Source organism: Malania oleifera, chromosome 5, assembly GCF_029873635.1.
Source record: "Malania oleifera isolate guangnan ecotype guangnan chromosome 5, ASM2987363v1, whole genome shotgun sequence".
NCBI lineage: Eukaryota > Viridiplantae > Streptophyta > Magnoliopsida > Santalales > Ximeniaceae > Malania > Malania oleifera.
The window spans coordinates 11744192-11816280 of record NC_080421.1 but is presented as its reverse complement, the minus strand read 5'-3'; the positions used below and the strand labels follow the sequence as shown (position 1 = coordinate 11816280).

Sequence of the window (72089 nt, the reverse complement as noted above, 5' to 3'; positions counted from 1 at the left end):
TTGCTCCTCCACTTTTTTTAATCTTATTAGTTAAAAGTTTGTTATGACCATTTCGCAGGATTAAATCAGAATAAGTAAATTTGATTATGTTAGACTTTTATTAACTTTTACCCGAGTTTTTTTTTTTTACTTATATTTAATTATATCAATTTTATTATACTTGGGTTTATTTCCGGTTAAGAAATGTTATAATCTCCTCGGGTAATTTGCAGTATTATTATTCTATCCAATAAAAATATATTTTTAGCACGAAAATCATGTAGCTTGTGCTTGTTAAATTAGGTTGCATGTTTTACAAAACAACTAAGATATGGTAAAATTTTTATGATGTTCATTTTATTGCATACATTATATATACAAATTTTATGACATTGTTTTAATTGCATAAAATATATATACAAGGATATTTATTTTTGTAAATTTATTAGTATCAAAGCAAAGCGGAAAATGAGTCGTAGACAACCCTAATCCTTGGAACTTAAGTCCAGAGACTTACGAGTTTGACAAATGAGTCTGGGACGGCCACGTCAATGCGATCTTTGATATGGGCAAATTATATAATAGTATGTTTTAACTGAAGAAAGTTCAAAGTTACAAATGTTCGGTATCGTAACTTAAAGTTTAAAGGGATCAGATTGCATCCACACTATTTACAGAATAGTTTACAGAACAGTGGATTTCTCTTGAGTGCACACCTAGTCCCGGGGCAGGACTTAATAAGAAAAATCTCACTTGCAGTTTACAGTTTGATTTAGTTTGGTTAGTCAAATAGTTAACTCCAATCTTTGACCCGCACAACCCTATTATGGGGGTAAACATGGCTTACAGTTAACGGGCCTAACAGAGATTTTACAAAATATGTATGTATGTATATATATATATATATATCTGTGTGTGTGCGTGTGCGTGCGTGTGTGTGTGTTTGTGTGAACATGACCATTATTAGTAGGCTTAAATGATGATTTGAAGAAAAAGCAAAAAGAAAAGTGTATATATATAATTAAATATTATGGTTACAGTTTTGAAGTTAATAAGTTTAGTTTAACAGTTACAGTGTATGGTTATAAAATTTTACTGTTATAGTTGATGGTAAAAGTTTTATGCAGTAACTTTTAAATATACTTTATTTTAATTGTAGTTTTGAAGATACAAGTATTACATGTATTTTACGAAATTATAATATTGTGAAAGATCATTTTTGTCACACACTAATAATAATCTTTTTTACTTACTAAGCGTCGTCACACCCCAATCATTATTTTACATTACATATTATTCTAAAAAGTGCACCAGAAAGCTGGCGTAACAAGTGCATGAACTGGAATAGAAAGAGCAGAGTATAATAAATATTAGTATAATATTAGTTAGATTATGTTTGTATATTTTGAAATGTAAATTTTAATATTTACGATTGTAATGCAGTTAATTTGCGCTCTGGTATAATAATATTGGAGGCTTATTCACTTCCACTGTAAATCATTCATAGAAAGTAACACCTCAGATCCTATCAGGCTTGGGGTGTGACAATTTTGGCATCAGAGCATAGGTTATGGGTTCTGTAGACTTTAGGAAAAAAAAATTTTCAGAGCATAGACATAAACCATGATGTGGGTAGGATCAGGAAGACTAGGGTATTTTTCTTTTGCCAATTATTTTGATTAAACTTTTAGATAAGATTATGATTTTAAATTAACTTTGGTCTTTTCCCTCATAATTGACCCCATGGACAACAACGTGAATGTTGGGAATGAGAATAATATGTAGACTTGTAATAGAGAAGACATCAATGCTACTACGGTGTTGCATGAAGTGGCACAGCAAGTCATGAATGACAGAAATTCTGCGAAACTCTAGGGGACGAAATTATCTACCAATTCATGATGGTTGCACTGTTGAACAGTTCAATCGCATGAAACCTCCGACTTTTGAGGGAAAAACTTATCCAATTGTTGCAGAAAATTGAATCCAAGAAATGGAAGAATTACTATAAGTCCTTCATTGCACGGACGAAAGGTGCTATATTCTGCCTTTATAATGACTGGTTAAGCCAAACATGTAACGACCTGCCTATTTTACCATATTTATTTTATGTATTTTTTTTTTCACATAATAACATACATAATATTCAGCTAAAATGTCATAGTCATAGTCAACCTAGACCCATAGGTACCAAGAATATATTTGCTAGAAAACTCTGATACCTAAGTAGTGGAAAACATAAAATCATATACATGTCATAAATAGAAGAAAACATACCAGAGTTCTATTAAATCTGTCATTTACATAAACATACAGTCATCCATAAAAGACCAAAAAGTGCTCCTAGGGTTTCAACCCCAAAGTCCATCTAACCCTAGCTCAATCCACTTACCCTACAGATAGGGTAGTTCAGACCACTTCTACTGTTGCGGGGCTCTATCCGCCCTTCTATTTGGATTCCCTAAAATATTTGTAATGTTTGGGTGAGACACCTCTCAGTAAGGGAGACAAATTAGTATCAGTGTGTGGCAACATGAGTATTTTTTCGTGGAATATATATAAAAAGTACATAATTTCATAACTGGTATAACAGTCATATCATATTGCATAAAAACATGGTTTATCATAACATAGCGTATCATATTAAATTTCTATACTGAGAAATCATCTTATATAACCATATCATACGTAACTTATTACCCAGTATAGATAGTTAGTTAGTTATTGTCATGTCTTGTGATGACCCAAAAAAAAAATATATATATATATATATATATATAAAATTAAAGTACAATAATAATAAAATAATAAAAATGGTCATTGAGTTAATATCAATACAGAAGTGTTTTTCTGTAGGATCCTTGATTCCATGTTTGATGCCTAAGAAAGACCTTGTCTAAGCGAGTGCTCAGAGACCATTACGGCTCAGTCACTCCCTAGAGGTCGGCCTGATCAAAATGAAATTTCATAGGATAAACAGGATAGCCACTGTTTGTACACATAAATAAGTATATATACATAAAATAGTGTTTTGACAGACATAATTTGTAAAAATACATTATAAGATGATAATAATATAAGTATCGTATGTGGGGCCCACAATACTATGTGGGGTCCACATGAGTCCCGGAGTCACAAGACACTATTTATATACGTAAATAAGTACATAAAATAATATTTTGACTGATATAATTTGTAGAAATATTTCGTAAAATAATAATAATATAGGTATCCTATGCGGGGCCCACAAGACTGTGTGGGGCCCACATGAGTCCTGAAGCCGTATGGAGGTTGACACGAGTCTCAAAGCTATGCAGGATACATAAAATCGTATAAGAGTTATTCGAGTTACGTAGGATCCATTCGGGTCTCGAAGTTGTGTGGGGCCCACATGAGTTTTCAAAATTTAAATTAAATTCTTGTTCAAAAATAAATAATAAAATAAATAAATACTGAAAATAGTTTAAAAGTAATAACAATGATAATAATAATGATTAAGAAAAAAAATAATAAAATAATAAAATAATTAATTAACTAATTGATTAATTAATTAGGTAAGTAGTTAATTAAAAATTTATTTAATGGGAATGGTGGCAAGCACTCCCACATGCCCTCCATCCCCATCCCATACTCAACCCATACCTTGCCCATCCCTTGCCCACTCTTTAATTTTAAAAAAAATTATAATTTCACCTATCTCCCCACACTTTTATAAATTCCATTTCTTCCCCAAAATTTTCCTATAAATAGGGAGCTCTCAACCTTCATTTTTCACAACAATTTTCGAAGGAAGAGAAGGATTAGTGAGTGAAAGAATTTGTGGTGGAGAGAGAATTTTGAGTAAGTTCTCACTCACCCACTCTTTCCGATTTCATTTCTTAAAGATAGTTATTGTGTTCGTAGCACGCTATAAAAGAAGAAGATAAGTAAATTTTGATTATGTTAGTTTTTTTTTATACCCGAGTTTATTTTATAAGTAAATTTCAATTATGTTAATTAGTTCCACAAAATTTCCATAAGTTTATTTTTACGCATATTTAATTATATCAGTTCTATCTCTAATATACTTGCATCTATTTTTGGGTTAAGAAATGTTCTAATCCCCTCGGGTAAATTTTCAGCATTTCTTTCTATTCAAAAATAAAATTATATATATTTTTAACACAAAAATTGTGTGGCATGAGTTTATTTTTACGTTGCATTTTTTTATGAAAATATGAGTAAAGATGAGATTTTTACGATATTATTTTAAATTGCATAAATTATAATAAGATGATTTTAAAACCCCTTATGGCAACGAAAGTTCAAAGTTATAGATGCTCGGTACCGCAGTTTAAAGTTTAAACGGATCAGAGTGCACCCACACTGTTTACAGAGTGGTTATTTATGTTAGTGGATTTCTCCTGAGTGCACACCTGGTTCCGGACCAGGACTTAATAAGGAAAATCTCACTTAAAGTTTACGTACGTTGATTTAGTTTGATCGGCCAGCCAGCTAAGTCCAGTCTTCGGACCGCACAACCCAGTCATGGGGGTAAACATGACTTACGGCAAATGGGCCTAAGGGTGGTTTTTATAATATATGTTTATACATATTTAATTACGTGTACAAAGTTACTGATGATTTGAAGGAAAAGTGTAAGTTTACGTGAAAAGGATCATTTTGGTGCTTAAATAACGATCTAAGGAAAACGTATAAGGAAAAGTATATATATGTTTATCATTAAATATTTTTACAGTTTTAAAGTTAAAAGTTTAACTTAGCAGTTATAGTATATGATTGTAAAAATTTACTGTTGAAATTGATGACAAAAGTTTTATGTAGAAATTTTTAAATTTATGATTATTCTAAAAGCAGTCTTGAAGTTATAGTATTAAATATTGTTTTACGAAATTCTTTAAAAGCTCATTTTGGCCACACACTAATAATAATCTTATTTACTTACTGAGTGTCGTCTCACTCCAATTATATTTTATTTCAGATAACTCTAAAAGACATGTCGGAAATCAAGTTTAGCAAGCATGCGGGTGGGGATTAGAAAAAAATAAAGATTTATTAGAAATATTAGTATGGTTTCAGATATTTATGTTTGTGTAATTTTTCTTTTTTTTTGAAATAAATGATTGTAATATGGATAATTAGCGCTCTGGTTTAATAAAAATTGAGTTTATTTTGCTTCCGCTGTAAATTAGTAGTAAAAAGTTAATATCCCAAGCCCCTCGGGGTTGGGGTGTTACATGTCTTACCCCCCACATGACAGGGTTGTGCAGCCCGAATGTAGGACCTAGCAATGGTTGGCTGACCATGCAAAATCAAACATAAGTCTGTAAGTACGAAGGACCTGTTCCACCTGTGCCAGACTACTAGGGGAACTACGACACTCCCATAAAGCCATATCAACTGCCATCTCCCACACTCTACATAAGATGTGTGTGGAAGCATTAACATATTCATAATCATAAACATATAGTTACGGTACCGTGCTTCCTAAAACTAAACTAAGTTATCCAGATTCTGATAACATATAATACATTCCATATTAAAAAAAGATGTTTCGTGTTTTAGAGTAATATCTGATGTAAACATATTTCATGATTTCTTACATATCATACGTAATCACGGCATCAATGACGGAAAAATTCAAAACATAATAATCACGACATTTACTCCGGTATATTTCATAACGTAAAATCACGACATTTAAGCCAACATAATTCATAACGTAAATCACGGCATTTACGCCGATATATTTCATATCGTTATAAACATAATTCTTGCATTACTTAACATATTCTTAAAATATAGTTCGTGTACTGTTTTAGGATTTTCCCGAAAACTGCCATAACATACTTATATGAGAAAACTCATAATATTTCAACATAACATAATTTCATGAAAATATTGTACTCATGCCACACAAATATACATAATCTTATAAACTCATAATTAATTTTGAAATCATATTTTCACAATAAACGTATTAAAATAATTTCCCTATTCAACAACAGTATTCCCAAACATAATTCTATATCATACATATTTTCTTGAAAATAAATGTTGTTTAATTCATAATAATTATTGAAAAATACTGAATTAATTTATTCCCTTATCTGACTTACTGAGAAGCCCACAAAATATTCCAAAACTATACCTGTGGTGTTTCCAGCTCAACACTCTAAAATTTACATTTCCCCAAGTACAACTTCAGTATATTCCATCTACTACAGTTTCCTTAGTTCAGAAATACCAAATGCCTTATAAAATATTAAAATAACCAACTTACCTTGGGATCATGCCCAAGTTGGCTTAACCAACGATTTACTCCAGCAGACTTGAAGAGAATCTTCTCAAGGGTATCGTGGCGGCTTCAGATCGTCAATCTAGCAAATAACGAAGCTGAAATTCTAGAGAGAAGGAGAGGGAGACGAAGTTAGAGAGAGAGAGAGAGAGAGAGAGAGGTTTTGCATGAAATTCTCTAGCAAAAAAATGACTTTTGGCCTTATATAGAGTGCTTGTCCACGTGGCCTCATCGACGAGCCACGACACCTCATCGACGAGGCCATGAAGGAGGTTCGTCAACAAGCACTTGACCCTCATCGACGAATTTCAAATCTAGGAAACAGCCCTCTCGATGAGTTCTCGTCGACGAGACACGCGTCCACGTCGACAAGCCCAAGAAGCCTATTTGTCGACGAGAACTCTACACTCGTCGATAAGACCCTATTGAATCCCTTTTTGAAATTCCTTTTCTCTCCTTTATCTTATTATTCAATTACCATAATCCTTTGGGTGTTTACTATCTGAGTAGTGGTTGTACTTTGAATTGAATATAGTTACGGTATCGTGCTTTGCTGGTTGAATATGGTCCATCAGTGTCTGATACTATATATAAATAACTGATATTTCTAAAATACCGCGTTTACCATGATTTTGTAACAACTGAAATGATCATAACATTATATAAACCAATCTGAATCAACTGTAATAATTGAATATCTGAAATATCTACATAACTGAATAACTGAAGTATTTGATTAACTGTAGTAACTGAATGTTATGGTTCTGTGGTTTGCAATCATAATATTCTAAAAATATTGTAAAATACAAGTTTTTGAACGTATACTGAAAGTCGTGGTATTTGGAAAATTTTATAAACCCTGTTATGATCTAATATTAAACTCATGCCAGACAACTAAATATCAATATTATCAGGTTTTGAAAACTGTATATATGGTCTGAATAATAATTTTTTAAAACATATGATTTGTACTGAATTATAAAAGAATTGCCTAGCATAGCATATTTCCTTTACCCGATTCTTGCTAAAATCCCCTACTATGATGGGTCCTACACTCACAGGATTCTTCACTCAATACCTTAAAAACAAAATTTATCAGAACGAAATATCACTATTTTTTCGACTACTTTATTTCCCACAACTACTAGAAAGTCAAATATTGCATAAAAGACCTTACCTTGAACTTGGGATGAAATTCAACTCCATCCCACCAACTATCTGCTCTAGTAGATTTGGAAAGAACTTTCTCAGGAGCATCGTGGTGGCCTCAGATCGTCGATCTGGTGACTAACGGGACCGAAATCGAAGAGAGAGGAGAGAGAAATCGTAGAGGAGAGAGAGGGAAGAGATTTTCTGATTTTCCTACGTAAAAATCCAAGTTAAAGACTATTTATACCATGGGCTTTGTCAATGAGCCACGTCATCTCGTCGACGAGGTCAAGAAGGCATCTTGTCAACGAACTCTCCCCATGTTGATGAAATAAATTTGCCAAAAACATCCTCTTGGTATTTTCTCGTCAACGAAGCACACCTTTGTCGACGAGCCTATACTGTCACGTTGTCGACGAATGCAAAGTCTACTACCTCCTTCTGTTGCCGTTTTAATTTTTTTTTTCTCTATTATTAATTAAATACCATTATTGTTCAGGTCATTACAAATATTATTATTATTATTTTTATATTATTATTATTACTTTATTATTATTTTTACTATTATTACCATTTTTTAATATTATTATTATTTTTAAATATTACTATTATTATTTTATTATTATTATTATTAGTATTTTTATTATCATTATTATTTTTATTTTTATTAAAATTTATTATACTTAGTAATGCTATTATTATTAATATATTCGTTATTTTCAATTATTATTATTATTATTATTAGTAGTATGTTATTATACTTTTAGATATTATTATTACTACTTTATTATTATTATTATTATTATTATTATTATTACTACAAAAAAAAAAAAAAATAATAGGAAAAGAAGGAACTTAGGGGTTTATTTTTTTTTTTAAAGCCTAAAAAAGGGCTTTACACAAACACATACAGGGTGCCGGGGGCGGAGACAACCCTAAATTTTTTTTCTTTCTTTTCTTTTCATCTTTCTCTCAATCTCTGAACTGTCTCACTCTGGTTTCCGCTCTCTCTCTTACCCCTGCCTTCGCGCACCCTTCTTCCCTGTTCTTCTCTTCTCTCCCTCAATCTCTCCGTCTATTTTCTCTCCCTCTCTTCTCTCTCTTTGCTGCTTCTCTGTTCCTCTATCTTTGTCTCTCCCTTAGTTTCTCTCTTCCTCATCCCCAGCTCTCTCTCGGCCTCTGCAACTCCACGACCTCTCGGCCACCACGCATGCTTGCAGCCTAACACGTAATTGCCGTCGCCCCCCAGTGTCGTCGCTCCTCAGACGCTGTCGTCGTCGCCTCTAGCCACACACCGCCGCGACACACAGTGGCTGCTCCTCCCTGAAGCAGAAGTTCCACTCCTAGCCACCACAACTTCTCCGGCAACATCCCACTAATGAACCCCTTTGGCGACCCTGTAACCCCTACGCACGCACAACCGCCTCAGCACACGCGGCAAACAACCACGCCGTCGAGGTGAACCAGTAGTTCCAGCTCTCATCCTCACCGTCACCATCACCGGCAAACATCGTTGTTGTCATCATTATCGCAGCCGCCGTTTCCAGTCCCAGTTCTCCCGTCTTCATCACCAATCTCCGACCATTCCCATTGACTCCAACGACCCTCACGCTGTCGCTGTGCCTAGCCGCCTGCACTGCCAGCCACCGGTTTCCCTCACAAACACGATCCTATGGTGGGTCCTTTGCCTGCTCCATCCTTCCTGTAACCCAGCAAACACACACCTTTACACATGTTTTAACACAGACCAAAAGACACACGAAACACACACAGCTTAACACACGCACGCTGACATGCACTTGTTTTTTTTTTATATAATATAATGTCCATATATGTTTTCTTATATTTAATTTATGGTATTATAATAGTTATATACTTTATGCTTAGTGTATTATATGTTATATCTAGTATTTAGTATTATGGTGTTATTGTGGTTATATACTTTATTACAATGCTTATTATATTATATGTTATATCTAGTATTTAGTATTATGGTGTTATTGTGGTTATCTACTTTATTATTATGCTTATTATATTATATGTTATATCTAGTATTTAGAATTATGGTATTATTGTGGTTATATACTTTATTATTATGCTTATTATATTATATGTTATATCTAGTATTTAGTATTATGGTATTATTGTGGTTATATACTCTATTATTATGCTTGTTATACTATATGTTATATCTAGTATTTAGTTTTATGGTATTATTGTAGTTATATACTTTATTGTCATGCTTATTATGTAATATATTTAGTGTTACTTGTTTTCAGTATGATTAGTATGGATGGTATTATTTATTATGGTATTTTACTTGTTATTTTGGTATTTGTAATATTTTAGTAAATATGTATTCTTATTATTATTATGTGTATTATGGTAGCTTAATATCTTACTTTATTATCCTATTATCACGTATTGAAACCTCCCATACTAGTATTTTCCTACTAAAAATTCTATACGCTTTCAAAATTTGGGTGTGTATTTTTCTAAAATATTTGCTTGATTTTTTATCCCTATGATTTCAAAAAGGGGTACGAGCTTTCGGGCTTCATGTACCTTTAGTTATGAGGGAATATATATTATGTATATTTTTGTGATTAATTTCTTTACTGGTATATTTTGTAAATTCACAAAAGGAGTAATTTTAAAGACTTTTTAAATTTATTTTGAGATATTTTTATAATTAATTAGGTACCGTTCGTAAGAACGAGCGCGTAGGGGGTGCTCATACTTTCCCCTCGCGTAACTGAACTCCCGATCCCAACTTTGGTAACATAGACCCATTCTACCCTTAACCAGGTGGTAATTAAGTGTTCTAAACACACTAAAAGATTAGTAGCGACTCCATTCCTGTTGTTTTTTTCGAAAATTTAAACCACATTTTTTATTTCGTCACCTCGGGGCATACGGGCTCCGGGACGTCGCGACAGACTTTATATTGTATATTTACTGCGGGGCATACGTATATACTCCCGAGCTACGACGATTAACACTATGTGTCAAGGAGATTTCTTTGACAAGGAGTCTGATGATGCACTGGATTTTCTAGATTATTTAACTGAAAATGCCCAGTGGTGGGACACTAAGATTGATAGAAAACCATATGCAGCTCAACCATTGAGAGTAATACCTGGTAGAGGGAGGTATAAATTGAAGGATGATGTTGATGTTCAGGCACGTATGGCTGCAATGAACAAAAGATTGGATGCTATGGAGATGGAAAAGGAGAATAGTACAGAACAACCTCGGAATCAACCTCCCTAGTCCAATGCACCACCTTCTCAGCTAACATATCATCAGGTTGTCTTTCAGCATCAGTATCAGTAACATCAGATTTCTCATATCTATTCTTTAACAGTACCCGCTCCACCAAAGAAGTCTCTTGAGGATAGCATGGCACTGATGACAAATAAACTTCAACAATTCATGGAAAGCCAAAAATGTGATCAACACCCAGACTTCTCAAGTCATCAGTGAGATAAGCATTGATTTGACTAGGCTGAACGCAACATTGAGTGTAACGACCCGAATTTTAAAAGTGGAATTTAAATAATAAAAGAAAGGAGAAAGGGAAATTGGAAAAAGGAACAGAAGGGAAGCTGCCAAGCTTTGTCGACAAACACAGGGTTTCGTCGACGCGAAAATGTCGAGACGGGGTTTCTGAACTGACTGAGTTTCGTCGACGAGGAGTGGATTTGTCGACAAAATTTATGAAGAACTCGTCGACGAAGATCGGGCTCGTTGATGAATTCTGCTGTCTATATATATGAAAAATACGATTTTTATTCATTTGCAAGCTTCCTCTTCACTCTCTTTCTCTCCTCTTCGGCCTTCTCACTCTCTCTCTTCGATTTTGGGTTAGTTTTATACCAGATCGAAGATCTGAGGCTACCACGACGCTCCTGGCGAAGTTTCCCTTCCTATCGAGTTTCGCCGGAGCGTATCATTGCGACACAACACACACACACACTCTCTCTCTCTCTCTCTCTCTCTTCCTCCCTTCTTCCTTTCTGCTCTCTCTGAGCTTCTCACTTTACTTGCACTCTCTCTGCACACAAAATTACAACTTCCACACCCCTCTATTTATAGGGCTTGGAATTTAAATCACAATTAAAATAAAATCAATAGGGAAGGAAGTTACAACAGAGAGTTCATGGTGGGATAAATGACATCAGTTTCTGACTCAGCTCTTAGTTTGCAACGCGTCTCCAGCTGTGTCTCCTGGCTCCATCTCTAACAATCTTCCACGTGGAGATAGAGACAATCAGTATCATGAATAAATGATGTGCTCAAAATATGTCTTCAGGCATGAAGACCAACTAAAGTTGAACACAACTTCAGCTTTTCTGTAGTCGCCACCTTCCTGTTTGCTCGATTTATGTAGACTAATCTGACTGCTATCATCTTCACAACTGGTGTAAAAATGCTAGTGTAGTCAATCTCTTCCTTCTGCTCAAAGCCTTTGACTACCAACCGAGGCTTGTACCTTCTAGAGCCATCATGCTCCTCTTCGATTCTGTACACCCACTTGTTGTGAAGGCCTTTGGGCAACTTCCGCGTTCTGTTGGAGGTGAGGGACTTCATCTCATCCTTCATCGCAAGCTCCCACTTGCTCGTATCTTCCACCTAATATGCTTCATCATAGCATTCGGGCTCTCCTCCATCTGTAGGAAGTAAGTAATCAATATACCTTCTGTTTGGTATATGAGATTGAGTAGATCTCCTAAGCTCCAGAGCTGGAGTAGGAGATTGTGGTGCGACGATCTGCTCCATTGGTTCCTCAACCAGAGGATTCTAGGCATTTTGCTGATGAGTCCCAACACATTCTGAGTGGACCAGTTCTAGTCCCTTCTTCTTTGGGGCATGGGTGTTTATCTGGAAACTAACCCTCTTCTGTTTCCTGACTATACAATCCTCACATATGTCAATCTACACTGACTGTAGACCACTCAATTTTTCCTTTGAGTGCATCACCCTGAGTCCCTTCTCGCTCATGTGACCAAGTCATTGGTGCCATATGTTGCTATTTTCATTTCTTGTAGCAACTGAAATAGACATGGAGGCATTGGAGGTTAGAAAAAGTGTTCAGCTTTTCTTACCTCGTGCAATCGTTAGTACACCCTTTGAAACTTTGCATTCATCACCAATGAATTTCATTGTGTATCCCTCATCTTCCAGCTGACCAACTGAGATCAAATTCTTTCTTAGGTCTAAAATATACCTGACATCCTTCAGCTTCCACACTGACCCATTTATATTGATCTTCACTACTCCCTTGCTGGTTACATCACAAGGTTGATTGTTGCCAAGGTACACCTTACCAAAATTACCTGGTGTGTACTCCTCTAGGAAATCTCTGCAGCATATGGCATGAAATGAGGCTCTGGAGTCTAAGACCCAAGACTCTTGCTTGCTTTCTAAAGAGCAGATCAACATCTCATCATTCTAGGAAGCAATATTTACTTCTGCCTTTACCATCATTTCGAATTCTTTCTTCTGACTCCTGCACTAGTTCTTGCAATAACCAGCCTTTCCACAGTTCCAGCACTCAATAACTTTCGTGCTCTGAGAACCTGTGTCCTGAGTACCTTTAGGATTTCTGGATTTAGACTATATGGGCCTAGATCTACCGCGGTGTTTTGATCGTCCATGCCTGTTTCCTCTGCCTCGACTCTCCATGCTCAAGGCTGAACTCGAAGTGGATCCATGGTTCGACTGCATTCTTATTTCCTCCGTTAAAATCATGCGAATGATCTCATCGTATACAAGCTTCGATTTTCCTGCGGAGCTACTGATGGTAGTAACGACACCATTCCAACTTTCAGACAACTAACTAAGAATCGGTAGGGCCTGAATCTCATTATCAAACGTTATCCCGATTGAGGCGAGTTGATCAGACAACTCATTGAAGTTATTCAAATGCTTGCTGAAACTTTCACCTACAGACATGTTCGTCGTAAATAGTTTTTTCATGGGATGTACCTTTGTTTGCGGCTGAAGGTTGCTCGTACATATTAGAGAGCGCATCCATCAGAGATTTGGTGGATGTTATATGCTTGATATTGAATACCACAAATTTCAACAACGTCACTCTGATGGCTCCGAGGGCTTTTCGATCAAGCAACTCCCACTCGTCCTCATTCATGGATTTTGGTCAAACGTGCTGACGTGGCACCTGCTGACATGGCGCTGACGTGGCACGTGCTGATGTGGTAGTGGGGTCCACATGCTAATGTGTAGCTTACGTGGCAATGTGGTGCCCACTGATGACGTGGCGACTAACGTGGTAGGGGCCCACCTGCTGACGTGGCACCTCCGACTGACATGGCACTCACCCGCTAACGTGGCCCAGCTGGCGTGGCTGTTGACTTAGCGGAGCTGATGTGGCCAATTCTAAGACGGCGGGTCGGATCCGGTTGATGAACCGAATCTCAGGTTAACCCGGGTCTGAGTGACCTACCAGGTCGGGTCAGGGAGTGAACCAGGTCGGGTTGAGGCTGTCCGGGCGAGGAAGACTCGAGCAACACGTGAGGGACTGGTCACCGGTGCGTGGCGAGGCATCTTGCTTCGGAAGGGCACGTGAGGCTTCTACTAAACTCCTTTCGAGCTACGGTTTGTAAGATTTTCTTCGTCTCAGCGATCTGAATGCGATGGTGACCTCAAAACTTGGTTTCGATCCACTAGATAAAGCTCTGATTTAGGGATCACTTTCGATCTGGATTTTCTGCTCCAACCCGGCTCTGATACCACTTGTTAGGAACCTGTGAGCATCTAGATCAAAGTGATGTCAAAGATTTAACGTGGTTCGGTCAATATCGACCTACGTCCACAGGGCACACACCAAATATTCACTATCTCACCGGAAAAATTACAACTCTCGCACACTTTCTCTCTCTCTTCCTCTCTGCTCTCTCTGAGCTTCTCACTCTACTTGCACTCTCTTTGCACACAATATTACAACTTCCACAGCCCTTTATTTATAGGGCTTGGAATTTAAATCACAATTAAAATAAAATCAATCATGAATGGAAGTTACAACGGAGAGGTTAATGGTGGATAAATGCACAGCGTTTTTGATTCAGCTCCTAGCTTGCAACGCGTCTCCGGCTATGTCTCCTGGCTCTATCTCTAACATTATATGCCGACAGTTTACTCTAGTCACCACATTCATTTGGCCGCAGGTGACTCAGGAGCAGTGCATGGTTCTTTACATGCGCATTTTGGTAAGTTCCCAAACCCTATAAAGTTGTTTTTAATTTAAATGTTTTTTTTACTTTTTATATACTAGCCAATTAACAACTGTCTAACATTATAATAGTATTACCTATATATGTAGGAGGAGTTTGATACGGACATCCTCACGGATGACCATTTGAGGAGGGCGGTCGATGTCCAATTGTGTAATAAATTTAAGAGCTATCGCTAAAAAATGTGCTCCCATTTTCGAGCAATGGGAGATGAAGCACAAGCGCGGCCGTACGATAAGATATCCCAAGAGGATTGGGAGGTGGTGTGTCGCCATTTTCGCGTCCCACGCTATCAGGTGATGTGTTTGTATTATAATCACCAATTTTTCACAATGATGTCCCTAGTAAGTCGTCATTACATCTTCCTTGTAGGCTATATGTGAAACAAATGTTGCAAACCGCAGTAAACTCCCTACGACGCATTGCGGTGGATTGAGGCTATTCGTAAATCATCGCCAGGTAATTACTACATATAAAATTATCTAACCATTACATAACATAATACTAATGATGTCTTATATGATAATGTAGCGTGATCCCGAGATTGGCGCTGAGGAGCCACTGCCGGATTTGTATTAGAGAACACACCAACGACAATTGGGGGAGTGGTGCGAGGGTGCGTAGGATAGACATGTAAGTGAAGTAAAAGATTTATTTTATTACTTTATTCAAAACATCAAAGTTGTAGTCTTACTTATTTCTTTTTATCATCGTCATGATTGAAATTAGGCACGGATGATCAAGCTGAGGGATGCACCTGTTTCAGAGGGGAGTCAGCACATAACAGATTTCGAGATCACTTCCGAGGTGCTTGGGCAACGAGCGGGGGGTTGGGTAAAAGGTCTTGGAAGTGGATACATCGCCCCAACAACATCATCATCCATGGGTGCGGTGGCTCGTGCAGAGATGGAACGACAACGTCAAGAGGCTGAGTATGATAAGCAGGAGATGACTCGACGGATGCAGATGATGGAAATGGAGAACGCACAATTGAGAACAGAGGTCTCCAGCTTTCAAGCCCATATGCAAGCCATGATGGATAGGCAAACACGGTTAGAGGAAAGGATGCGCCAATCTGGACCAGATGATGCGGGTGGCCCTTCTGATTAATTATAAGGTATTATAATCACAAATTGAGTTTCATGTTAAGTTATTTTTTTATACTTATATGGGTATAGATCTTACATGATATGAGAGGAGTGAATCAGATGATTCGAAGGCATGTTATTTTGTATATAGTACGATAGTGGCAAAGCAGATTCATGTCTTATGTGGGTGAGATTGACATGAGATGTGTTCTTGTTATGCTCTATTTGGGTCTCACATCGACTTTTCAGGATATGTTTAGGTCATTTAAAAGCTTTTTAATGAGCATATTATCAGATGACTCGAGATAACCATTTTTTTTTATATTCTGAATTTAATATATGGTTACAGGTATTACTGTCGTGAATATGCTACATGATTGCATGCTAATCTAGAATGCCTCCTACATGACGGATGCAGTTGATATGTATTGCATGTTGGTAGTGGATATAGGTTCTCGTGTGCCTTCAACTTCTTATAAATAATCTATTTGAACTTATCAGGTGTAGGTTTTATGGGAAAACGTCCAATTTACAGACGGCATGCTGCCGAAATGGCGTTAAAATTTTCCCAAACAAAAAGAAAAGATAGGCTTAGTTTAATGTTAAAATATTTTTGAAAGGATGAGTGAAACTTAGGAATCATAATAAATGAGGCAATGTAGACTTAGTTAATTTAGAACGGACATTCATTTATATGTTTTTGGTCCAGTAAGCTTAAAGCATTCATTGTCGTGCTGAAATCATTGAAAATATTATATACACTTGGCTGAGGATTTGAAATTTTGAAAAAAGCATAAGTTGAATATATACATAACTCACAGGGAGCATCATTTTCAGAATTATTTAAATTAAATTCTCTCATCATCTCACAATGTTCATGTCCAAATGCCTGGATGAATAACAATAGTACACTGAACCCAATACTATCCACTATTCTCGGCTATTTATATTCTGAATTTAATATATGGTTACATGTATTACTGTCGTGAATATGCTACATGATTGCATGCTAGTCTAGAATGCCTCCTGCATGGCGGATGCAGTTGATGTGTATTGCATGCTGGTAGTGGATAAAGGTTGTCGTGTGCGTTCAACTTCTTATGAATGATTTATTTGAACCTATCAGATGCAGGTTTTATGGGAAAACGTCCAATTTAAAGACGATATGCTGCCAAAATTGCGTTAAAATTTTTCTAAACAAAATGAAAAGATAGGCTTAGTTTAACGTTAAAATATTTTTGAAAGGATGAGAGAAACTTAGGAATCATAATAAATGAGGCAATGTAGACTTAGTTCATTTAGAACGGACATTCATTTATATGTTTTTGGTCCGGTAAGCTTAAAGCATTCATTGCCGTGCCGAAATCATTGAAAATATTATATACACTTGGCTGAAGATTTGAAAATTTGAAAAAGGCATAAGTTGAATATATACATAACTCACAGGAAGCATCATTTTCATAATTATTTAAATTAAATGCTCTCATCATCTCATAATGTTCATGTCCAAATGTCTGGATGAATAACAATACTACACTGAACCCAATACTATCCACTGTTCTCTGCTATTTATATTCTAAATTTAATATATGGTTACATGTATTACTGTCGTGAATATGCTACATGATTGCATGCTAGTCTAGAATGTCTCCTGCATGACGGATGCAGTTGATGTGTATTGCATGTTGGTAGTGGATATAGGTTCTCGTGTACCTTCAACTTCTTATAAATGATCTATTTGAACTTATCAGGTGCAGGTTTTATGGGAAAACGTCCAATTTACAGACGGCATGCTGCCGAAATTGCGTTCAAATTTTCCCAAACAAAAAGAAAAGATAGGCTCAGTTTAATGTTAAAATATTTTTGAAATGATGAGTGAAACTTAGGAATCATAATAAATGAGGCAATGTAGACTTAGTTCATTTAGAACGGATATTCATTTATATGTTTTTGGTCCGGTAAGCTTAAAACATTCATTACCGTGCCGAAATCATTGAAAAGATTATATATACTTGGCTGAGGATTTGAAAATTTGAAAATTGCATAAGTTGAATATATACATAACTCACACAGAGCATCATTTTCATAATTATTTGAAAAAAGCATAATTAGGGATTTGTCTGGACATATGGGTTGCAATGTCACTGTAGAAAAAAACAAAAAAAAATGGAAAAAAAGGTTCCGTGCACGAGATCACCAATGAAAGTGCCTTGGGCATATTTTATTTTCCATGATTTTCTCAGCTACCAAACAAATGACCAATTTTATGTCCATTTGACTGACATATTTTACTTTAGTTCTAATATTTTTTCATTAAGACTTGAAAAGATATACACACTTGCTCATGCAAGTTCATGACCTTTTTTTCCATGAATCTTCCCATTTCCCTCCTTTGCAAACCCCACAATCAATGTTTAGAGTTTTATTTCAAGTAGAGCAATAATGTTTGTCTACGAAACAGTAAATCATGCTAATTGGACGCATGTCCCCCCGACTAGATTTATTCCCTGCATCCCCTTCCCCACGCAATGCTAATACCTCATTAAGTCATTGTGCAAATCCCCTACAAACTAATCTCATGCTGCGTTCTAGAGCATGCATTTTACATCTTAAGTTTAGATTTAAATAGACTTTAATAAATTTCAATATAATTTTATGCTCCTCGTGTTTCGAGACACTTTGGACTTGAATTTACATTGAATTTAAATAAAATGTAATATTAAATTGTATTAAAATTTGTCCAAATCCATTCAAAATGTTCAAAATCTATGCTCTCGAACGCAACATTACATTTTTCAGTATTGATATTACTACCGTACAAATTATGTAATATGCATGATTATGAAATCTTTTCCAATTTGTTATATCATATAATTATTTTTCCTGATTATACTTAGCGTCAATTCTCCTCGATTTGGTATACTAAATTTTTTTTAATGACTCTTAATTTGTAGGATTCGCGACTGTCATAACATCAGCATGATGTCATGCATGCATGCACTACAGTCGTCAGATGTAACTTTTGACTATTTCTTTATAATTTTTATTGTTATTTGAACAAATAGAGTTTTTCTATTTTAATTCAAATTTGTATTAGTATTTGTATTTGAATTTTGAATATTTTTAAATAATTTTTGTTATCTGAACATATGTTATTTCTTCATTTTAATTGAATTTGTATTTAAATTCGAAATTTTGAATCATTTACGAATTTTGTAGTAATTATGGTTTCAGTTTATAAATTCGAAAATGTAATTATAGATTTTTATATAAGAATTCATGATTAAATAAAATTAGTATAAAAGTTTGTTTAATTTTTCTGATTATTAGTGAAGGATTCAAATTCGTCACTAATACCCTACTATTAGTGATGAATTTCTAATTCATCACTAATACCACTCCTATTAGTGACGGATTTCTGATTCACCAATAATACCACACTATTAGTGACGAATTTCTAATTCATCACTAATACCCTACTAGTAGTGACGGATTTCTAATTCGTCAATAATACCATACTACTAGTGACGAATATCTAAGTCGTCACTAATACCATACTAGTAGTGATGAATTTATAATTCGTCACTAATACCCCTACTATTAGTGATGAATTTCTATTTCGTCACTAATTACCCTACTATTAGTGACGAATTTGAGTTGAGTCGTTATATACCATATAGTCACGATGTTAGGGTTTTAGTGACGGATTTAATCCGTCACTAATACTCCATTATTAGTGACGAAAGTTAAATTCGTCACTAAGTGTTAGTAGTAACGGCACATATAGAAACTATTTTAAAACCGTCACTAATACCCTGATTTTTTGTGGTGGGAATAACAAAATAGAGTGTATGGAAGTAGTACGTGCTAAATGGTTTGAGAGAGTTTTTCCTTAATGATCTTGCTAATCAACCCTTAATTTTGCAAATGAGAAGATATATATAGGCAAGGGCAAAATTATGACCGTTGGGGACCCAATGGACATTATTAAAAAGATTTTAAATGAGTTTAACATTTTAACTCCTTTAATTTTTCAGTAAAAATTAATTTACCCTGCGAGATTCGGGTACCTAGTCTGAGGTTTAGGTGCCCGAATAGACACACTCAAAAATTCACTTTTTAAAGGTTCAGGTGCCTGAAGTAAGGGTCAGTCGACTGAACATAAGACATAATGTTTTTGTCCGCGGTTTGGGTTCCCGAAGCTAAGTTCGTTTGCCCGAGGTCTTTTTGAACACGAAGGTTCGGCAGCCCGAGTCGGTGAAAAGTAACCTTCTAAGGGTTCAGGCGCCCGAGGGCGATAGAGTCATTTTGGGTTCGGTCGCTTGAAGCTTGGTCAAATTGCTGACTTTTCAGCAGTTCGGGCGCCCGAGGAGTATTGAACTCCTAGGGTTCGATCGCTCGACCTCTCTTAAGATTTTGAATTAAGTCCAATTTGTTCTTCAATTAATTCCGTTGATTATGCAAGTGATATGGGGACTTATTAGTGCATATGTGTTGGGACCTAAGGTCTTTTCAAGTATGCCCAAATACCTAGCGTTGGTCGACTTGCCCTAAGGTCATTTGGTCCCTATGGTCTTATTGAGCATTAAATCCTATCATGTATGCAGATGCATTATTACAGACCTCATAAATTATTACAGACAAATTAAAAAGGAATGCAAATACAATAGAGAATAAGTCTTCATTCTTTCGATTCTTCAGACGCCATAAATGAAGCTTGATCTTCATAGTCCGTATTGCTTGCTTGAGTTCCTACCAACAGTGCATACTAAGGATAGACCTGTTCAAGTAGCTCAATGCACAAGTGAGAAAGATTGGTTTTGTCATAATCAAAACAGGATTAGACTCATAAAGTCAACATTCTCCCTCTTTTTGATGATGACAAAAACAATTTGCAAAAGTGGGCAAAGCCAACAGGCTCCCCCTAAGTATATGCATAGAATTTAAATTTGAAGTATAGACATATGACAAATGAAGACCAAAAAATACAAAATTTGCATTCAATTTTATTGTCAATAAAGCTCAATTATGATATATATTAAGATATATTTAGCTTTAGATATATTTAGCTTTCCCAATTTTGCATTAGGCATTTCTCCCCTTTTTTGACATCTGCAAGAAAGAGTTAGGGTAGGAAAGTAAACACAAGACATAGTCAATTAAGTGAATGATTTAATTTTGGGAAGAACATTTTTAGAAAATTCGACAGTATGCCGTTTGAAAATAGAGCATTTCCTAAAGATTAAACCAAAGACCTGATTGATTCCAAGTATGCACATCACTTAAATCAATCATGCAAGATATTCATTATAGTCCAAAACAGCGCATGCTGTGATTCAAATACATCCAACATTCATGACCAGTATGAAGCACACAACTCAATATATGTTAAGAACATGAATGTAAGTGTTAGAATTGTTAAGGAATTTCATAGTTGGAGAATTTTAAGTTAAGTTGCTCCCCTTAACAATTTGAAGATATGACTTAATTGAAATGAGTTGCTTACACAAATCAAGATTCATTTCATTTTGCCTACAGTATAAGCCATTCATTTTAAATCCTTTAACACAACCATACTGATGATTTATCAACTATATTATGATTAGTATGGTCATCCCTATAGGCCACAGATGTATCTTAGAAAATATATTGAGGCATAAACTAATACTCATAACCTAGAACAATCCTTATCTATTCATAGACCTTTAAGCACTGGATATGATGTTCAAGGTTTTTCTGAAAAGCCTCAATATTTTAATAAATGACATTGATGCATATAATATCTTTAAGCTTTGTCTCCAGAGATGGAGCTTAGCTCCTTTAACTACGTGATGATTATGTAAGGATGAAAGTGTGATATTTCTATTTAAGTTTTCACTCATCCTTTCAAAAACATTTTAACCTTTTTATCATCACAATCATTTTTTTACAAAGTTTTATTTTGGGAAAAATCTACCGAAATTTTGGCGGCATTCCATCTGTAAATTGGACGTTTTCCCATAAAACTTGTACCTGATAATAGGTTGTTTTCAACAGATAAATCATATAAAGCAAGCAACAACCTAATATCCACAACTAGCATGCAAATTATATCACTTCATCCACCATGTAGGAGGCTTTCAACGCAAGCATGCTTTCTAGTATTTCAATCAACAACTCATAAAAGAAATTAACTATCCAATAGATGATATGAACAATAACTAACATTGGATAGTTATGAGATTAGTGCAGATTTGTTCTCACAGGAGCATACAAACATATAAGCATAGATAAAAATTAAGAGCATTTTAATGAATATAGATATGAAAGATGAATGCCCCCCCCCCCCCAATTATGCACTCGATTCATTTAATGTCTTTTCTTATTTTTCAAATCATTTAGCCAAGAGTTTTAAGTTGTTAATGATTTAATCTTGGCTTTGAGTTCTTAGGCTTAAAGGACCAAAAAGTCACAATGAATATTTCTTTGAGAGTTCTAAGCCAATATTTGCCTCTTTTCTTATGATTTACAATACGTGAGAGGCCCCAAGTTGGAATGACTTTTGATTTAAATTGCATGTGCATAGGTCTACATAAATTTTGATACATTCATCTAGATTGAGACCTAGGCAACCAATTTAGCCATTCAACTTAATTCATGAGGATGAAGCTCTAATGGATTTTATTTAATGTTTGAGAGCTTATGAAGCAAATTAAAATAAATACTCTTAAAGTTTTAATATCTATTATGTTCAGAAGAGTATTTTGGCAGTAGCAGGACATCGTACAAGATAAGCATACTAAAGAATATGTCCTAACTTATCCTGGCAAAGAACATTGTGGAAGATATGAATAACTAGTAACCGATGCTCTTTGGTGGTTGGAATGTATCCTTTAGATATGATCACAAATTTGGAGCAAGGATATAAACCAATGAGAGGATAGATCTTTACTTGATGTGATCATGGTAAGGTAAAGATTTCCTATGAAGGAGATGAACTAAAATTAGAGGATTTTTACATTTAACGTTCAAAGAAGACATCATGATTTGTCAATAAAACTTGAATTCTTTAGTGAATGCCTCTAATTTTGATTTCAAGAGGAATGTCTATTAATAAGTGCCAAATAAATAAGGAGTTATGATCAAATGTACTTAAGCCTAGAGTGATGACAAAATAAATTTATTAGGCATTTTAGGCTTTCAATATGAGTTTAGGATAAGATGTTAAACTGGAAGAATTCATTTCCTACAACTCAAAACTTGTGCAATGGATAGAGTATACTTAACACAAGATTTGTACAATCAAGCACGTATTAAGCATTAAGAATTTTATACCCAGTAAGGATGCGTTTGTCCGTTTGGAAGCAGATTTTTATTAAGCTATAGCCAATTATTTCATATTTTAACCAATGAATATATGCATTAAGTTCAGATTGGTTACATACTTGGATTTGCAGATTGTCTTGTTTTTTCAAAATACTTAGTATGTAAAATTTCAAGTAGTGGACATATACTAAGATTTTACATTTTCAGCCCGAACCACTTCCTAAGCCTTTAGTCACTACTACCTCCTATGGCTAAACCTAAATGCTAAGGAAGAATTATGTGATCATGTAAATCCTGTTTGAGTAAATTCTTCCTTGAATTTCAAGGGGTTTGTTTTCTTAACAACCCATACCATTTTTCTATCTTTCATTCTAGATGGGTTAGGAGTCAGTGATTCTTTGACTTTCCTATGTATAGGTTCTTCTTTTTCCTATTTTCAATTCCATTAAAACCTATACCTTCTTTATCCAAGGTCATCCTTTGTGAACCTAAGAGTTTGTCAAAATTTTCTTTACCTTTAGTGAATGTATGGATGATCTTAGACTGATCTTCTACTTTCTTTTTTAGATCTTGCATTTTTGAATCTTTCAAGTCTTTGCAAACATTATGTAATTTAATAATCTCCTTAGTCATGTTATTTGCTTTGCATTAAAGTTCTGCAATAAGATCTTTATAATTATCATTTGAAGTTTGAGATCTTACCGCTTTCAATTCTTTTTCTAATTTTTCATTCTTGTTTACTAACTCTTTGATTTCAAAATCATTTTTCCCTTTCAATAAGAACTTTTGATTCACATTGTTTCTCACATGCCTTATACTTGTTTTTCAAAGCAGTATATATTTTGTTAGCTTTAACAAGTGACTTGTAAATTCTAACATATTCAATTTGCAGTTCTTCATAAGTAGGCATGCTCTCACTATCACTACTATCATATGATTCATTATCAAATGCATCATTCAAATCATCACATGAATCATTGCCAAGATTATCTAATAACATAGAAGGAGACGGGTTTACCTCATCGTCGGTTCGAGCTATGAAGCACGATTTACCTCCTTCGTGGCTTTTTGAGCTGGAGTCACATGGAGCTATAGACTTTTCATGCCTAGATGCTCCATATCTCGTTTCAAGCTCCTCCCATATTGCTTTAGCGTTTTGACATGCCCTTACTTCACGAAAGATATTAGTATCTAAAGCATAAAATAGAACATTCATGGCATCAAAATTTATTTGAATTAAACTCATATCGTTATCATTCAGCTTAATTTCTGATTTGGGGATTTCGACATTATTGACACTTTTCATATGTACGATATCCCCTTGAGTAATGACTCTCCAAGTCCTCCAATTCAATGATTTTATAAAGATAGTCATTCTAAGTTTCCAATCAGAAAAATTTTCACCAGAAAACATTGGAGGGTTTGCAAAGAACCTACCCTCCCATGATTGGGATACACCAACATAAGCAATTTTGATCTTTTACTAAATAACGTTTAAGTTTAGGCAACAAGGCTCTGATACCAATTGTTAGTTTTGGTGCAGCCCTAAGAGTTGGGTGAATTGGGTATTTAAAAATTCCTTCCTAGGTCAATCAGTCTAGTAGTAGTATTACACTACCTAGGGACAGTCTAACTATATATGAAATTGGAGATATGAAATATTTACCAATATTTAAATCATACAACACAATTTCAGTATTTCTCAACTTAATGCAATTCTGTGTCTATTCGATACGCAGTATATTCAACAAAAAAATTAAATCAAGCACACAGCAAAATATAATACAGGAACTGTAAAAGTGACACCGAATATGATATCAGGGTTCGGCCAATCTTGCCTATGTCCCCGCCTTGGTACACCTGCATAAGGATTACACTAAGGCTCACTTAACGGGTGGAGCGACACCTAAACAATCAGGTCAATTAGGTTAAGGCTAACCTCAACCTTTACAAATGATCATGATCGAACTGGATTACCGCCCCCTTAGGCCATGTCTGGAATGCAACAATATTTTTCTGAATATAACCGGTACAGTGATTATGCTTTCATGTAAATAAGATACGTATCAAAATACAGCACAAACAAATATGCACTCACAGTTGATATGGATTTAATGATCAGGTGAGATACAATATGTAAACTCTCTAAGATGTGTGAGTGTATGTATATGTGAGAGTTCAACATTTGATTCAAGATAAGATATTCAACACACAAATGATCAAAGGAAATTTAACACAATCCAAATCAAATATCTCAAGGATACTCTAAATGTAAAGCACAATAGATATTTTGGATTGACGTTGGCAAAAACAATATCAAATATAATATGCAAGCTTGTGTAAAATACTATTTTTGCAAATCAAAATCCACAAGCTTGATGAGTCTTGCAATCAAGATGCAAAGACTCACTAGCTATAAGGGTATTTCCGCTCAATGATTTATTGTTTAAACCGAGGGAAAAACCGTAACTAAGAACTCTTAATGAAAATAATCAATCAACAAGCAAGGAGAGTTTTAGTAATGTAAAACACTCAATAACACTCTTGGGAACTTGATCTATCAAGGGAATAGCAAAATAGAATGTATGGAAGTAGTATGGGCTAAATGGTTTGAGAGAGTTTTTCCTTAATGATCTTACTAATCAACCATTAATTTTGCAAATGAGAAGATATATATAGGCAATGGAAAATTTATGACCGTTGGGGACTCAATGGGCATTATTAAAAAGATTTTAAATGAGTTTAACGTTTGAACCCTTTTTAACCCCGTTAATTTTTCAGTAAAAATTAATTTACCCCGCGAGATTTGGGTGCCCGATCTGAGGTTCAGGTGTCTGAATAGACACATTCAAAAATTCACTTTATAAAGGTTCGGGGGCTCGAAGTAAAGGTCAGTCGGCTGAACAAAAGACAGAATGTTTTTGTCCGCGGTTGGGTTGCCCAAAGCTAAGTTCGGTTAACCAAACTAGCAAGTTGGGTTGCCTGAGGTCTTTTTGAACGTGAAGCTTTGGTAGCCCGAATTGGTGAAAAGTAACCTTCTAAGGGTTCGGGCGCCCGAGGGCGATATGGTCATTTTGGGTTCGGTCGCCCGAAGCCTGGTCAAACTGTTGAATTTTCAGCAGTTTGAGCCCCCTGAGGAGTTTTGAACTCCTAGGGTTCGGTCGCCCGACCTCTCTTAAGATTTTCAATTAAGTCCAATTTTTGCTTCAATTAATTCCCCTGATTATGCAAGTGATATGGGGACTTATTAGTGCATATGTGTTTGAACCTAAGGTCTTTTTAAGTACGCCCAAATTCCTGGCGTCAGTCAACCTTTGGTCAACCGAAGGCCACCCTGAGGTCATTTGGTCCCTATGGTCTTATTGAGCATTAAATTCTATCATATATGCAGATGCATTATTACGGACCATATAAATTATTACAGACTAATTAAAAAGGAATGAAAATACAATAAAGAATAAGTTTTCATTCTTTCAATTCTTCAGACGCCATAAATCAAGCTTGATCCTCATAGTCCATATGACTTGGTTGAGTTCCTACCAACAGTTCATGCTAAGGATATACCTGTTCAAGAAGCTCAGTGCACAAGTGAGAAACATTGGTTTTGTCATAATCAAAATAGGATCAAACTCATAGAGTCAACATTCTCCCCATTTTTTATGACGATGAACCCGATTGAATTTCCTGTATATTGAATTGCATGCTTGAACTGAACGACATCTGCATGGCTGATGCAGAATCTTATGAACTACATGGTAGTAGTTGCTTAGGTTTTTTCATGTTTGGATTAAACATATGAGAACACATAGGGGAGCTGAGCTCCATCCTTAGTGAGCTGGCCTAAATTTAACTATCTTAGGGATTCAAATGAATTGTATTTTTTATTGTTTTCATGATTTTCGGGTTTGGAAAATATTCTATTCATAGATGGCATGCTCCCGAAATGTCATTAGAAATCTCATACATGACTACAGTCATTAAAATGTGTGCTAAAATGATTACAATGTCCTGTATATTTTGAAAGGATGAGTGAATAAATGAATAATTAAATTTCATCCTTATGCTTTCTACAAATTTCCTACATCACTAGGAAATTAAAATCAACGATCTGCAATTAACACAATCTCATAAAAATATGAAGTGTTTTGTGATAAATGTAATTTGTGTATAGCATCTGCTACATATGCAGAGCATTTAGATAAATTCAATTAGTACAATCTCATAAAGGCATATAGTGTTGTGTGATGAATGTAATTAATTTGTATGCCACATCTGCTACATATGTAGAGCATGTAGATCAACAACTTCCTCACCTTTAGTGATCTCTAAACCTTTTGTAAAGACTATAAACTACTTCAAGAACATCTTCTCAATGAAAACCTAGGACAACCTACACACTACGATTACCATTTACACGCCAAGATTTCGCGGGCTATTTTCTTTGATATAAGTCCATACATAATATCTGTTTTCATTTCGTGGGCTGGAATGCATGCTTGTGTTGAACGCCAACTCCATGGTTGATGCAGTATATTGTGAATTACATGCTGGTAGTGGATTTGGGTTGTTACATGATTAAATTGATTTATTTGGATAAAACAACTAGGTTTCAAGTATAGGTTTTATTGGAAAATGTCTAATTTACAGACGGCGGCTCCTCCTCGGAACAATAAGGTGCTTTTTCTTGGACATTGTGATGTGATAATATCTTAGTTTGACTGATCTCACAAAATTCTTTGTGCTTTGTTTTAGAAACTAGTGGAGCCAATAAAGATTGAACATTGGGGTGTTGTGAACTTCTCAGCTTGATGTGATATCCGTGGTTTTGTGAGAGATCTAATCAAATGTGGAGAAATAAAAAGAATTGTAAGTTTTATTATTATGTTTTTTGCAATATAAGAGACGATGACATTATGTTATATAAATTGTAGAATTCGCAGGCTTACATGTTTGTGTTGAACGCCAACTGCATGGCTGATGTAGTATATTGTGAATTGCATGCTGGTAGTGGATTTAGGTTGTTGCATGATTCAAATGATTTATTTTCTTAAAACAACCAGATTTCAGGTATAGGTTTTATAGGAAAATGTCCAATTTAAAAACGGTAGCTCCTCCTCGCAACAATAAGGTGCTTCTTCTTGTACATTGTGATATGAGGATATCTTAGTTCAAGTGATCTCACAAAATTCTTTGTGCTTTCTTTTAGAAACTATTGGATCCAGTAAACATTGAACATTGGGGTGTTGTGAACTTCTCAGCTTGATATGATATTCGTGGTCTTGTGAGAGATCTAATCAAATGTGGAGAAATGAAAGGAATTGTAAGTTTTATTATTATGTTTTCTGCAATATAAGAGATGATGGTATTATGTTATATGAATTGTAGAATTCGCGAGTTGGAATACATGCTTGTGTTGAATGCCAACCACACAGTTGATGCAGTATATTGTGAATTGCATGCTGGTAATGAATTTAGGTTGTTGCATGCTTGAAATGATTTATTTGCTTAAAATAATATATTGTTTCAGGTACAGGTTTTATGGGAAAATGTCTAATTTACAAACGCCATACTGCCAAAATTTCGTTAAAATTTTCTCAAATAAAATCATGTACAATTTATGTATTGTTTTTTGTAAACACTGAGGTTTGGAGCATATCTTTATGGAAAATGTCTTATTTACAGACGAAATGTTGCCAAAATTTTTCTAAACTGATAAAACTTAACAATTTAAAATTGTATCATTTTTTTAACTATGTCCCAATGTCCGATTATTTTTCTATCAAATCATTAATACTTATAATATGTATACATATATGGTAGAAAATCGTATACTGATTTTTTTTTTTTTTATAATTCTTAATTCGTAGGGTTTGCGGATGTCACACCATCAACACGATGCCATGCACTACAGAAGGATATAGTTTTTGATTTTTTTTTTTTTTGCTTTTTTTTGTTTTTTTGTTTTTTTGTTATCTGAACATATGAGATTTATATAGAAAACATTCAGAATTTGTATAATGTATTTGTATTTGATTTTGAATTAGAATTTTTAATAATTTATGAATATTTTTTAATAATTATGGTTTAATGTTATCTATGCAAAAATGTAATTACAGATTTTCACTAGAATTAATGATTAAAAGAAATATTAATTTTAAATTATTTGTGACGATTTGAAAACTGTCACTAATAATTGTCTATAGATATTAGGGAAGGATCAAAACGATCACTAATACTATACCATTAATGACGAATGTTGATCCTTCACTAAAGGCCAAGTATTAGTGACAGTTTTGATCATTCACTAAAGTCCAACTATTAGTGACGGTTTTAAACTATTAATGACGAATTTAAAACCGTTACTAATACTACACTATTAGTGACGAATTATGATCCTTCACTATACGCCAAGTATTAGTGACGGTTTTGATCCTTCACTAATACTCTACTACTAGTGACAGTTTTAGGATTTCTCACTAATAGTAGAGTACTAGTGACGGTTTTGATCCTTCACTAGTACTACACTATTAGTGACGGTTTTGAAATTCGTCACTAATGCCCTACTATTAGTTATGAATTTGTGTCGAGCTAGTATAGAATTTATAGTGACGGTATTGGGGTTTTAGTGATGGTTATAATCCGTCACTAATTCTACATTATTAGTGACGGCTTCAAAATTCGTCACTAATAGCGACGGTTTTGATCATTCACTAATAATCTTATTTTTGTAGTGACCAAAGTGTCGTGATGGTGGCTGGAGTCCTCTGGTTAAAAAATAAAAATAAAATAAAAATAAAAAACAACAACAACAACAACAACAACAACAACAATAATAATAATAATAATAATAATAATATTCAAATTCAAAAATTGTATACTTCCTTTAGTGTATTTCGTGGTTCAATAATCTTTAAGGCTTTGTTTGAATCAAATATTTTTGTTCGAATGAAGAAAATGAAATGAATATAAGAATAAAATGCATACTTCATTATAATTTCTCTCTCTTTATGAGGTACAATACAATTAAAAAGTTATTCTAATACAATTAAAAATTAAGAAAAACTAAGTGTTAACGAGGCATAAGATCCAAAGAATTTTATTCGTTGATTCGTTATAAATTTTATAATTTGTGTGTGTGTGCGTGCATGTGTGTGTGTGCGTGTTTTTTTTTTTCGGTTTTATTTTCTTTGATAACTAAAGAAAAGTAGATTTTTATCATATTTTCTTAACCCTCTCGGTTAATACTCAATTTTCAAATTTCTAGCGGGGGCCTAATAATTTGCTTAGTTCCTCAAAGGGTGACCAAAAGTTTAAATCTAAGCCAAATTAATTTAAAACACACAAGTGAACATGAAAATAGAAAGAACGAAAAACAACAAAAGATAGGTTGTCTTTGGACATTTTATTATTTAATGGCTTGCTATATTAGTATATTTGTTCATTTCTTTTTCTTTTTTTTTCCGCATAACAAATTAAATGTACATTTTGTTTGCACATCTAATTATGACTTCAACTCATAATGCATTAATTTTTAAACATTAATGATCACGTTACCAAATTTTAAGGCTCATATTTATGGTACAGGATTCTATAAATTCAGGAGCTCTCTCCTGTTTTGTGCTCAATCGCTCGCCACCTTATCTTCAAATCTTCCTTCATCATCGTGAGTCATTCTCTCGTGAGTCATTCTCTCTCTCACTCACTCACACTTACATTTTTGTTTTCAAAACCCGGAAAAAAAAAAACTACTTGGCACCCATTTAGTAGGTGCTAAGGAAGTACAGTATCTTATCTAAAATTGTATTAGATATACTTTCTTTGCTTATTCTTATAAAACATTATTTAATTTAGAGGAGGAGGCATGATAGCCCTGGCAATGCAAGTCTTGATCATTTCACCTTTGCTATTTTACAATCTTAATTTATTGATGCGAAGTTTACATCTATGACAGCATAAACGATGGAAATCAACAACGGGATGTGCCAAAAGAACAAGGCTGTGTTCATTATGGGAGCAACCGGAACTGGAAAGTCTCGCCTCTCCATCGATCTCGCCACCCGTTTTCCGGCCGAGATCATCAACTCCGACAAAATCCAAGTGTACAAGGGACTGGACATCGTCACCAACAAGGTCAGCGAGCAGGAGCGCCGAGGCGTGCCCCACCACTTGCTCGGCGACGTCGATCCCGACTCCGACTTCACCGCTCACGACTTCTGCCTCCGCACGCTGTTCGCCATGGACACCATCACGAGCTCGAGCCGGATTCCCATCATCGTGGGCGGATCCAACAACTACATTGAGGCGCTGGTGGAGAGTCCACAGTACAGGTTCAAGGCCAAGTATCAACCCTGCTTCATATGGCTCGACGTTTCGGTGCCTGCACTGCACGCCCACGTCTCGAAACGGGTCGACCAGATGGTGGCGGCGGGGCTGCTGGAGGAGGTCCGTGAAATATTTGTTCCGGGAGCTGACTATGACAAGGGAATTCGCCGCGCCATCGGGGTTCCGGAGATGGATCCGTACTTGCGGGCCGAGAGTGCCGCTGCCGGCGCCGAGGAAGATAAGAAGCGAAAGGAGGCTCTTCTGAGGTCGGGCATTGAAGCCATCAAGGCGAACACCTGTGAACTGACGTGCTGCCAGATAGGGAAGATCCAGCGGCTGAGGAATGAGGTTGGATGGGCGATGCACCGCATTGATGCGACTCGGGTGTTCGAGGAATCAGGGAAAGAGGTGGACCAAGTGTGGGAGAAGGCGGTGAAGGAACATAGCTTGAAGATAGTGGGTGATTTTCTCAAAATTGATGCATTGGAAACAAAATTTTGGAGACTCATTGATCGATCAGTAAAGCATACTGATACATGACGAGAAGTTAAAAGAGTCATACTAGTGATTTTTTCAATAATAAACTCCAAAGAATGCAATTAAAGGAATGAGAAGAGTGGGGGTAAATATTGTTTTTAATGCATGAATTAGGGTTCCATCTTGTTATATTAATTAAGTTATAAAATTTCTTAGGTTGTCATTTAAAGGAAATGAAACGGGAGATGGGATATTTATGCACTGCGTAGCCAAGACTTAATTAGTGTCCGATGGTCAAAAACGAGAAGTTACTTTTCTCTTATATTTATGTAGATAGATTTATAAAAATTTGAATAAACTTTATACTACATTTCTTGTAAATTAAGTAAATTATAAATTAAATTTATATCCAAGTAGGGTTAGGAAATAAATTTTTTAAAAATATTTATAATTTTTTTAAAATATAATAAAATTGTTTTAAATTTTGTCCACATTAATGATTAAAAGAACTATTAATTTTAAATTATTTGTGACGGTTTGAAAACCGTCACTAATAATTGTCTATAGATATTACAGATTTTCACTGGAATTAATGATTAAAAGAACTATTAATTTTAAATTATTTGTGACGGTTTGAAAACCGTCACTAATAATTGTCTATAGATATTAGTGAAGGATCAAAACGATCACTAATACTATACCATTAATGACGAATGTTGATCCTTCACTAAAGGCCAAGTATTAGGGACAGTTTTGATCATTCACTAAAGTCCAACTATTAGTGACGATTTTAAACTATTAATGACGAATTTAAAACCGTTACTAATACTACACTATTAGTGACGAATTATGATCCTTCACTATACGCCAAGTATTAGTGACGGTTTTGATCCTTCACTAATACTCTACTATTAGTGACAGTTTTAGGATTCCTCACTAATAGTAAAGTACTAGTGACGGTTTTGATCCTTCACTAATACTACACTATTAGAGACGGTTTTGAAATTCGTCACTAATGCCCTACTATTAGTTATGAATTTGTGTCGAGCTAGTATAAAATTTATAGTGACGGTATTGGGGTTTTAGTGATGGTTATAATCCGTCACTAATTCTACATTATTAGTGACGGCTTCAAAATTCGTCACTAATAGCGATGGTTTTGATCATTTACTAATAATCTTATTTTTGTAGTGACCAAAGTGGTTAAAAAATAGAAATAAAATAAAAATAAAAAACAACAACAACAACAACAACAACAACAACAACAACAATAATAATAATAATAATAATAATAATAATAATAATAAGATTCAAATTCAAGGCGCTGACTATGACAAGGGAATTCGCCGCGCCATCGGGGTTCCGGAGATGGATCCGTACTTGCGGGCCGAGAGTGCCGCTGCCGGCGCCGAGGAAGATAAGAAGCGAAAGGAGGCTCTTCTGAGGTCGGGCATTGAAGCCATCAAGGCGAACACCTGTGAACTGACGTGCTGCCAGATAGGGAAGATCCAGCGGCTGAGGAATGAGGTTGGATGGGCGATGCACCGCATTGATGCGACTCGGGTGTTCGAGGAATCAGGGAAAGAGGTGGACCAAGTGTGGGAGAAGGCGGTGAAGGAACATAGCTTGAAGATAGTGGGTGATTTTCTCAAAATTGATGCATTGGAAACAAAATTTTGGAGACTCATTGATCGATCAGTAAAGCATACTGATACATGACGAGAAGTTAAAAGAGTCATACTAGTGATTTTTTCAATAATAAACTCTAAAGAATGCAATTAAAGGAATGAGAAGAGTGGGGGTAAATATTGTTTTTAATGCATGAATTAGGGTTCCATCTTGTTATATTAATTAAGTTATAAAATTTCTTAGGGTGTCATTTAAAGGAAATGAAACGGGAGCTGGGGTATTTATGCACTGTGTAGCCAATACTTAATTAGCGTCCGACGGTCAAAAAACGAGAAGTTACTTTTCTCTTATATTTATGTAGATAGATTTATAAAAATTTGAATAAACTTTATACTACATTTCTTGTAAATTTAAGTAAATTTAAATTAAATTTAAAATTTATTTATTTTTTCAATAGAAAATAGAGACTAATATCCAAGTAGGGTTAGGAAATAAATTTTTTAAAAATATTTATAATTTTTTTAAAAATATAATATAAAATTGTATTAAATTTTGTCACATTTCATTCAAATTTGAATCTAATACCTAAAATATTGAAAAATGATTCTAACTTTTCAAGTTAAACAATATTTGGTATTCTAAGTAAATTTGTAAATAAATGGGCATTGATTAGTAAGTGGATAAAAAAAATAGGATTTAAGTCAAAGCAAAATAATAATAATAATAATAATAATAATAATAATAATAATAATAATAATAATAATAATTTTATTTTCTAATTTTTAGCTTTCAAAAGAAATTATAAAGAATGCAACTTATTTTAAATATTTTTCAAGATTCATATTAAAAAGGTAGAAAATAAATAATTTATGTAAAATATTTTTTTTATATATTTTGAAATATTCAAAAAAATGAAAACAAAAAGGCAACCTGTTTTACAATTTTCTAAATTTCATATAAGGTAATATTTGGAATCATTGACTCTAAGATTTGAATTTTAATTTGTGTGAATTTACAAGAAACTCCATACATAATTCACTGAAATTAAAGTTCAAGATCATTCGCTCTCATATGTAAAGTAAGAGTTGAAATTTTAGAAAAATAATGGAAAGATTTTTTCCAACTCTTTTTTATATAAATTTGAAAACTTAGAAAACAAGGTGGTATTTATGTAATTATTTGAAAAAATAGAAATAAAAAGTAAAATTATTTTTACAAGCAAATAGTGCCAAAACTATTTATGGATATTCATTTATTTTATACAAATATAGTGGAAATGAAAAATTAATTAACTTTTTTTTTTTTATAATTTGTTGAAAAAGTAAAATAGAAATGAAAAACTATTTTTCAAAATTGAAGGAGCCTAAGTTTGAGGGCTCTTGGAATCCAACTCCACATAATCAAAAAATAGGATTTATTTTTAACTTTCAATATTTAATTTAAATTATAAAATAGGATTAATGTTTAAGTTAATCCTTGTGACCTAGCTTTCCAAAATTGACCCGTTTAACGTAAAATCAGAGAGACGCTATCATTTTAATAATGGAAGTTATAAAAAAAGACCAACAAAAAGTGGGTCATTATTTGTAACATACATAACAAAATAGAATTTTTAATTCAAAGCTCTCAAAAGATTTATTAACAATAGCTAGAAATATATAACAACCCATTTGATGAAAAAATTATTAGGTAGATGGTGCCTACCACACCATTCAAAAACTAATCCAATTAAATGATAATAATTCTTGCGCAGATCACATAGACAAATCCTAATTAATTACTTCCTTAAAAAATAAATTAGTTTTTAACAAAAATATTAATTTTTTTTAAAAAAATATAAATGTATAATACTCGGTCAAATATATGTAGAATTGTGTTAAAGTGTGGCCGACCTTTCAAAAATCGATGTATAAAAGGCAAATGACTTTTGAAATGTCAATTTAGTTATGTGTAAATTTAAATGGGGTGAAATTTACTTTTTAAAATTTAATTTATGTGAAAATTTCATATATGCAGGCTTTCCATCCTTAAAAAATTAACATATATATTGACCTTATAGGTTACGTCCGATTTCGATAATGACAAATACCTGTTATATTTGATGCAAGCTTGAGGTTATGTGCATGTATACTGATTGGCAGATCATAATGATGGAACAAGGAATTGAAGTTGAAGACGCAATTTATGTTGTATTTAATTTCACTATTCTTTAAGAGTCTGTAATAGTAAATAAGGCTTGACTTGTAATAATCATACACACCACATGCATGATAAAATAAGTAAGTTCAAACTAAAAAGAACCTAAAAATGACCCTAGGACACACACTCATGCGTATATATATGTATGGTCATTTGAGTAGGGTGATTGTATGCTTAAATAGGACCGAAATGCACTAAATAGGCACATTCGGTCTACCGTACTCTCTAGTACAATTCTTCCCGGTCGACTGAACAGGAACCGGGTCAAAGTTTGACCATTGCCCAGTCGACTGAACTTGCCCAGTTCATTTTCACCCGGTTGACCGAACTACCTAGGAGTCAACAATTTGACCATTTGGTCGAGCTCAAAATGCATAACAATGTCCTAGTCGACCAAGTTCCCATGTGTGGAGCTCAACGATCTGGTTGACCGAACTATCTAGTTCCAATGGTTCTCGGTCGACCGAATCACGCTAAATGAAAAAATCGCCCTTGGACTTCCATGTCCGGTTGACTAAACTTGTAGTTCTATTAATGCTCGGTCGACCGAACTTAAACAACTTAGCCAACCGAACTTCCTTCGGTCGACCGGTGCTCTTGGGTTGCCCCAAATATTTTACCCCAATTAATATTTTTAAACGGAGTTAATTTAATTAAATAATATTAAACTTTTATAATAATTCCATATGTGTCATTAACGACCATAATCAAAGGGAAGTCTATATATACCCCTTCATTTGGAATGGTTAGTAATAAGATTAGAAAACTTGATTAGTGAATTTTCTCTCAATTCCAAAATTTCTATTACTCACTTCTAAGCTCCCTACACTCATTCTTACCTTGCCATATTGCCAAAAATCCTTTTATAAGTTTGATTTGAGTGTTGTTGTTCTATAAGGTTTGCTCTCTCAAGATTGTGCTTGTTTGAAACTATTTTATTTGAGAGCAAAACCTCAAGTGTTCTTAGGGGACTTTATTAATAAGTCTTTTCTAAGAGGACTTCATTTGAACTTTTGAGTATTGCACAATCATTGCAATATCTTAAGAAGTTCATATTTGATTTTGGTTGATTAAATACTTTCAAATCATTTTCAAATATCTAGTGTGTTTCATTTTGAGAATTCTTTGAAGAGATATTTGATTATGTGTTAAAGATTTTTGTTGCAATATTCCTTGAGTGGTATTATTTTTTAACACAAAGATCAAACTTGTTTTTGCAAACAAAATCTATACATCTCTTGAGGCTTATGTATTGAGAAAAATCATTTGTTGAGATATCTGAAGTGCTGCTAATATCTTTGCTTGAGCATTTAGATTGAATATATATTTTGTGATACAAAGATCATATTGTTTGCACTCTCACACACTGATTAGATCGCTCATATAACTATTTGAGAGTAGACATCTAAGATCACATTGAGCTTACTTCACTATATCATTTGGTGGTGTATGTGATTGCTTAGATTGGGTACACATCTGCTTTACATGAAAATGTAATCACTGCACCAATTTCATTGTTGTGAAATTACTGAGTGTTTCCAAGCATGGCCTGAGGGGGCGGTAATCCAGTCCGGTAAGGATTAGTTGTAAAGGTTGAGGTCAATCCTGTACTAATTGACCTGGTTTGTTTAGGTGCCGCTCCACCCATTTAAGTGAGCAAGTATAGTGGTAATCCTTGTGCTTGTTAGCCAAGGCGGGGAGGTAGGCAATTTACCGAACCTCGATAACATTGCTACATGTCACTTTCCTTTACTGCTTTCTAGTGCATGCGTAGTTAATTAAAATTGTTTTATTTAATTTCTGGTACATATTATAATTGATTTACTTTATTTACACTAGATTGATCATAGAATTGTGAATATACTACTGCTAGGATACTCACCTAGGGCATAAATTTTAAAAGTACCAATTCACCCCCCTCTTGGGATCACGGTGAAGCTAACAATTGGTATTAGAGTCACGTAGCATAGACTAGTAGTTATTTTGCAAAAGATCATATATGACTTATAGTTCCATTACCCCTTTCCCTAAGGGACCATCTTTCATAGACCTTCAGTTTTCAGTGGTGTTAATTACACCTTTTGGAAACAGAAGATGCGCATCTACCTCCAAAATATTGATTGGAAGGTGTGGAGGATCGTCTCTAAGGGAAATTACATCCCTATGAAAACAGAGGGTGTAACTAGAGTTCCTAAGATTGAGGAAGAATATGATGATGATGATATCAAAGCTATTAGTTTAAATGCCATTACTATAAATATTTTGTACTGTAGTCTTGATGTAAATGAATTTAATAGGACAAAGACATATTCTATTGCAAAAGAAATCTGGGATAAGTTTGAAGTCACATATGTGAAAGACAATAGAATAGATATGTTGACTAGCGAGTATGAGGCATTTAGGATGAATGTAGGTGAGTCCATTCAGAGCTACATGTAATGACCTGATTAACTTATCATATAAAAAAAACATATTTAATAATATAGTTAACCCGAACCTGTGGGTAATGGGGACACATCTGACATACATAGCGGAAACCTAAGGCGCAGTAAATATAAATCACATTCTCCAAACCATAAAATACATAACTCCAGAGTCAACTATATCCCAAAATACTGTGTTTATATACAATCTCCCAAAACACAAAAATATATACATATCTAGGAACCCACAACATAAATTTCCTATCCCTAGATCAAAACTTATCCTCCTAGCAGGGTATTATCACACTATCTCAACAACATGTCTCCTACATGTTGATAGTTATGCTCCTGTTTACTGTTTTTAATCATACTGGAACTGTTTGAGTAGTTGTGGATAAACTACTAGGACTTATAAACTCAAACAGGTCATTATTTATACATGATTTATTTTGGAAAGTCCAATTTTCAAACGGCACTCTACCGAAATTTTTTCAAAATGTTTCAAAAACTTATAATGTAATACTTACCCACTGCCTAGAGTAATTAACTCTTATAGCCCTTTTTGCTGTTGCCAAAGGGGGGAGATGGAGAGGGGGGTAAAAATAATTGGGTAAAAGTAATTTGGTTAAAATAATTGGATGCATATTGATAGGGGGGCCTTCTTAGGCTTATACCCATATTTTTGCTAAGTGTATTTGTCATCATCAAAAAGGGGGAGAATATTGACCTTATAGGTCAAGCGCGGTTTTGATTTGACAAACACTCATTATATCTAATGGGTGTTTGAGGTTATGTGTAGGAACTTAAATTGAAAGATCTTAATGCACATGGAAGAAAGTGAAGATTGAAGACCCAATTTTTATGTTGTAATATATTTTATTCATGTAAAGTGTCTGTAATAATAATTAGGCCTTTTTGTTTGTAATAATCACACACATCACATGCATGGTCTAATAAGTAAGCTCAAAATGAATCATAAATAAAACTGGATTTAGAAAATACCCTAGGACACTCACACACTCACTTGTATGTGTTAGGCACTTGAATAGGGTGATTATTGCATGAAACAAGACCGAAATGCACAAAATGTGCACCTTCGGTCGACCGGAAATTCAAGTTCATTTTACCTCCGGTCGACCGACCCTAGACCAGGTCAACCGATTGACCACGGTCCGGTCAACCGAGTTGTGTAGTTCATTTGGCCTCGGTCGACCAAGCTTCCTAGGAAGTCAACATTTTGACTTCCTAGTCGACTGAGAGAAAATTGTATACCACCAACCTGGTCGACCAATTTCCCACGTGTGGGAACCCAACGGTCTGGTCGACCGACAAGTTTAGTTCAAAATGACCCTGATCGACTGAACCTCGCAAATATGGAAAAATCGCCTCGGACATACATGTCCGGTCGACCGAATCGGTAGTTCATTTTTGGCCCAGTCGACCGAATCCCAAGAACTTGGGTCGACCGAACTTGTCGTGGTTGACCAGTGTTCTTGGGTTAGACCTATTTTTTTTATCGTGGTTAACTCGGTTAAACAAGGTTAAAATAATTAAATATCATTAAATCTTTTCTAATTATTCCAACCATGTCCTTAACGGTTATATTTTAGGAGAAGCCTATAAATACCCCCTCATTTGGAATAATTAGCACGAGATTAACAATCTTGATTAGGAGAAATTATTTTAAATCCCCAAAATCTATACTACTCATTTCTAAGCTCCATACACTCATACTTACCTTCTCTCATTGCCAAAATCATTCGTAAGTTTGATTTGAGTGTTGTTTGCTCTAAAGGTTTGCTCTCACTTGGTTTGTGATTGTTTGATATAATTTTTTCTGGAGAGCCAAATCTAAGTATCCTTTGGGGACTTTGTTAATAAGTCTCTCCTAAGAAGACTTTCATTTGATCTTCTGTGATTGTATGTTCGTTGCAATATCTTGAGAAACTCGTATATTACTTTGGTTGCAAAATATTTTCAAAATCATTTTCAAATATCTATTATGTTTTATCTTGAAAAATATTTGAAGAGATATTTGTTTATAGGTTAAAAATATTTGTGGCAATATTCATTGAGTTATATCTTTTTTTGTATACAAAGATTAAATTTCTTTTTGTAAACCAAATCTATATACTACTTGAGCTCTATACGATTGAGAAAATCTGTTGGTTAAAATATCTGAGGGTTAGTTGATATCTTTGTTTGAGCATTTAGATTGAATACATCTTGTAATACAAAGATTATAATGGTTTGCACTCTCACGTACTGATTACATTGATAGCAAATACTTGTTTGAGAGTTGACATATATTGAACCACATTGAGCTTACTTATTATATCATATTGGTGGTGTATGCGATTATGTGTAACTGGGTAAATATCTGCTTTACTTGAAAGCATAATCACTGTACCAATTTCATTGATTGAAAACATATTATTGTATTTTCAAGCATGGGCCTGTAGAGGGAGACTAGCCCTTTGAAATAGTCTCGGATTGGCTTAGACCCGGTTAGGAAAGTTAGATGCACCATCCTGTTAAGGTGTAGGTTGAGATCAGCCTTGCTAATTGACCTAATTGTAAAGGTTGAGATCAACCCTGTGCTAATTGACCTGATTGTAATCGGTGTCGCTCCACCTGTTAAGTGAGCCTTTAGTGGAATCCTCGGGCTTGCGAGCTAGAGGCGATGACGTAGGCACAGTTGGCCGAACCCCAATAACATATCGTGTGCCTTGTTTATATTTCTACCCTTTATATTTATTGTACATGTATATTATGGTGTGAATGATGCGTTTGATTTAAATTTCCACACATTATATTATTGGCGCTTTTGGAATTGCTTAGAAAGACCTGTATTATACAGGTATTTCATTTAACCTAGGAGATAAATTTTAAAATTTCAATTCACCCCCCTCGTGGGAATACACCAATTCTAACACCGGTTACTAGGCTTAAAACTATCAGATTACTAATTTTACCATCAACACAAATGGGATGGAAGATTTACCGAATGGATGTGAAATAAGCATTTCTGAATGGTTTTCTGGAAGAAGAGATCTATATCGATCAACCACCCTGATATGTGAAGAAGGGAAAAGAAGATAGAGTGTACAAGCTGAAGAAAGCACTCTATGGTTTGAAGTAGGCACCTCGTGCGTGGAACATGAGGATTGATGACTATTTCTAGAAGAATGGATTTGAAAAGTGTCCCTATGAACATACGCTATACATGAATATGGAGACTGACAAAAGCATGTTGATTGTCTGCCTATATGTTGATGATCTAATTTTCACGAGCAACAATCGAGAGATGTTTGCTGTTTTCAAGAAGAGCATGGTCAAAGAGTTCGAAATGACAGATATTGGCCAGATGACTCATTTTCTTGGCATTGAAGTCATGCAAAGCGAGAAGAAAATCTTCATCTCTCAGAGTCACTATGTAACGACCTGCTCCTTTTTCACATATATATTTTTTTTAATAAATAAATTATCATCACATCATACATTCTAGTTCAGTAAGTCACAATCCACCTGGGCCCGTGGGCACCAGGGATATATCAAAGCATAAAGCAGAAACCCTAGCAGCAGAAAATATACAAACATGTACATCTCAATACCATATACCACAATATACCAGAGTTACTACAATCACCGTATTTTCATATATACATCCCGAAAATAAAACCTAGGGATATTTCCCATAAAATCTAACTGTCCCTACAAAACTTGCCCTTCAAAAAGGGTAGATAGACTGTACTATATTAGCGGGGCTTTTCCCGCTCTCCTATCCGAGGCTCTTGAAAAGTTAATAAGATTTAGGGTGAGACACCTCTCAGTAAGGGAAATAAACTAATACCAGTGTGTGGCAACATGAGTATTATGTGTTCTACATATACCATACATAATATATTCAATACTGTTTATCAAATCTGGGAAAACATACATATATATATATCAACACATAGCAGAATATACTGCATTTTCATAAACATATCTCATCTCATACTCTAATAATAACATAAAACAATCCTGATAGGTTAGCTGACTGTTGTCATGTATTACCTCCACATGATTGGGTTGTGTGGCCCAAAGGCGGGACCTGACAATGGTTGGTCGATCACTGCCAATTCAAACAGTAGTATGTAGGTTCGATGGGTCTACCCAGACTGGTCCGTACACTAGGGGCGATAACAGCACACTTCTTGAAAAGAACCACATCGACCATCCAATCTCATACCACTCCGTATAGCGGCGTTAACACAGATATCATGATCACGAGGACCATGGACACATAGCAACGGTACCGTGCAAGTGCTTGCCTAGACCAAGCCAACCAGGTTCTGATATCATATACATATACTAAAATCGTCATACATGGATAACTCATATCATTAATTATCAAATCATTCATATCATATTCATATACATATATCATGAAAATCATCGGCCCGTACGCCAGCATTTCACATTTTATCATAGTTCGGCCCGTACGCCGGCAAATCATATAACGCAGCCCGTATGCTAGCAAATCACATAGCTCGGCCCGTACGCCGGCAAATCACGTAGCACAGCCCGTACGCTGGCAAATCTCGTGCACATAGCACGGCCCGTACGCCGGCAAATCACACACACATATATATATATATATATAAATATCTCGGCCCGTACGCTGGTTTTCCATCATAGAAATCCATATCGTCCCCATTCCCAGAAAACAGTATTTCACAACATTTTTATACTCATACCACACTAAACAAATTTTCTACGTATTCAACATATCATCATTTAAACAGTATTTTTCAAATATAAATCATATATATAAATATATTTATTTTTTTCCTGAAACCATATATTACATATATATACATGCATTTTCTCAAAATAAAACTAACTTAATTTATCCCCTTACTTGATTCCTGAAAAGACCCTAAGAAAATCTTCCCCGTACCCACAAGGTTCTCAACTCAACACCCTGAAAATGAAAACTCGCAGAATTTAAGTTTAGTATTTTCGTACGTACAACATTTTCTATAACTACCACTAAGTCAAATTCGACTTAAAAAGTCTTACCTCAACTTAGGGATGATTCCCAACGTTCCCAATCAACACCCTGGAATTGAAAATTTTCAGTATTAAAGTTCAGTATTTTTACGCGAATATCACTTTCTTAAACTGTCAAAAATCCAAATATTAAATATAAAGCCTTATCTTGGATTTGGGATGAAATTCAACTTCGTTTCCTTGACGATCCGCTCCGGCAGACTTATAAAGAATTTCACCAGGAGCGTCGTAGTGGCTTGCATAAAACTAGCCCGGAATTGAAAAGAGAGAGAGTCATAGGAGAGAGAGAGAGAGAGAGAGAGAGAGAGAGAGAGAGAGAGAGAGAGTGTGAGAGTGCACTTGCCGCACACCAAAATAAATCCAATTCAAATTGGATTTTTTTTTTTTTTGACTTTTCAAAACTTCTTGAAGAAGCTTGTGGTTTGAATTTTATTTGACTTTTCAAAACTTTTTTTTTTGACTTTTCAAAGCTTCTTGAAGAAGCTTGTATTATTATTATATATATATATATATATATATATAATATCATAGTTACTTATATATATATATATATATATTTTGTCCTTATCATACTATTCATTTTACTTGTTAATTTAATTAATTAATTTTATTTTATTATTTTATTATTATTTTTTTTTAAATTGTATTTTTCCCGGTTACTACACACTATGCAAAAGAAGTACTAAAAAAGTTTGGTATGGACAAATGCAATCATGTGACAACTCTAGTTGAAACGGGATTGGAATTGAGAAAGAATGAGTAAGGAGATGTTAACCCCACATATTTCAAGAGTCTAGTTGGAAGCTTGAGATATTTGACGTGCACCAGACCAGACATACTCTATGGAGTTGGACTTGTCAACAGGTACATGAAGACTCCTGACCAGTCCCATCTAAATGCAGCGAATAGGATACTCTACTATGTCAAGGGTACCATCACTGATGGTATGTTATATTCATTAAGAGGTGAATGCAAACTTATTGACTATTCAAATAGAGATTGAGGAAGAGATTTTGATGAAAGAAAAAGCACGACTGGATTCACATTCTTCATGGGAGATATAACGTTTACATGGTCATCGAAGAAGCAACCCATCGTAACGTTGTCATCATGCGAAGCTGAATATGTTGCTGCCAGTTCAGCTGTTTGTCGTGGTATATAGGTCATGAATGTACTTAAGTATTTAGGATTTTTTCAAGATAACCCTATAGAAGTCCACATCAATAACCGATCTGTGATTGCACTTGCGAAGAATCCAATTTACCATGAAAGAAGCAAACGTATTGATACTATGTATCATTTTATCAGGGAGCACGTCAAAATAAAGAAGTGGAATTGATATCTTGCAGAACTTATGATCAAATTGCTGATATTTGTACGAAGTCACTCAAACATGATATTTTTACAAGACTAAAGATAATTCTCGGAATGAAAAATCTAGGAAAGTCAAGTTTAAGGGGGAATGTTGAAGATTAAACTTTAATAATGGGATGGTGGCAGCAAAATTTGACGGCCTACACCAACCCCAGCCCACTGTTGTTGAATTGTAGTGGAGAGTCAGCCACCAACCTCACTAACCAACCCACCATTGTTGATTATACTGTTCTAGAAATTGCTATAAATAGATGTGTGTGTGTGTAATGTAATGTGTGGTGTAGAGAGGGTGAACGACCAGTGAGAAGGGAGAAATTTGTATCTTGAATTTGCCTCTGTATTTTTTTTCAAATTGAAATTAATTGTTTTGTATCTTTGTGCAATCCTCACCGAGTTTCAATCGTAACCAGTAATTGAGTAAGTCCCCTCCACCCATCAATAGAGAATTTTATTCATTTGCAACATATAATAAACTCAACATAAATTTTTAATCATCGCATTCTTAATATTATTTATTTTTATTCCTTTTTGAAATGGATATTAAATAGTTCTAAAATTTTAAAAAAATATTGACGACTTTGATGTTAACAACATTACATTCATATCATACATATATAATATAGGCTTTTTAAAAAAAAAAAAAACACACACACACACACACACATTACATTATAAAAACTTATATTTTTAGAATAATATTAGTAAATTACATTATAACATTTGAAGTGTGCTTACCATTGCTTAAAAGAACTTCAAGTTTTTTTTCTTTACAATAAATAAATAAATCAGCTCTTCTTTGCACAAAAAAGATAATAATGTTTTCCAAGAGTACACCAACAAATTAGCATTGTAAATAGAAAGGTCTCACCGTATTTACCATTTGGGCCGGGTCAGGCCGGGCAAATGCATATGGGCTTCAATCATAACTAGAGGAATGCGTCAAATTCTTGGGCTTTGCCAAGGTTATTTCCTCTCAAAGTGTTGCAGAAATTGTTTTTCCAATAAAAAAGTGATGAATTTGATAAAGTGTTGGAATTGAAAAAATACTGAAAGTTATAAGTGATATTTAGTTATATTTAAAATAAGTGATGTTCAGATACTTATTTTTATTGTAAGATGTTATACTATGATAAAATAATATATAATTATTTTAAAATATAATTTAAATTAAAGCTATATTGTTGCCAATTAAACTTTTAATTAATAATAAACATTAATTAATTTAACTAATATTTAAATATTTTTTATTTAGTAAAATAATATAATATTATTGTTTTTAATTATAAATAATATTGTTATAACTTTATATTTATAACATACATCATATTAATTTACATTAAAATAGAATTAACAATTAATTAAAATTTTAATTTATTTATATTAGTTTAAAACAATTATATGTTTCTTCTCTGTTCCATAATTGAATTATATTTATTTGCTAATTAAGATGTCATAATATGTTATTATCTTATTATCTTTTAAATATTTTATATTAGGTAAAATAATGTTATATTATTTGAAATTAACAGTTTGTTCTTAATGTATATTATAACAAGAGATTGTCACATTGATTTATGTTAAAAATAGTAATAATAATTAAAATTTTAAAATGTTTAACTTATTTAATATTAATTTAAATCAATAGATGATTTTTTTATTAGTTCCGTGATTGTTATATTTTATAATAATTAGTATATCATAGTACATAATAAAATAATATATGATTATTTTATTATATATATTTTAAATTTAAAATAAAATATTCAATATTTAATGTTTAATGAATAATTATATTAATTTTATTTTTAATTAGTCTTTAAACATTTTTATTAAAAAAAATAAAGTAGTATTATTATGTTTTAATTGACAATAATTTTGTATTAAATGTATGTTTTTAACCCATGATTATCATATTAATTTATGCTAAATAATATTATTAATTAAATTAATATTTTAAAATATATTTAATACTATTTTAAATTAACAAATGGTTCATCTTTCTTTCATAATTGAATTATATTACATCAATAATTAATAAGCTATAATACACAGTAAAATAATGTAAGACTATTTCTAATATTTATTTAAAAATTTCAAATAATTTTTTAAAAATTACAAAATAGCCAATAACTATAGATTAAGTATAATACACAATTATTTTAATTAGTATGTTACAATACATAATCAAGTATCAGTATTTCTGGGACTTTGGTGAATGACAAAAATTATAATTGAAAGTTGTTTGTCCAATGATCAAAAGACATATATTTTTAAGTAATTGCTCAATGTGAATAGTTTTTTAAAACTCAAAGAATTGATGGATACGATTAGTTTTGAAAAACTTACTTTAAGGGAGGTTATATCGGCAGTAGATAAAGTTTCCTATTATTTATTATAAAGTTTCTATAGTTACCCGTGTAATTATAGAAAATCATAGGAGTTTTTGTATTTGTTATATGAGTTTTCATATTTAGTTTGGTATGTGTAAACCTTAGATATTTAGGGATTTCTTATGAACGTGCCTCCATAATTATTTTTTTAAAGTCATTTTTTGTATGAGTGAAAGAATTGTTCTTGATTATTCTAATTAAATATTTAATTATTCTTGCGAACTAATTAATTTTATGAATTCCACAATATTTCATGTAGACATTTGAAATATTGTAGTCTCTTTACAATTTTTTTTTTAATCAAATACTCAAATATTACAAACAAGTGAGTCCCATGAAATTATATGTGGATCTTATCATGTGAGACTCACTATTTAGAATGATTTTATTAAGTGAGAGGGACTAATAGGAGGACCACACTAGTCCTCCTAAAAACCTAACTTTTCTACTTTATCATTTATTTCATTTTTGAAAGTTATTAAAATCCGAGAAAGCGGCGTAGGGAGATGGGGGCGGGGGGAGGGACTAAGCTTTACTCAATCGCTATCAATTAATTGTGTATCAATTAATAGTGTATACCATATACAAGAAGCATAGAATCGTCAATGAAGAACAAAATTAAATGGACCATTTTTAGACGCTTTTTAAATAAAAAAATGCTATTATAAATCATGTTTCAAAATGAATGTTTTACCTTTTGTTTTTTTTAAGAAAGACAAGAGTTGAATAAATACACGTCATAAATTGAACAAACTATAGTAATAAATATTTTCTTCATTTGTTTAATTTAATAAAAAATTATGAAAGACAACGAAAATCCTTTGTTATTCTTTAAATCACACTTATTAATCGCAAAACTTAAACATTATGCATGTGTTGAAGCGAGCATTAATGTCCCATATTAAATTTTGTACCAAAATTATTCATAGTCATAGATGCAGTGTTACGCTAGCAATAATTATTTTACGTGATTAAGGGAGATTTTCGTGACCATAGTATTTTTTAAGTATTAAATGAAAGTATGTGAATTAAATTTTAATATAAAAAACATTAATGAATTTTTATGTTTCTAGCCCTTTGAAAAATCATTGCATTTTTTGGAGGCTTTAAAATCGATCATCCATGATTAAGTGGAGATCGGTATAGGGGCAGACCCATTATTCCGGTGAATTAATCGAGTATCCAAAGGATCTCGGACACCATCGTTTCAAAAGAATAAATAAATAATTAAAATATATTAATATTAATAAAAAAATAAATTGAAGGCTAAGGGGATAGATGATGCCCCCGGCCCTTATACATGATTTATTAGTTACCTAATTACAACCATTTTCTTATATATTTTTAATTAACATCTTGTAAAACACCTTTTCTTTGAAATTTTTTGGGTTGAGAGAGCTCTCAATTTCCCCTTGAGAGTTTGCCTCAGTGAATTAGCAATTGTGCGTCAATGGGCGGACGACTTTCAACCCCCTTGGGTTTGGTACCGCACCATAGTGTCCAAAGTATCGTGAAAGTGGCTAGAGTCCTTGGGTTAAAAAACAAAAATACAACCACAACAACAAGAACAACAACAACGACAACAACAACAACAACAACAACAATAATAATAATAATAATAATAATAATAATAATAATAATAATAATAATAATAATAATAATAATAAGATTCAAATTCAAAAATTGTATACTACATTTAGTGTGTTTTGTGGTTCAATAGTCTTTAAGGCTTTGTTTGAACAAATATTTTTGTTTGAATGAAGAAAATGAAATGAATATTAGAAGAAAATGCATACTTCATTATAATTTCTCTCTCTTACTTACTTTACAGGATTCTATAAATTTTAAGACTCGTACTTATGAGTTCTCTCCTGTTTTGTGCTCAATTGCTCTCCACCTTATCTCCAAATCTGTTGGGTTTTAAACATTTTTCTCATTATTTTTTCCTTACTTTCCACCTTATTTCCGAATCTTCCTTCATCGTAAGTCATTCTCTCTCTCACTCACTCACACACACATACGCGCACACACACACAGACCGATATCTCACAAATTTCCTTCAAGTTATTTTCATGTGTGTAATGGGAGAATTTGTCACTTCAAGAAATAGAGTAGATAGAACTTACTTTTTTGTTTTCAAAACTCGAATTGATACATTCTTGCCCACGTAAAAAATAAACTACTTGGTACCCATTTAGTAGGTACTAGGGAAGTACAGTATCTTATCTAAAATTGTATTAGATATACTTTCTTTGCTTATTCTTATACAACATTATTTAATTTATAGGAGGATGCATGATAGCCCTGGCAATGCAAGTCTTGATCATTTCACCTTTGCTATTTTACAATCTTAATTTATTGATGCGAAGTTTACATCTATGGCAGCATAAATAATGGAAATCAACAGCGGGATGTGCCACAAGAACAAGGCTGTGTTCATTATGGGAGCAACCGGAACCGGAAAGTCTCGCCTCTCCATCGAACTCGCCACCCGTTTTCCGGCCGAGATCATCAACGCCGACAAAATTCAAGTGTACAAGGGACTGGACATCGTCACCAACAAGGTCAGCGAGCAGGAGCGCCGAGGCGTGCCCCACCACTTGCTCGGCGACGTCGATCCGGACTCCGACTTCACCGCTCGCGACTTCTGCCTCCGCACGCTGTTCGCCATGGACACCATCACGAGCTCGAGCCGGATTCCCATCATCGTGGGCGGATCCAACAACTACATTGAGGCGCTGGTGGAGAGTCCACAGTACAGGTTCAAGGCCAAGTATCAACCCTGCTTCATATGGCTCGACGTTTCGGTGCCTGTACTGCACGCCCACGTCTCGAAACGGGTCGACCAGATGGTGGCGGCGGGGCTGCTGGAGGAGGTCCGTGAAATATTTGTTCCGGGCGCTGACTATGACAGGGGAATTCGCCGCGCCATCGGGGTTCCGGAGATGGATCCGTACTTGCGGGCCGAGAGTGCCGCTGCCGGCGCCGAGGAAGATAAGAAGCGAAAGGAGGCTCTTCTGAGGTCGGGCATTGAAGCCATCAAGGCGAACACCTGTGAACTGACGTGCTGCCAGATGGGGAAGATCCAGCGGCTGAGGAATGAGGTTGGATGGGCGATGCACCGCATTGATGCGACTCGGGTGTTCGAGGAATCAGGTAAAGAGGTGGACCAAGTGTGGGAGAAGGCGGTGAAGAAACATAGCTTGAAGATAGTGGGTGATTTTCTCAAAATTGATGCATTGGAAACAAAATTTTGGAGACTCAATGATAGAGCTGTTGCACGTAACTCAGCATTGTTGATCGATCAGTAAAGCATACTGATACATGACGAGAAGTTAAGAGAGTCGTACTAGTAATTTTTTCAATAATAAACTCTAAAGAATGCAATTAAAGGAATGAGAAGAGTGGGGGTAAATATTGTTTTTAATGCATGAATTAGGGTTCCATCTTGTTATATTAATTAAGTTATAAAATTTCTTAGGGTGTCATTTAAAGGAAATGAAACGGGAGATTGGGGTATTTATGCATTGTGTAGCCAATACTTAATTAGCGTCCGACGGTCAGAAAACGAGAAGTTACTTTTCTCTTATATTTATGTAGATAGATTTATAAAAATTTGAATAAACTTTATACTACATTTCTTGTAAATTTAAGTAAATTTAAATTAAATTTTAAATTTTTTTTTTCAATAGAAAATAACGATTAATATCCAAGTAGGGTTAGGAAATAATTTTTTTTTAAAATATAGTATAAAATTGTATTAAATTTTGTCACATTTCATTCAAATTTGAATCTAATACCTAAAATATTGAAAAATGATTCTAACTTTTCAAGTTAAACAATATTTGGTATTCTAAGTAAATTTGTAAATAAATGGGCATTGATTAGTTAGTGGATAAAAAAAATAGGATTTAAGTCAAAGCAAAATAATAATAATAATAATAATAATAATAATAATAATAATAATAATTTTATTTTCTAATTTTTAGCTTTCAAAAGAAATTATAAAGAATGCAACTTATTTTAAATATTTTTCAAGTTCATATTAAAAATGTAGAAAATAAATAATTCATGTAAAATAATTTTTTATATATTTTGAAATATTCAAAAAAATAAATAAAAAGGCAACATGTTTTACAATTTTCTAAATTTCATATAAGGTAATATTTGGAATCATTGATTCTAGGATTTGAATTTAAATTTGTGTGAATTTACAAGAAACTTCATACATAATTCACTGAAATTAAAGTTCAAGATCCAAATCTCGCTCTCATATGTAAAGTAAGAGTTGAAATTTTAGAAAAATAATGGAAAGATTTTTTCCAACTCTTTTTTATATAAATTTGAAAACTTAGAAAACAAGGTGGTATTTATGTAATTATTTGAAAAAATAGAAATAAAAAGTAAAATTATTTTTACAAGCAAATAGTGCCAAAACTATTTATGGATATTCATTTATTTTATAAAAATATAGTGGAAATGAAAAATTAATTAACTTTTTTTTTATAATTTGTTGAAAAAGTAAAATAGAAATGAAAAACTATTTTTCAAAATAGAAGGATCCTAAGTTTGAGGGCTCTTGGAATCCAACTCCACAAAATCAAAAAATAGGATTTATTCTTAACTTTCAATATTTAATTTAAATTATAAAATAGGATTAATGTTTAAGTTAATCCTTGTGACCTAGCTTTCCAAAATTGACCCGTTTAACGCAAAATCAGAGAGACACTATCATTTTAATAATGGAAGTTATAAAAATATACCAACTAAAAAGTGATTCGTTATTTGTAACATACATAACAAAATAGAATTTTTAATTCAAAGCTCTCAAAAGATTTATTAACAATTGCTAGAAATAATGGTATATTAGTGACGATTTTGAAACTGTCACTACTAGTGTTTTTTATTTAAAAAATATAAAAAAAATTAAGTTAAGGGTATTAGTGACGGATTGGGAGATCCGTCACTAATAAGAGGATATTAGTGGTGGTTTTGAAACCGTCACAACTAGTGTTTTTTATTTAAAAAAATATAAAAAAAATTTAGTTAAGGGTATTAGTGACGGATTGGGAGATACGTCACTAATAAGAGGATATTAGTGACGAATTTGTAAATTTGTCACTAATGGCCCCTTATTAGTGACAGATTAACAACTGTCACTAATACTTCCTATTTTAAAAAATTTAAAAATTTTAAGTTCAGAGTATTAGTGGTGAATTTATGAATTTGTTACTATTTGTCCCTTACTAGTGACGAATTTGAGAACCGTCACTACTAATTCCCTTTTATAAAACAAATAAAAAAATTTTAATTCAGAGTATTAGTGACGATGTTGTAAATTCGTCACTAATAAGAGTCTAATAGTGACGAATTTTTAGATTCATTACTAATACTTCCTTTTAAAAAAAAAAAAAAAAAATTTAAGTTCAGAATATTAGTGACGAATTTATAAATTCATTACCATTGGTCCCTTATTAGTAACGAATTTCTATATTCGTCACTATTAGGCCATTATTAGTGACGAATTGTGGACTGTCACTAATGCTATGTTATTTATAAAAAAAATAGACGAAGAGTAGTAGTGAAGCTTTTGAAACCGTCACTAATGCCCAAAAACCCTAATTCATTTCAACGGGATATTTTCCCACGCTTTCCCCTCCTTCTCCAGCTGGCCTCTTCCCCTCCGCCTGCTCCCATGAACCTCTCTAACTCCCAGTCTCCCCCTGCTCTCGGCCATAAACCACCGCTTTCCCACGCTTTCTTTCCTGCTCCAGCTCCTCCTCTTCCCCTCTTGCTCTCGCGATCCTCTCTCCCAGTCTCCCGCTGCTTTCAGTCGCAAGCCATCGCTTTCCCACGCTTTCCCTCTTGCTCCAGCTCCTCCTCTTCCCCTCTTGCTCCCGCGATCCTCTCTCCCAGTCTCCCGCTGCTCTCGGCCGCAAGCCACCGCCTGCGAGTCGCCGTAGGCTGCCGTTCGGTTCCCCTCTGCCGCAAGCGACTGTCTACGAGTCGCCAGAGGTCATCACCCGATTCCCCTCCATCACAAGTTGTCACCTAACTCCCCTCCGTTGCAAACCAGTACCTTTGAGCTGTAAGCCACTGCCAGCAAGTTGTTGGAGTCCGTTGCTCTTCTTTGTAAGCCGCTCTTTCTTTGTATTTGTGCATTTGTCAATTTCTGGATTTTTATCAATTTTTGGAGTTTATATCATCAAACGTATATAGATAAATCATTTTATGCCATGTGTTTGGGTCCTAAATCTAAATTTTCATAAGCTTATGGATTAGTAATGTTTGTATTTCAACTATTCTTGGATTGTCCAATGCGGACGGTTCAGGAAGTTGTATTTATATTGTTGTCATCGTTCACGCTTTGTCAATTGTCATTATATATTTCGAACGAGTCTTTACTTGTATTCTCTGGGTGCATAGTGGGGTGTTGTGACAATTTGTTAGTGATGAAAAACTAGCAAAATTTTCACTTGCCCCATCTCGTGTACTTGGAGAGCCATGGGGAGATGCTGCCGAAATTTATAATGACTACGACGAAGGAATTTGAGCGATTGATCGCAATGCAAATGCAACATTCCTGAATGGGATAGGATCCGTACCCTTTAGAGTATGATGGTTGATTATAGGATTCACGATGCATGCATGATAAACATTATGAGAATATAATGAACACCATTTACTTGAACATATTATAGGGTAATTAATGAATATGGATAAGAGTTGGATGAACGCTCGGGGTAGGTTTTTTCCAAAATACATGAAAGGGGTACATGATTTCATAGAGTTCATGTGCCTTCGTGCAAACAAACCCAGTAGAATAAGGTGTCCTTACAAGAAATATCAGAACATAACATTCAAACACATTGATTTGGTCCATTCACATTTATTAGACTTTGGAATGGAGAAAAGGTACACAACATGGGTGTTCCACGGTGAAGATTATGCAGTTTAGTGCGATGATGATAACGATAAAGATGAGGGGGCAAATATAGTAGGTGGTGATACCTGTTTGGAAGGGGTAATTGAAACGTTAGGTGACTTGCAAAGGGGAATTGCAATGGACACGGGTGATGTGCCTGTGTCGCGTACTGGTGATGAACCTGCTTCAGCAAGTACCGTACCTTGTGATGCTAGTACGTTGAATCGATTCGGTAAACCATTTGCTAATCTCATGAGGGATGCATAGGTGCCCTTTTATCCAAACTGTAAAAATTTCTCAAAATTAGAGTTTCTGATAAAGTTGCTTCATGTAAGGACAATGCACGGGTTATCTCAAAGCCCATTCAACATGCATTTATGCCTCAATAAGGCAGCACTGCCTGATGGTGAAACACTTCCCAAGTCTTTTTATAAGGCAAAGACATACATGCATGAATTGGGTCTTGGTTATACTCTAATACATGCGTATAGGTATGATTGTGCACTCTTTTATGGTGAACATGAAAATGCGAACGAGTGCCCAGAATGTGGTGAACCGAGGTATACAACTAATCAGAAGAAGGGTGAAAAGATCCCCAAAAAAGTTTTGTGATATTTTCCATTAATCCCGCGGTTGCAACGATTGTATATGTGCAAAAATACTGCTACAGATATGAGATGACATCAAGAGAAATGTCTTCAAGATGGAAACACCCTTAGCCATCCAGCGGACTTCGAAGCTTGGGACGAATTTGATAAAATGCATCTGTGGTTTGCTAGTGATCCTCGCAACATCAGACTTGACCTTGCTTCAGATGGGTTCAATCCTTTCGGTAACATGACCAACCCATATAGCATGTGGTCAGTTATGATGATGCCATACAATATGCCGCCATGGCGATGTATGAAAGAACCTTTCATTTATATGTCTCTGTTGATTCCCTGACCTAGAGCACCTAGTAATGATATTGATGTTTACTTGTGTCCGTTAATTGATGAGTTGAAAAATTATGGGAAAAAGGAGTAAAGACGTTCGATGTGGAAACCGGGACAACATTTCAGATGCATGTTGTAGTCTTGTGGACAATTAATGATTTCCTCGCATATGGAAACCTGTCAAGTTGGAGCACAAAAGGCTACTTAGCATGCCTAGTATGTAATAAGGATGTTGGGTCCTTATCCTTGAAGCATGGCCGCAAGTTATGCTTTATGTGTCATCGCCGTTTTCTACGAACTAGACATCCTTGGAGGACTTGTGGCATTAGAAGCTTCAATGGAAAACCTGAACGAAGGTCGCTGCCAAAGCAGCTAAGTGAGGAAGAGACATTAAACCAGTTAAGGTTGATCGGATATGTGAAATTTGGGAAACCACCGACCTGTAGAAAAAGAAAATGCGCTGAGTGGGAGTTGAATTGGACAAAAAGAAGCATCTTCTTCGAGTTGCCATACTAGAAGGATCTTCTAGTACGCCACAACTTAGATGTCATGCACATCGAAAATAATATTTGTGAGAATGTCATTGGTACATTGCTTGATATAAATGGGAAGACAAAGGACATCGCGAATGCTTGTATATTAGTCTCTTTTTCTATTGAAAAAATAATAAATTTTAAATTTAATTTAATTTACCTTAAATTTACAAGAATGTAGTATAAAGTTTAATTCAAATTTTTATAAATCATCTACCTAAGATAAGAGAAAAGTAACTTCTCTTTTTTGAATAGACCGTCGGACGCTAATTAATATTGGCACACAGTGAATAATACCCCAGCTCCCGTTTCACATTTCTTTAAATGATCACCCCTCAGAAATTTTATAACTTAATTAATATACAAGATGGAACCCTAATTCATCATTAAAAAACATATTTTACCCCCACTCTTCTCATTCCTTTTAATGCATTCCTTAGAGTTTATTATTGAAAAAAATTCACTAGTATGACTCTTTTAACTTCACTCGTCATGTATCATGTATGCTTTACATCGTCAATGAAGTCTCCAAATTTTGTTTCCAATGCATCAATTTTGAGAAAATCACCCACTATCTTCAAGCTCTGTTTCATTCACCGCCTTCTCCCACACTTGGTCCACCTCTTTCCCTGATTCCTCGAACACCCGAGTCGCATCAATGCGGTGCATCGCCCATCCAACCTCATTCCTCAGCCGCTGGATCTTCCCTATCTGGCAGCACGTCAGTTCACAGGTGTTCGCCTTGATGGCTTCAATGCCCGACCTCAGAAGAGCCTCCTTTCGCTTCTTATCTTCCTCGGCGCCGGCAGCGGCACTCTCGGCCCGCAAGTACGGATCCATCTCCGGAACCCCGATGGCGCGGCGAATTCCCTTGTCATAGTCAGCGCCTTGAATTTGAATCTTATTATTATTATTATTATTATTATTATTATTATTATTATTATTGTTGTTGTTGTTGTTGTTGTTGTTGTTGTTGTTGTTTTTTATTTTTATTTTATTTCTATTTTTTAACCACTTTGGTCACTACAAAAATAAGATTATTAGTAAATGATCAAAACCATCGCTATTAGTGACGAATTTTGAAGCCGTCACTAATAATGTAGAATTAGTGACGGATTATAACCATCACTAAAACCCCAATACCGTCACTATAAATTTTATACTAGCTCGACACAAATTCATAACTAATAGTAGGGCATTAGTGACGAATTTCAAAACCGTCTCTAATAGTGTAGTATTAGTGAAGGATCAAAACCGTCACTAGTACTTTACTATTAGTGAGGAATCCTAAAACTGTCACTAATAGTAGAGTATTAGTGAAGGATCAAAACCGTCACTAATACTTGGCGTATAGTGAAGGATCATAATTCGTCACTAATAGTGTAGTATTAGTAACGGTTTTAAATTCGTCATTAATAGTTTAAAATCGTCACTAATAGTTGGACTTTAGTGAATGATCAAAACTGTCCCTAATACTTGGCCTTTAGTGAAGGATCAACATTCGTCATTAATGGTATAGTATTAGTGATCGTTTTGATCCTTCACTAATATCTATAGACAATTATTAGTGACGGTTTTCAAACCGTCACAAATAATTTAAAATTAATAGTTCTTTTAATCATTAATTCCAGTGAAAATCTGTAATATCTATAGACAATTATTAGTGACGGTTTTCAAACCGTCACAAATAATTTAAAATTAATAGTTCTTTTAATCATTAATGTGACAAAATTTAAAACAATTTTATATTATATTTTTAAAAAAATTATAAATATTTTTAAAAAATTTATTTCCTAACCCTACTTGGATATTAGTCTCTATTTTCTATTGAAAAAATAAATAAATTTTAAAATTTAATTTAAATTTACTTAAATTTACAAGAAATGTAGTATAAAGTTTATTCAAATTTTTATAAATCTGTCTACATTAATATAAAAAAAAAAAAGTAACTTCTCGTTTTTGACCATCGGACACTAATTAAGTCTTGGCTACGCAGTGCATAAATATCCCATCTCCCGTTTCATTTCCTTTAAATGACAACCTAAGAAATTTTATAACTTAATTAATATAACAAGATGGAACCCTAATTCATGCATTAAAAACAATATTTACCCCCACTCTTCTCATTCCTTTAATTGCATTCTTTGGAGTTTATTATTGAAAAAATCACTAGTATGACTCTTTTAACTTCTCGTCATGTATCAGTATGCTTTACTGATCGATCAATGAGTCTCCAAAATTTTGTTTCCAATGCATCAATTTTGAGAAAATCACCCACTATCTTCAAGCTATGTTCCTTCACCGCCTTCTCCCACACTTGGTCCACCTCTTTCCCTGATTCCTCGAACACCCGAGTCGCATCAATGCGGTGCATCGCCCATCCAACCTCATTCCTCAGCCGCTGGATCTTCCCTATCTGGCAGCACGTCAGTTCACAGGTGTTCGCCTTGATGGCTTCAATGCCCGACCTCAGAAGAGCCTCCTTTCGCTTCTTATCTTCCTCGGCGCCGGCAGCGGCACTCTCGGCCCGCAAGTACGGATCCATCTCCGGAACCCCGATGGCGCGGCGAATTCCCTTGTCATAGTCAGCTCCCGGAACAAATATTTCACGGACCTCCTCCAGCAGCCCCGCCGCCACCATCTGGTCGACCCGTTTCGAGACGTGGGCGTGCAGTGCAGGCACCGAAACGTCGAGCCATATGAAGCAGGGTTGATACTTGGCCTTGAACCTGTACTGTGGACTCTCCACCAGCGCCTCAATGTAGTTGTTGGATCCGCCCACGATGATGGGAATCCGGCTCGAGCTCGTGATGGTGTCCATGGCGAACAGCGTGCGGAGGCAGAAGTCGTGAGCGGTGAAGTCGGAGTCGGGATCGACGTCGCCGAGCAAGTGGTGGGGCACGCCTCGGCGCTCCTGCTCGCTGACCTTGTTGGTGACGATGTCCAGTCCCTTGTACACTTGGATTTTGTCGGAGTTGATGATCTCGGCCGGAAAACGGGTGGCGAGATCGATGGAGAGGCGAGACTTTCCAGTTCCGGTTGCTCCCATAATGAACACAGCCTTGTTCTTGTGGCACATCCCGTTGTTGATTTCCATCGTTTATGCTGTCATAGATGTAAACTTCGCATCAATAAATTGAGATTGTAAAATAGCAAAGGTGAAATGATCAAGACTTGCATTGCCAGGGCTATCATGCCTCCTCCTCTAAATTAAATAATGTTTTATAAGAATAAGCAAAGAAAGTATATCTAATACAATTTTAGATAAGATACTGTACTTCCTTAGCACCTACTAAATGGGTGCCAAGTAGTTTTTTTTTTTTACGAGTTTTGAAAACAAAAATGTAAGTGTGAGTGAGTGAGAAAGAGAATGACTCACGATGATGAAGGAAGATTTGGAGATAAGGGGGCGAGCGATTGAGCACAAAATAGGAGAGAGCTCCTGAATTTATAGAATCATGTACCATAAATATGAGCCTTAAAATTTGGTAACTGATCATTAATGTTTTAAAATTAATGCATTATGAGTTGAAGTCATAATTAGATGTGCAAACAAAATATACATTTAATTTGTTATGCGGAAAAAAAAAGAAAAAGAAATGAACAAATATACTAATATAGCAAGCCATTAAATAATAAAATGTCCAAAGACAACCTATCTTTTGTTGTTTTTCGTTCTTTCTATTTTCATGTTCACTTGTGTGTTTTAAATTAATTTGGCTTAGATTTAAACTTTTGGTCACCCTTTGAGGAACTAAGCAAATTATTAGGCCCCCGCTTGAAATTTGAAAATTGAGTATTAACCGAGAGGGTTAAGAAAATATGAAAAAAAATATACTTTTCTTTAGTTATCAAAGAAAATAAAACCGAAAAAAAAAAAAACAAAAAAACACGCACGCACACACATGCATGCACACACACACAAATTATAAAATTTATAACGAATCAACAAACAAAATTCTTTTGATCTTATGCCTCATTAACACTTAGTTTTTCTTAATTTTTAATTGTATTAGAATAACTTTTTAATTGTATTGTACCTCATAAAGAGAGAGAAATTATAATGAAGTATGCATTTTATTCTTATATTCATTTCATTTTCTTCATTCGAACAAAAATATTTGATTCAAACAAAGCCTTAAAGATTATTGAACCACGAAATACACTAAAGGAAGTATACAAATTTTGAATTTGAATCTTATTATTATTATTATTATTATTATTATTATTATTATTATTATTATTATTATTGTTGTTGTTGTTGTTGTTGTTGTTGTTTTTTATTTTTATTTTATTTCTATTTTTTAACCACTTTGGTCACTACAAAAATAAGATTATTAGTAAATGATCAAAACCATCGCTATTAGTGACGAATTTTGAAGCCGTCACTAATAATGTAGAATTAGTGACGGATTATAACCATCACTAAAACCCCAATACCGTCACTATAAATTTTATACTAGCTCGACACAAATTCATAACTAATAGTAGGGCATTAGTGACGAATTTCAAAACCGTCTCTAATAGTGTAGTATTAGTGAAGGATCAAAACCGTCACTAGTACTTTACTATTAGTGAGGAATCCTAAAACTGTCACTAATAGTAGAGTATTAGTGAAGGATCAAAACCGTCACTAATACTTGGCGTATAGTGAAGGATCATAATTCGTCACTAATAGTGTAGTATTAGTAACGGTTTTAAATTCGTCATTAATAGTTTAAAATCGTCACTAATAGTTGGACTTTAGTGAATGATCAAAACTGTCCCTAATACTTGGCCTTTAGTGAAGGATCAACATTCGTCATTAGTGGTATAGTATTAGTGATCGTTTTGATCCTTCACTAATTTCTATAGACAATTATTAGTGACGGTTTTCAAACCGTAATTACATTTTTGCATAGATAACATTAAACCATAATTATTAAAAAATATTCATAAATTATTAAAAATTATAATTCAAAATCAAATACAAATACATTATACAAATTCTGAATGTTTTCTATATAAATCTCATATGTTCAAATAACAAAAAAACAAAAAAAAAACAAAAAAAAGCAAAAAAAAAAAAAAAAAATCAAAAACTGCATCCTTCTGTAGTGCATGGCATCGTGTTGATGGTGTGACATCCGCAAACCCTACGAATTAAGAATTATATAAAAAAAAAATCAGTATACGATTTTCTACCATATATGTATACGTATTATAAGTATTAATGATTTGATAGAAAAATAATCGGACATTCGGACATAGTTAAAAAAATGATACAATTTTAAATTGTTAAGTTTTATCAGTTTAGAAAAATTTTGGCAATATTTCGTCTGTAAATAAGACATTTTCCATAAAGATATGCTCCAAACCTCAGTGTTTACAATAAACAATACATAAATTGTACATGATTTTATTTGAGAAAATTTTAACAAAATTTTAGCAGTATGGCGTTTGTAAATTAGACATTTTCCCATAAAACCTGTACCTGAAACAATATATTATTTTAAGCAAATAAATCATTTCAAGCATGCAACAACCTAAATTCATTACCAGCATGCAATTCACAATATACTGCATCAACTGTGTGGTTGGCATTCAACACAAGCATGTATTCCAGCTCGCGAATTCTACAATTCATATAACATAATACCATCGTCTCTTATATTGCAGAAAACATAATAATAAAACTTACAATTCCTTTTATTTCTCCACATTTGATTAGATCTCTCACAAGACCACGAATATCATATCAAGCTGAGAAGTTCACAACACCCCAATGTTCAATGTTTACTGGATCCAATAGTTTCTAAAAGAAAGCACAAAGAATTTTGTGAGATCACTTGAACTAAGATATCCTCATATCACAATGTACAAGAAGAAGCACCTTATTGTTGCGAGGAGGAGCTACCGTTTTTAAATTGGACATTTTCCTATAAAACCTATACCTGAAATCTGGTTGTTTTAAGCAAATAAATCATTTGAATCATGCAACAACCTAAATCCACTACCAGCATGCAATTCACAATATACTACATCAGTCATCCAGTTGGCGTTCAACACAAACATGTAAGCCTGCGAATTCTACAATTTATATAACATAATATCATCGTCTCTTATATTGCAAAAAACATAATAATAAAACTTACAATTCTTTTTATTTCTCCACATTTGATTAGATCTCTCACAAAACCACGGAAATCACATCAAGCTGAGAAGTTCACAACACCCCAATGTTCAATCTTTATTGGCTCCACTAGTTTCTAAAACAAAGCACAAAGAATTTTGTGAGATCAGTCAAACTAAGATATTATCACATCACAATGTCCAAGAAAAAGCACCTTATTGTTCCGAGGAGGAGCCGCCGTCTGTAAATTGGACATTTTCCAATAAAACCTATACTTGAAACCTAGTTGTTTTATCCAAATAAATCAATTTAATCATGTAACAACCCAAATCCACTACCAGCATGTAATTCACAATATACTGCATCAACCATGGAGTTGGCGTTCAACACAAGCATGCATTCCAGCCCACGAAATGAAAACAGATATTATGTATGGACTTATATCAAAGAAAATAGCCCGCGAAATCTTGGCGTGTAAATGGTAATCGTAGTGTGCAGGTTGTCCTAGGTTTTCATTGAGAAGATGTTCTTGAAGTAGTTTATAGTCTTTACAAAAGGTTTAGAGATCACTAAAGGTGAGGAAGTTGTTGATCTACATGCTCTACATATGTAGCAGATGTGGCATACAAATTAATTACATTCATCACACAACACTATATGCCTTTATGAGATTGTACTAATTGAATTTATCTAAATGCTCTGCATATGCAGCAGATGCTATACACAAATTACATTTATCACAAAACACTTCATACCTTTATGAGATTGTGTTAATTGCAGATCGTTGATTTTAATTTCCTAGTGATGTAGGAAATTTGTAGAAAGCATAAGGATGAAATTTAATTATTCATTTATTCACTCATCCTTTCAAAATATACAGGACATTGTAATCATTTTAGCACCCGTTTTAATGACTGTAGTCATGTATGAGATTTCTAATGACATTTCGGGAGCATGCCATCTATGAATAGAATATTTTCTAAACCCGAAAATCATGAAAACAATAAAAAATACAATTCATTTGAATCCCTAAGATAGTTAAATTTAGGCCAGCTCACTAAGGATGGAGCTCAGCTCCCCTATGTGTTCTCATATGTTTAATCCAAACATGAAAAAACCTAAGCAACTACTACCATGTAGTTCATAAGATTCTGCATCAGCCATGCAGATGTCGTTCAGTTCAAGCATGCAATTCATTATACAGGAAATTCAATCGGGTTCATCGTCATAAAAAATGGGGAGAATGTTGACTCTATGAGTTTGATCCTATTTTGATTATGACAAAACCAATGTTTCTCACTTGTGCACTGAGCTTCTTGAACAGGTATATCCTTAGCATGAACTGTTGGTAGGAACTCAACCAAGTCATATGGACTATGAGGATCAAGCTTCATTTATGGCGTCTGAAGAATTGAAAGAATGAAAACTTATTCTTTATTGTATTTTCATTCCTTTTTAATTAGTCTGTAATAATTTATATGGTCCGTAATAATGCATCTGCATGCATGACAGAATTTAATGCTCAATAAGACCATAGGGACCGAATGACCTCAAGGTGGCCTTCGGTTGACCAAAGGTTGACTGACGCCAGGAATTTGGGCGTACTTAAAAAGACCTTAGTTTCAAACACATATGCACTAATAAGTCCCCATATCACTTGCATAATCAGGGGAATTAATTGAAGCAAAAATTGGACTTAATTGAAAATCTTAAGAGAGGTCGGGCGATCGAACCCTAGGAGTTCAAAACTCCTCAGGGGGCTCGAACTGCTGAAAATTCAACAGTTTAACCAGGCTTTGGGCGACCGAACCCAAAATGACCATATCGCCCTCGGGCGCCCGAACCCTTAGAAGGTTACTTTTCACCAATTCGGGCTACCAAAGCTTCACGTTCAAAAAGACCTCAGGCGACCAAGCTTGCTAGTTTGGTTAACCGAACTTAGCTTTGGGCAACCCAACCGCGGACAAAAACATTCTGTCTTTTGTTCAGCCGACTGACCCTTACTTCGAGCACCCGAACCTTTAAAAAGTGAATTTTTGAATGTGTCTATTCAGGCACCTGAACCTCAGATCGGGCACCCAAATCTCGCGGGGTAAATTAATTTTTACTGAAAAATTAACGGGGTTAAAGAGGGTTCAAACGTTAAACTCATTTAAAATCTTTTTAATAATGCCCATTGAGTCCCCAACGGTCATAATTTTGCCATTGCCTCTCATTTGCAAAATTAATGGTTGATTAGTAAGATCATTAAGGAAAAACTCTCTCAAACCATTTAGCCCATACTACTTCCATACATTCTATTTTGCTATTCCCTTGATAGATCAAGTTCCCAAGAGTGTTATTGAGTGTTTTACATTACTAAAACTCTCATTGCTTATTGATTGATTATTTTCATTAAGAGTTCTTAGTTACGGTTTTTCCCTCGGTTTAAACAATAAATCATTGAGCGGAAATACCCTTATAGCTAGTGAGTCTTTGCATCTTGATTTCAAGACTCATCAAGCTTGTGGATTTTGATTTGCAAAAATAGTATTTTACACAAGCTTGCATATTATATTTGATATTGTTTTTGCCAACGTCAATCCAAAATATCTATTGTGCTTTACATTTAGAGTATCCTTGAGATATTTGATTTGGATTGTGTTAAATTTCCTTTGATCATTTGTGTGTTGAATATCTTATCTTGAATCAAATGTTGAACTCTCACATATACATACACTCACACATCTTAGAGAGTTTACATATTGTATCTCACCTGATCATTAAATCCATATCAACTGTGAGTGCATATTTGTTTGTGCTGTATTTTGATACATATCTTATTTACATGAAAGCATAATCACTGTACCGGTTATATTCAGAAAAATATTGTTGCATTCCAGGCGTGGCCTAAGGGGGCGGTAATCCAGTTCGATAATGATTATTTGTAAAGGTTGAGGTTAGCCCTGACCTAATTGACCTGGTTGTTTAGGTGCCGCTCCACCCGTTAAGTGAGCCTTAGTGTAATCCTTGTGCGGGTGTACCAAGGCGGGGACGTAGGCAAGATTGGCCGAACCCTGATATCATATTCGGTATCACTTTTACATTTCCTGCATTATATTTTGCTGTGTGCTTGATTTAATTTTTTTGCTGAATATACTGCGTATCTAATAGACACAGAATTGCATTAAGTTGAGAAATACTGAAATTGCGTTGTATGCTTTAAATATTGGTAAATATTTCATATCTCCAATTTCATATATAGTTAGACTGTCCCTAGGTTGTGTAATACTACTACTAGACTGATTGACCTAGGAAGGAATTTTTAAATACCCAATTCACCCCCCTCTTAGGGCTGCACCAAAACTAACAATTGGTATCAGAGCCTTGTTGCCTAAACTTAAACGTTATTTAGTAAAAGATCAAAATTGCTTATGTTGGTGTATCTCAATCATGGGAGGGTAGGTTCTTTGCAAACCCTCCAATGTTTTTTGGTGAAAATTTTTCTGATTGGAAACTTAGAATGACTATCTTTATAAAATCATTGAATTGGAGGACTTGGAGAGTCATTACTCAAGGGGATATCGTACCTATGAAAAGTGTCAATAATGTCGAAATCCCCAAATCAGAAATTAAGCTGAATGGTAACGATATGTGTTTAATTCAAATAAATTTTGATGCCATGAATGTTCTATTTTATGCTTTAGATACTAATATCTTTCGTGAAGTAAGGGCATGTCAAAACGCTAAAGCAATATGGGAGGAGCTTGAAAAGGGATATGGAGCATCTAGGCATGAAAAGTCTATAGCTCTATGTGACTCCAGCTCAAAAAGCCACGAAGGAGGTAAATCGTGCTTCATAGCTCGAACCGACGATGAGGTAAACCCGTCTCCTTCTATGTTATTAGATAATCTTGGCAATGATTCATGTGATGATTTGAATGATGCATTTGATAATGAATCATATGATAGTAGTGATAGTGAGAGCATGCCTACTTATGAAGAACTGCAAATTGAATATGTTAGAATTTACAAGTCACTTGTTAAAGCTAACAAAATATATACTGCTTTGAAAAACAAGTATAAGGCACGTGAGAAAGAATGTGAATCAAAAGTTCTTATTGAAAGGGAAAAATGATTTTGAAATCAAAGAGTTAGTAAACAAGAATGAAAAATTAGAAAAAGAATTGAAAGCAGTAAGATCTCAAACTTCAAATGATAATTATAAAGATCTTATTGCAGAACTTTAATGCAAAGCAAATAACATGACTAAGGAGATTATTAAATTACATAATGTTTGCAAAGACTTGAAAGATTCAAAAATGCACGATCTAAAAAAGAAAGTAGAAGATCAGTCTAAGATCATCCATACATTCACTAAAGGTAAAGAAAATTTTGACAAACTCTTAGGTTCACAAAGGATGACCTTGGATAAATAAGGTATAGGTTTTAATGGAATTGAAAATAGGAAAAAGAAGAAACTATACATAGGAAAGTCAAAGAATCACTGACTCCTAACCCATCTAGAATGAAAGATAGAAAAATGGTATGGGTTGTTAAGAAAACAAACCCCTTGAAATTCAAGGAAGAATTTACTCAAACAGGATTTACATGATCACATAATTCTTCCTTAGCATTTAGGTTTAGCCATAGGAGGTAGTAGTGACTAAAGGCTTAGGAAGTGGTTCGGGCTGAAAATGTAAAATCTTAGTATATGTCCACTACTTGAAATTTTACATACTAAGTATTTTGAAAAAACAAGACAATCTGCAAATCCAAGTATGTAACCAATCTGAACTTAATGCATATATTCATTGGTTAAAATATGAAATAATTGGCTATAGCTTAATAAAAATATGCTTCCAAACGGACAAACGCATCCTTACTGGGTATAAAATTCTTAATGCTTAATACGTGCTTGATTGTACAAATCTTGTGTTAAGTATACTCTATCCATTGCGCAAGTTTTGAGTTGTAGGAAATGAATTCTTCCAGTTTAACATCTTATCCTAAACTCATATTGAAAGCCTAAAATGCCTAATAAATTTATTTTGTCATCACTGTAGGCTTAAGTACAATTGATCATAACTGCTTATTTATTTGGCACTTATTAATAGACATTCCTCTTGAAATCAAAATTAGAGGCATTCACTAAAGAATTCAAGTTTTATTGACAAATCATGACGTCTTCTTTGAACGTTAAATGTAAAAATCCTCTAATTTTAGTTCATCTCCTTCATAGGAAATCTTTACCTTACCATGATCACATCAAGTAAAGATCTATCCTCTCATTGGTTTATATCGTTGCTCCAAATTTGTGATCATATCTAAAGGATACATTCCAACCACCAAAGAGCATCGGTTACTAGTTATTCATATCTTCCACAATGTTCTTTGCCAGGATAAGTTAGGACATATTCTTTAGTATGCTTATCTTGTACGATGTCCTGCTACTGCCAAAATACTCTTCTGAACATAATAGATATTAAAACTTTAAGAGTATTTATTTTAATTTGCTTCATAAGCTCTCAAACATTAAATAAAATCCATTAGAGCTTCATCCTCATGAATTAAGTTGAATGGCTAAATTGGTTGCCTAGGTCTCAATCTAGATGAATGTATCAAAATTTAAGTAGACCTATGCACATGCAGTTTAAATCAAAAGTCATTCCAACTTGGGGCCTCTCACGTATTGTAAATCATAAGAAAAGATGCAAATATTGGCTTAGAACTCTCAAAGAAATATTCATTGTGACTTTTTGGTCCTTTAAGCCTAAGAACTCAAAGCCAAGATTAAATCATTAACAACTTAAAACTCTTGGCTAAATGATTTGAAAAATAAGAAAAGACATTAAATGAATCGAGTGCATAATTGGGGGGGGGGGGCATTCATCTTTCATATCTATATTCATTTAATGCTCTTAATTTTTATCTATGCTTATATGTTTGTATGCTCCTGTGAGAACAAATCTGCACTAATCTCATAACTATCCAATGTTAGTTATTGTTCATATCATCTATTGGATAGTTCATTTCTTTTATGAGTTGTTGATTGAAATACTAGAAAGCATGCTTGCGTTGAAAGCCTCCTACATGGTGGATGAAGTGATATAATTTGCATGCTAGTTGTGGATATTAGGTTGTTGCTTGCTTTATATGATTTATCTGTTGAAAACAACCTATTATCAGGTACAAGTTTTATGGGAAAACGTCCAATTTACAGATGGAATGCCGCCAAAATTTCGGTAGATTTTTCCCAAAATAAAACTTTGTACAAAAATGATTGTGATGATAAAAATGTTAAAATGTTTTTGAAAGGATGAGTGAAAACTTAAATAGAAATATCACACTTTCATCCTTGCATAATCATCAGGTAGTTAAAGGAGCTAAGCTCCATCTCTAGAGAAAAAGCGTAAAGATATTATATGCATCAATGTCATTTATTAAAATATTGAGGCTTTTTAGAAAAACCTTGAACATCATATCCAGTGCTTAAAGGTCTATGAATAGATAAGGATTGTTCTAGGTTATGAGTATTAGTTTATGCCTCAATATATTTTCTAAGATACATCTGTGGCCTTTAAGGATGACCATACTAATCATAATATAGTTGATAAATCATCAGTATGGTTGTGTTAAAGGATTTAAAATGAATGGCTTATACTGTAGGCAAAATGAAATGAATCTTGATTTGTGTAAGCAACTCATTTCAATTAAGTCATATCTTCAAATTGTTAGGGGGAGCAACTTAACTTAAAATTCTCCAACTATGAAATTCCTTAACAATTCTAACACTTACATTCATGTTCTTAACATATATTGAGTTGTGTGCTTCATACTGATCATGAATGTTGGATGTATTTGAATCACAGCATGCGCTGTTTTAGACTATAATGAATATCTTGCATGATTGATTTAAGTGATGTGCATACATGGAATCAATCAGGTCTTTGGTTTAATCTTTAGGAAATACTCTATTTTCAAACGGCATACTGTCGAATTTTCTAAAAATGTTCTTCCCAAAATTAAATCATTCACTTAATTGACTATGTCTTGTGTTTACTTTCCTACCCTAACTCTTTCTTGCAGATGTCAAAAAAGGGAGAAATGCCTAATGCAAAATTGGGAAAGCTAAATATATCTAAAGCTAAATATATCTTAATATATATCATAATTGAGCTTTATTGACAATAAAATTGAATGCAAATTTTGTATTTGTTGGTCTTAATTTGTCATATGTCTATACTTCAAATTTAAATTCTATGCATATACTTAGGGGGAGCCTGTTGGCTTTGCCCACTTTTGCAAATTGTTTTTGTCATCATCAAAAAGAGGGAGAATGTTGACTTTATGAGTCTAATCCTGTTTTGATTATGACAAAACCAATCTTTCTCACTTGTGCATTGAGCTACTTGAACAGGTCTATCCTTAGTATGCACTGTTGGTAGGAACTCAAGCAAGCAATACGGACTATGAAGATCAAGCTTCATTTATGGCGTCTGAAGAATCGAAAGAATGAAGACTTATTCTCTATTGTATTTGCATTCCTTTTTAATTTGTCTGTAATAATTTATGAGGTCTGTAATAATGCATCTGCATACATGATAGGATTTAATGCTCAATAAGACCATAGGGACCAAATGACCTTAGGGCATGTCGACCAACGCTAGGTACTTGGGCATACTTGAAAAGACTTTAGGTCCAAACACATATGCACTAATAAGTCCCCATATCACTTGCATAATCAACGGAATTAATTGAAGAACAAATTGGACTTAATTCAAAATCTTAAGAGAGGTTGAGCGATCGAACCCTAGGAGTTCAATACTCCTCGGGGGCCCGAACTGCTGAAAAGTCAGCAATTTGACCAAGCTTCAAGCGACCGAACCCAAAATGACTCTATCGCCCTCGGGCGCCTGAACCCTTAGAAGGTTACTTTTCACCAACTCGGGCTGCCGTTTCACCAACTCGGGTTGCCGAACCTTCGTGTTCAAAAAGACCTCGGGCAAACGAACTTAGCTTCGGGCACCCAAACCGCGGACAAAAACATTATGTCTTATGTTCAGTCGACTGACCCTTACTTCAGGCACCTGAACCTTTAAAAAGTGAATTTTTGAGTGTGTCTATTCGGGCACCTAAACCTCAGACTAGGTACCCGAATCTCGCAGGGTAAATTAATTTTTACTGAAAAATTAAAGGAGTTAAAATGTTAAACTCATTTAAAATCTTTTTAATAATGTCCATTGAGTCCCCAACGGTCATAATTTTGCCCTTGCCTATATATATCTTCTCATTTGCAAAATTAAGGGTTGATTAGCAAGATCATTAAGGAAAAACTCTCTCAAACCATTTAGCACGTACTACTTCCATACACTCTATTTTGTTATTCCCACCACAAAAAATCAGGGTATTAGTGACGGTTTTAAAATAGTTTCTATATGTGCCGTTACTACTAACACTTAGTGACGAATTTAACTTTCTTCACTAATAATGGAGTATTAGTAACAGATTAAATCCGTCACTAAAACCCTAACACCGTGACTATATGGTATATAACGACTCAACTCAAATTCGTCACTAATAGTAGGGGTATTAGTGACGAAATAAAAATTCATCACTAATAGTAGGGGTATTAGTGACGAATTATAAATTCATCACTACTAGTATGGTATTAGTGACGACTTAGATATTCGTCACTACTAGTATGGTATTATTGATGAATTAGAAATCCGTCACTACTAGTAGGGTATTAGTGATGAATTAGAAATTCGTCACTAATAGTGTGGTATTATTGGTGAATCAGAAATCCGTCACTAATAGGAGTGGTATTAGTGATGAATTAGAAATTCATCACTAATAGTAGGGTATTAGTGACGAATTTGAATCCTTCACTAATAATCAGAAAAATTAAACAAACTTTTATACTAATTTTATTTAATCATGAATTCTTATATAAAAATCTATAATTACATTTTCGAATTTATAAACTGAAACCATAATTACTACAAAATTCGTAAATGATTCAAAATTTCGAATTTAAATACAAATTCAATTAAAATGAAGAAATAACATATGTTCAGATAACAAAAATTATTTAAAAATATTCAAAATTCAAATACAAATACTAATACAAATTCGAATTAAAATACAAAAACTTTATTTGTTCAAATAACAATAAAAATTATAAAGAAATAGTCAAAAGTTACATCTGACGACTGTAGTGCATGCATGCATGACATCATGTTGATGCTATGACAATCGCGAATCCTACAAATTAAGAGTCATTAAAAAAAATTTAGTATACCAAATCGAGGAGAATTGACGCTAAGTATAATCAGGAAAAATAATTATATGATATAACAAATTGAAAAAGATTTCATAATCATGCATATTACACAATTTGTACGGTAGTAATATCAATAATGAAAAATGTAATGTTGCGTTCGAGAGCATAGATTTTGAACATTTTGAATGGATTTGGACAAATTTTAATACAATTTAATATTACATTTTATTTAAATTCAATGTAAATTCAAGTCCAAAGTGTCTCGAAACACGAGGAGCATAAAATTATATTGAAATTTATTAAAGTCAATTTAAATCTAAACTTAAGATGTAAAATGCATGCTCTAGAACGCAGCATGAGATTAGTTTGTAGGGGATTTGCACAATGACTTAATGAGGTATTAGCATTGCGTGGGGAAGGGGATGCAGGGAATAAATCTAGTCGGGGGGACATGCGTCCAATTAGCATGCTTTACTGTTTCGTAGACAAACATTATTGCTCTACTTGAAATAAAACTCTAAACATTGATTGTGGGGTTTGCAGAGGAGGGAAATGGGAAGATTCATGGAAGAAAAGGTCATGAACTTGCATGAGCAAGTGTGTATCTTTTCAAGTCTTAATGAGAAAATATTAGAACTAAAGTAAAATATGTCAGTCAAATGGACATAAAATTGGTCATTTGTTTGGTAGTTGAGAAAATCATGGAAAATAAAATATGCCCTAGGCACTTTCATCGGTGATCTCGTGCACGGAACCTTTTTTTCCATTTTTTTTTTTTGTTTTTTTCTACTGTGACATTGCAACCTATATGTCCAGACGAATCCCTAATTATGCTTTTTTCAAATAATTATGAAAATGATGCTCTGTGTGAGTTATGTATATATTCAACTTATGCATTTTTCAAATTTTCAAATCCTCAGCCAAGTATATATAATCTTTTCAATGATTTCGGCACGGTAATGAATGTTTTAAGCTTACCGGACCAAAAACATATAAATGAATATCCGTTCTAAATGAACTAAGTCTACATTGCCTCATTTATTATGATTCCTAAGTTTCACTCATCATTTCAAAAATATTTTAACATTAAACTAAGCCTATCTTTTCTTTTTGTTTGGGAAAATTTGAACGCAATTTCGGCAACATGCCGTCTATAAATTGGACGTTTTCCCATAAAACCTGCACCTGATAAGTTCAAATAGATCATTTATAAGAAGTTGAAGGTACACGAGAACCTATATCCACTACCAACATGCAATACACATCAACTGCATCCGCCATGCAGGAGACATTCTAGACTAGCATGCAATCATGTAGCATATTCACGACAGTAATACATGTAACCATATATTAAATTTAGAATATAAATAGC

The 72089-nt window shown here is 34.1% G+C and overlaps 3 protein-coding genes across 4 annotated transcripts; 2 read left to right on the top strand and 1 right to left on the bottom strand.

Annotated features, from left to right (window-relative positions):
• The first annotated feature begins 30694 nt into the window (after window positions 1-30694).
• Window positions 30695-32124, top strand: LOC131155238 (adenylate isopentenyltransferase 5, chloroplastic-like). 2 transcript variants are annotated; one of them, XM_058108231.1, is made up of 2 exons: window positions 30695-30738; window positions 31027-32124. In XM_058108231.1, exon 2 carries the CDS (start codon window positions 31035-31037, stop codon window positions 31935-31937), a length of 903 nt encoding a protein of 300 aa, XP_057964214.1. In that variant the 5' UTR covers window positions 30695-30738; window positions 31027-31034; the 3' UTR covers window positions 31938-32124. The 2 variants fall into 2 exon arrangements, with proteins under 2 accessions (XP_057964214.1, XP_057964213.1); XM_058108230.1 differs by having other exon boundaries at window positions 30695-30753.
• A 17214-nt stretch (window positions 32125-49338) lies between these two features.
• On the top strand, window positions 49339-50258 carry LOC131155838 (adenylate isopentenyltransferase 5, chloroplastic-like). The gene has a single exon (XM_058109285.1). It carries the CDS (start codon window positions 49341-49343, stop codon window positions 50256-50258), a length of 918 nt encoding a protein of 305 aa, XP_057965268.1. The 5' UTR covers window positions 49339-49340.
• Window positions 50259-57437: 7179 nt separating this feature from the next.
• LOC131155237 (adenylate isopentenyltransferase 5, chloroplastic-like) lies at window positions 57438-58777 on the bottom strand. Its single transcript, XM_058108228.1, has 2 exons — window positions 58720-58777; window positions 57438-58445 (listed from the first exon to the last, which is right to left on the bottom strand). The coding sequence occupies exon 2, from the start codon at window positions 58435-58437 to the stop codon at window positions 57535-57537; it is 903 nt and encodes a 300-aa protein (XP_057964211.1). The 5' UTR covers window positions 58438-58445; window positions 58720-58777; the 3' UTR covers window positions 57438-57534.
• Window positions 58778-72089: the final 13312 nt, after the last annotated feature.

Bases quoted from the DNA above. Each gene is read 5' to 3' on its own strand.
- LOC131155238 (XM_058108231.1), top strand. From the start codon at position 31,035: ATGGAAATCAACAACGGGATGTGCCAAAAGAACAAGGCTGTGTTCATT.
- LOC131155237 (XM_058108228.1), bottom strand. From the start codon at position 58,437: ATGGAAATCAACAACGGGATGTGCCACAAGAACAAGGCTGTGTTCATT.
- LOC131155838 (XM_058109285.1), top strand. From the start codon at position 49,341: ATGGAAATCAACAGCGGGATGTGCCACAAGAACAAGGCTGTGTTCATT.